The following is a 72,089-nucleotide window of genomic DNA, read 5'->3' as shown; positions in this document are numbered from 1 at the left end:
AATTCCTGTTGCTACACAGGTTGGACTAGGCAGTTAGAGGACTCTGGCTCTCAGTGATTCTCTATTTTTTTTTTCCTAGAGATTTCTTCTTATTTGGAGCTTAGGCCTGGAGTCAGGAAGATCTGAGTTGAAATCTGGCCTTAGACACTTACTAGCTGTGTGACCTTGAGCAAATTAGTTTATTCCCGCTTCAGTTTCCCCATCTGTAAAATGAGGATAATAATAACACCTGCCTCCCAGAGCTCTTGTGAGGACCAAATGGGCAATTTGATCAGACTTTTTTATAGACTTTTATTAAAAAACAAAACAGAAATCTGAGACGTTATAAAAATTGGAATAAACCAGACAATACACAGTGAATGAACTCTCCCACTGTGAGAAAGATATCTCAGTCCCAGGATATGTGCATGACCATCTCACATCTCATCTAAGGGAAAACCCACTTTAGCCTCTAGTACTGTAAGCTGCACACAGGCATCGTGAAAGTAGACATGAGCTTCTCTATATGTTGGCTTCTTCTCAGGGGCTTCCTCTCCTTTCAGGGATTTCTCCCTAAAGAAGAGATGGAGTCTGTGTCATCTCTCTCCAAGCTGAAAGCCAGAAGACCAAACCCTGATGGGTAATATCTATAAAATTCTTTGGAAACCTTAAATCTCTCTATAAAGCCAACTATTATTAGATGACTTCTGGTGTTCTTTCTAACTCTCTATGAATCTATCCTATGAAATGTAGACCTCAATACCAGGAGTCCTGAAAGATAACAAAGGGATAGGAAATATGGGCAAGATACAGGACCATTTGGATTTTGACTAACATATTTATATCTTAGTTGGCAATAAACCTTTGAGACCATTTTTTTTTAGTTTAGAGTTTGAAAAGAGTATAACAGGTGTGTCCATTAATCATTGAGTCTCCCACTACAGCTGCAGAAACCTGCTTGTGCATGCAGATTGGGTAATTGCAAACCTAAGTACCTGTTTGTACCTGCAAATTACCTGATCTGGATATGTAAATATCCGTTTTGCATGAGTAAATGGAAGCCTTCTGGGAAGTCAGATTGACACCTCACCCTCTTGAATATGTGGTTCTCTTTCTGATGCTTTGGGGTTATGGAGTGGGTAAAGCAATAGATGCAGCTGAAGGGCTTGATACCTCCTTAAAATCAGAGGGGTTGCATTAAGGGGTGAATAACTTTGAGAGTGGGTGGTGATATTGCAGAGACTATTTGAGCTCCTTTTTGGGATACCTTGTCCATTTGTACAAACATACTTGATGACAATATATGCTGCAGGGCTAGAGGGTGAGCGCCCAATGCAAACCAAATGTGTGGGCCCAAGGACTTACTCAGCAAACAGACTGAACCCACTCCAGAACAGCCATGATGCATGGCCTTCGAGCATAGCCTTTAGATTCTCTAAATCACTAAAAGAAAATTTCCTCAAATTTTCTGAGAGAAAACAGACGCACATAGAACAACACAAAACCTCTGACGTTTACATTTATTTTTCTTTTTCAGCTCATGAAAACTCTATTAAAAAAATATCATCTGGAAACATCAGACTCCTACACGAAGACATATTGTGTGAGTGTGTGAAAGCCAGAGAGTGAAATTCTCCAGTTTCATTTTACTATCCAAGCTGTGAACTGCAAAAATAACAAGTCATTATAAAAGTGAAACAGACATTCTTCTCCATTTCCCCCATTTTAATCAGCTTAAAGGCTTCCATGCTTTTCAACAACTCAGGTCCCATCAATGACTGTTCTTTAACCCTGATGTTTGATGAATTTTAAATGTTTTCTGGACACTAGAAGTGTAGGCATTACCACACTGGGGCAGCCCTCTGGGGCCAGTGTTCTGTCCCTGATAAAAGTTTCCCCGGGCACTGATTGAGCAAAGTTTGGGAACTCAGCCTAGTCTATTGGGGTGGAGGGCAGCTAAACAAACCCAAAGCTATTTGTGAAGCTGAGAGGACAGGTTTTTAAGTCCTTTCTCTGACACTCATTAACTCTGTGACTGGGGTAAAGTTGTTTAACATCTTGATCCTCATTTCCTCATCTTTAAAATGGGGATAATAAACTTTAACTATGGATCTCCTGGGAAAGAGGTGTCAAATACACTTCCTAGCAGTGGCAACACTCCTGAGTGTGGCCTGAACCAGATTACAAAGTAATTGGGAAATATTTACCAACATAAATCAAAATACAATATGCCATTGGCAGGGATCCTCATGTATGAATTTGTGGTCTTGTTTCTATTTGAGTTTGATTATCACTGTCCTAGGGTTATTGTGACTAGCAGCACATATTTACATAGCGCAGGGGTGGGGAACCTGTGGCCTTGAGGCTGAAGGTTCCCCACCCCTGAAATTGTGCTTTGTATTTTTAAAGGATTAACGCTATTATTACTGCTGGAATGGACCTGTGATTTCATCAATATAGGGAGCTATGATGAGCTTATCTGTGTGTGTGTGTGTGTGTATGTGTACACATATATGGTGATGTCTATCTATTCATATAGGAAACTTCCCTTTTAACAATGCCCATCACATCTCTTCAACTTCCACTTCAAAATGTGAGTGACTGAAGAAGTCCGTCTGTGTGGTTTGTCTTTTTTTGTCCATCCCCTTTAGCACGGTGCTGGGCACACAGCGCCTGATTCTGGGGCTTGTTCTCTCTCCACTTGTCCGTGCTGTCTCTCACTGTTATTGCTGTCTTCATCCTCACTGAAGTCAGCCAGAATGTTTAGGAATATCCCAAAGGTTCCCCTTTACCTGAAGAATACATTCTGATTCTGCCATCTATGATTTTCTCCTAATAACCCATGTCTCTAAAGTGCAAGTTTTTTTCTTACCAAGTCTTACGACAACCCTGTGCCACAGCTACTGTGAGTATTGTTTGTCTTCCTGTTACAGATGAGGAAGCCGGAGTTCAGAGAGCTTGGGAGGCTTTCCTAGAGACATGGAACTAATTAGAAGCTGACTGAGGTGTCTAACCTAGATCTTTTCTGACTCCAAGCCAAATTTTCTCTCTACTACACCACCATTTAGCACTCTCTTAAATCTAGCTACATTTTTAGCCTACACAGCCTTTTGGGCCTACAATAGACACAGTTCTGTAACCCCAGAGCTATATTTCATATCAGTTAAGCAGAGTCATAAGTAGGAATTTTGTGCCTGGATGGAGGCAAGTGGCAAGGGACCCAGACCCTCCCTAGAGGGAGAACTACCACCTCCTTGAGGACAGAAAGAGACCTACCTTTTGTGGGTAGAGACCCTGGGAGAAAATGAAACTGCTACCTCCACCTAGGGGGAACTCTCATACTTTTGTTAAGGTCTTCCAAACCCCTACTCACATTGACTCTGGGCAGCAGGTAGGATTGAGAAATTCAGGAAAGTAAAACGTCACGGGAAAGAAAAGTCTCTTAGATTTGGGAGACAGAGGATGTGTTGGAGGATATCTCCAGGAAGTTATAGTGGGGGCTGAGGTGCTGTCTGCCTTCCAAGGTCCTGCTTCAGACCAGAATGTTATTTCTTATGTCCACCCACTGCTTCTACTGGGAAAACCATGCATCACCATGGGCAGATTGTAGGCAGAATTCTCTCTCTTAGTCCTAGGACTGCCAGATAGTTGTGTTATCCCTTCATTTATTCATTTCCCACTAGGATGAACTCCTCTGGGTTCTTCTATCATGCTCCTGGCTGATGAAATCACTGGTACAAAAGCAAAAATTACCTTCTACTCTAAGTCTATGCTTAGTTACAATTAAGGTGTTTTTTTTTATGAATACCCCATCCCAGATTGATTCTCCTATGAAGGCAAACTAACCTTTTGCCTCAATTGTTACCTAGCTTTTAATTACTGAATGGGTGTTGCCTCAGACAAACTGAGACCTTGGAAAGACCTTAGCTTAAAAAGGCCAAGGTCTCCCACTGCATGAGGAGTCATGATCCTCTTGACATATCTTGCCACTGGACTCTATTGACTCTGGAGGAGAGAAGTGAGGCTGGTGACTTTGCACTGTTCTGCCTCACTTAAATCCAACTCACTTGCAAGTCAAAACGTCACCCTCCTGATGTCACTGGTCCTCTGTGAGGAGACAAATGACAAGTTTTGCTTACTCTATTAGAATGTAAACTCCTTGAGGGCAGGGACTATTTTTTTTGGCTTGTATTTTATTCCCAGTGCTTACCAAGTTCCCTGTCATGTAGTAAATACGGAATAAATGCTTGTTGACTGACTGTCTGCCCCTGAGGAGCCCCCAAGTGCTTGTCTGCACTGAGGGACAAAATCATTAATCTTTGAATGATTCAAGTATTACCATGCTCTGAGAAGCATGTGAATTACCTGCCTCCTTTCTACATCAAAATACACTTCTCAGTTTGATATTGTAGAAAGATGAAACCCTATTAAAAACTAAAAAACAATTTAAAAAATCATTCAAAGCTGCTATTCATTGCCCCCTTTCCAAGATGGTGCTAGAGGTCAGGCTACCAAACAAGAATGATGGAGTGGGGGAGGGGAGATCTCTCTACTGAGTATCTGAAATGAGTTATTTAAGTGAGTGGCTAATACTCTTGAAAATGAAAAAAAATCTTCTTGCTCAAGATGAAAACCTCTTAGCTTAATTTGGGATGGATGGGCATCAATCACTTGAGATTGGTCAGTCTCTCAAGTGACTGGGAATGCCAAGTCATGATTTGTTCTAGAGACAGTTTTATGTGATTCTGCCTCTTCCAAATTTTGTGGAATATTCAAACCACTTTCTTTGAGTAGCTCAATAAAATGTGACTCTGCTTTGCAAGTTGGGAGAGTAGGGCCATTTGGATTTGGTTCTTTACTGATTTACTCACCCCTGACTAACCCCATCCACATAAAAGTTCTGAAAAACTTGATATGTGGGGGAAGGGGGTAGAATTCCTGTTGATTTAGTGAGAGATTTCTGTAAGAAAAAAAAAAGAAAGAAAGAAAAGAAAAGAAAAAAAGACCCATTAAAGCTCTGAAAGGTAATATAGTATTCACAGGTGAAAATATAGTTACACTGTGAAAATAACATTTCTTTGGTATCTGCCAAAAATATGTGAATGTTTTCATTTATTCCCCACCAAGGAGAAAACCTGCTTCATGAAGGAGGTTTCACCTTTGACTAAAAACATCACAAATTTCAGGTTTTGGCTTTGAGAATTCACCAAGTGAAAGTTGATACTTCTCTCATAGCTCCTTCAGCAAACTAGGAGAGGTGACTAATCAACCATCAGCTGGGCACCTGATCCCTTTCTCTAGCTGGGGCTGAGGCTGGGGGTGGGGAGAAGGATGGGGATGAGGAGAAGGCTGGGGCTGATGGAAGTGATTGTGTGGGTAGAATTCTCTTCCTCCATCTTGTCCATGCTAGTTTTACCTAGCATTTCTGCATTCTGGCACACTGAGGCAGAAAATTCACTTTGGAAACTATAGTACACATAAGATAGTGGAAAGAATCCCTAAAAATGGAATCAGAAGACTTGGGCTGGACTCCTGACTCTACCACTTACCACTTGTCTGACCATTCCAATGACAGTAATGCAGCATAACACAATGAGCCACCCTCAGAAGCAAAAAGACCTGAGGGTAATTTCCTCCTTGGAAATATCTTGGCTATGTGACCCTGGACAAGTCACTTTAAATAGCTAGAGTCATGCATTTCATAGATTTAAGGTTTACGAAGACTCTTCCCCACAACAATATTGGGTTGTGCATAAGCCATATTATCTGAATTTTTTAGAGAGGTAAATAAAACCAAATAGCCAAATGGAGACTTAACAATGAAATCCTAAATAATGAGTAGGTTAAAGAACAAATCATAGAAACAATAATTATATAAAAGAAATAATAATGATGAAATAACCTACCAAAATTCTGGGAAGGAAGCTAAAACAGTCCTGAGAAGAAAAATCATATCTCTGTGAACATATACAAACATAAATTTAAAAAAATAAAGAAAAAATGAATTGAATATGCATTTTAAATTAAAAATCCAACAAATAAATCTAAAATAGGCATGGAATAGGATATCTTAAAAGTTAGAGGAGAAAAAAGTAAACTAGAAACTAAAAATGACTTGTCCAGAGTCAATATTAGAGCCTAAAACCAAATTCAGCATGGTTTTGGCTGTGCTACAAGGTGTATCAAGTCATGTGACCTTGGCGGGGGGGGGGGTTTAGTTGCCTCATCTATAAATTAGTGTGTGTATGTTTGGGGGTGGGAGTTAGACAAGGTGATCTTTAAGGTGTTTCCTAACTTTTAAATCCCATATTTCTATGATCTAATATAAAATGAAGATCTAGATACCTGTCATCTTTTTAGGGACCTCAGTAAAAACTGAGGAACCATGTATGTCCTTTCTTGACATAATCAGTAAGAGCAATATTTGTACCATAGCATTAAATTAAATATAGGGGCACAGGGACTTCACCTGTGATTTCACTGATATAGGAAATTCTGAGGTAATGAAACTCTCACCACCAAGGCAGGCTACTTACTTCCTACAATTTAATAGTCTCAGAGAATTGCCCAGAACATAATTATTAATTGTTTCCATGATTTGTTCTTTGAGAAAGCTAAGTTCTTTTCCCAAAGTCACACTGCTAGTCTATGTCAGAAGTAGGATTAGAACTCAGATCTTCTTGGCCAGTTCTCTATTCACTATACCACACAACCTTTCTAAATAAAATATATAGCAATAAAAAACAACCATGAGATGTATGCAATAGGGATCTACAGGTCTATTTGTCTTTGCATATGGTAATATTTATGTTTCCTGAAATTTCTTAAGTTCATAATAAAATTAATAAAAGTATAATAAATAAAATATAAACCACAAAAAAATGTGGCCTTTCTTGTTCTGTTGGATATAGCGAAATAGACCTGATCCAACTTTGTCATTTCTATAAAAGACTTATTGGAGATGTAGTTGAAATGCTTAGATAACATTTCCACAAATTCTAATGAGAAAATCCACTTAAAATAACCTCAGACAATTTAAAATGCTTGAGAATTCACCTGACAAGACAAACCCGGAAACTATATGAACACAATTATAAAACACTTTTGACACAAATAAAGACAGATCTAAACATCTGGAGAAATAGTAAATGCTCATGGGTAGACCAAATAAATAGACCAATAAATGAAAATGACAATTCTACCTAAATTAAGTTAGTTATTCAATGATATATCAATCAAACTACCAAAAATGCTTTATAGAGATAGAAAAAATAGTAACAAAATTCATCTGGAAGAATAAAAGAGCATCAAAGTAGTCAATGAAAAAAAAAGCAAAGAAAGGTGGCCTAACTACCATATCTCAAACTGTTTTACAAAGTGGTAATCATGAAAACAATCTGGTACTGGCTAAAAATTGAGTAGTGAATCAGTAAAATATATTAGGTACACAGTAGGAAAGGAACATAGTAACCTACTGTTTAATAAATTCAAAGGTCCAAGTTTTGGGGGCAAAACCTCACTATTTGACAAAAAATTGTCAGGAAAACTAAAAAGCAGTTTGGCAGAAATTACATGTAGACCAATATCTCACACTATATAACAAGATAAAGTCAAAATGGGTATATGATTTAGACATAAAGTGTGACAGCAAATTAGGGGAACATGGAAAATTTTACCAGGTGTATCTATGGATAGGGGAAGAATTTATGATCAAACCAGAGGTAGAAAGCATTACAGGATGGACATTAGATTAAATTACATTAAATTACAAAGGTTTTGCACGAACAAAAACAATGCAGCCAAGAGTAGGAGGAAAGTAGAAAACTAAACTAAGAAAAATATTTTATAGCAAGTTTCTCTGATAAAGGCATTTCTCAAATAAATAGAGAACTGCATCAAATTTATAAAAATACAAGTCATTCACCAAATAATAAATAGTCAAAGGATATGAACAGGCAGTTTTCAGAAGAAGAAATCAAAGCTATCAATAGTCAGATTAAAATGCTCTAAATCACGACTGAGTAGAGATATGCAAATTAAAACCACTCTGAGGTACCACCTCACACCTATCAGACTGGCAAACATGACAGAAAAGGAAAATGACAAATGGTGGAGGGGCAGTGGAAAAAGAGAAACACGAATGCACTGTTGGTGGAATTGTGAACCTGTCCAACTATTCTGGAAAACAATTTGTAACTCAGCCCAAAGGGCTATAAAACTGTGAGTGTCCTTTGACACAGCAACACCATTACTAAGTTTATATTCCAAAGAGATCAAATGTAAAAAAGAAAAAGGACTTATATGTATAAAATATAGGAGATATGTTTGTGGTAGCAAAGAACTGGAAATTGAGGGGATGCCCACCAATCAAAGAATGGCTGAAAAAAATGTGGTAAATTCTTGTGATGGCATACTATTTTGTTATAAGAAATGATGAGCAGGATAGTTTCAGGTAAAACCTGGGGACACTTTTATGAACTGACACAAATTGAAATGAGAAGAATTGGGAGAATATTATATACAGTAACAACAAAATTGTAAGATGATCAGCTGTGAATAATAGCTATTCTGATTGTTGCAATAATTCAAGATAATTATGAAGGACTTATGGTGAAAAAGTGCTATCCACCTCCAGAGAAAGAAGTGATGGAGTCTGAGAGCAGATAGAAGCGTATTTTTCTTTTTGGCAACATGGATATATGGAAATAAGTTTTACATGATTTTACATGTATAATTGATATCACATTTCTTGCCTTCTTAATGGGCATGGGAGGGGTGAGAGGAAGGGAGAGAATTTGGAACTAAAAAAAAATTTAAAGTTGTTAAAAAAATAAATAAAAATAAATTCTAGTGGAAAACATATTGGGGGGTTATTATGAGGACATACACCAGGCTGATATAGCTTCTTTCTGGGTATAAGATCTTTCAGATAGTGAAAATGTCAACCACCTAGAGTCCAGGGGTGGGGACCCTTTGGCCTCAAGGCCACATGTGGCCCTCTAGGTCCTCAAGTGAAGTCCTTTCACTTAATCTGGATTTCACAGCACAAATCCCCTTAATAAAAGGATTTGTTCTGTGGTACTTGAACTCAGTCAAAAGGCCACACCCAAGGATCTAGAAGGCCACATGTGGCCTTGAGGCCCAAGGCTCCCCATCCCTGATAGGCTAACACACTCTGTCAGAGATCTCTAAAGTTTTATTCAGGACTTTATATAACCCCACTTCAAATCATGATTGAATTCAAAATAAAGTTGTGAAACATCACTCTTAGAAATTTACACCTCTCTGGAGAGGCTTCTAATTCAAAACAAATTCACATAATACCCCATGGGAGTGAAGCTCAAGAACAGATCTTCTAGGTACAGGCAATTTCATGATTCTTCATGTTTATTTGGCACAGTGTGACCTCTTAATTTTGTCATCATGGCTTGTGATAATTGTGCAACCAAGGTTGTTGAAGGGTATTCCCTGAAGTAGACCAAGGATACCCAAATGAAGTTCTTTTTTAGACCCAAACTTATTTGACCTACTGCCCCCTTAAAAAAAAAAACTCAGCATCCCCTTGAAATTTACTTTCTTTAACACTTTAACAGGTTTTTAAATATGCGTCATTAAAAATACATAAATACATACATTTTTTAAAATGACGCATCATAAATTTAATAATTTATTGTAAATTTGTTGGGGGGTCTGCATTGAAATTTTGATGACAGCATTGCATCACATAACTGTGTAATATCGTATTGTAAACAAGTCTTTACACACACATATTCCTGTTGATGCATGTTGGATTTCCTGACAATGGGCAATGTGCTTGCATGCCAACACTTGCTTGTTAAGACCTATTGGCAGACTTGACCAGTTATTGGTTATTACTTGCATTTTGTGTGTTTATTTGGAAAATAATGTAATCACTATGACTTTAACTCTGTTATACAACAGATGAAACATGTAAAAATGGTTTTAAAAATTTCTTCTTTTCTTATGCTTCCACTGCCCCTTTATTTTTTTTTCAATGCCGCCACTTCAATTGCACTTGATGCTACTACCACCCTCTGGATCAATCTAGTGCCCCTCTGGGGGCAGTATCACCCACTTGGGAAACTCTGACAGAGGCATCCCTTTTTAACATTTCTATGAGATGCTAGAAAATCTAATTTGTGAAGAAAGAGTAGGTATAGGCAAATGCCATTTGGGCCCCAAGTCTTTTCTAGATATTTATCCAAGTGAAATTTATATTTATAATACTAGAACTAGTAGAACTAGAATAATAGCTCAAGCATTATGGTAAGAAAGTCTCTTCTCCTAAAGATGTGATGAAGAACCCCTGTATTTTTACAAGGTGTCAATGTGATCTATAGCACTTCCAAAGAAATAAGCCTAGCAATCCAAGCAGGAAGAAACAAGTAAATGAAGAATGTTTATTTCCCAGATTCTACCATGCAGATAAAGCCCATTCAAATTTGAGAGAAAGCAGAGTATAAGACACTGGGCATCAGATTGGAATCAGGAAGACCCAGGTTCAAAATCTGCCTGAGTTATTTATCTAATCTCTGTGCATCAATTTCCTCATCTGCAAAATTGTGGAGAGTGGAATCAATTGCTTCTGAGGTCTTTTCTAGCTTTAAATCTATGACCCTATAAGATGATTCATCAGAACATGCAGCTTTGATGGCTATTCCAGGTGGATAATGAGCTGGTCCTAGAAATAAATAGCATAAAGTTGAGTTGAATTTGAAAAATTATGCTGTGCTTTCAACTATTTCAAGTTGCTTCTTACAGTCAAAATCCACTCCCCCCCAAAATAAAAAAAACAAAAAAACCCCAAACTTGGGTTTTTATTGTTGTTAAACACCTGTATCTTCCCAATGATACTAAATGGCTGAAAATCATGAAACATCATGATCACAGAAGAATGAAAATTATAGGTCATGTAAAGGTCAATAAAAAAATGATGGCTGGTAACCAGTACTGGGAGGGGGGTTACTGGGGGCAGCTAACTAATAAGCTGTTGGTGGAGCTATGAGTTAGTTCAATCATTCTGGAAAATAATTGAGAATGCAAGAAAAGTCACTTGATACTTTAAACCCTTTGCCACAGTGATTCCCACTACTACACATATTTACACAAGTAGGTCAATGACAAAAAGAAAGTTCTTATACCTGCTGAAATATTCATAGAAATATTCTTTAGAGAAGCAAAAGACTGGAAACTTAGCTGTCCATTGATTGGGAAATGATTGAACAAACTATAATTTAAGAATACAGTGACATAATATTATATCATAAGATAGGTTGGCCAAAAGGAATTCTGGGAAATGTGGGAAGACTTGTAGGAAATGAAGAAGGGCAGAGCCAGGAGAACAATAAGCATAATATACAGATATCTGTGCAATGATTACCCTAATATAAATGAAAATCACACTAAACACATCATAATTCAGATTGCTCACAATATCTAATCTTAGTCCCAAAGAATTACTTGGTAAAACATATTTCCCTCCTGTCTGTTGAGAAGTGGTAAAATACAGATGTGGGTCATTGCACATGTAGCTGTATTTGCTTTACTTAACTGTTCTTCATTGTTATAAGAGAGAAGCCTATGGCATGGGAAGTGACAGTGTCATAAAAAACAAAAATAATTAACAAAATGTTAAAAAAAAAATCAAGATTCCCATTGTCTGTTTTCAGGCCAGAACTGAGATGTCTTACCCATAATTACTTGTAGTCAAAGTAGAGGAAAAGACATTAATAGCATGTATGACTAGAAAAAAATATATAAGAAATAGGGCAGTCATATAAGAGACAAGAGGAAGGCCTCCAACACGTTGGGTTGACTTTATATGGAGGATTTTTGAGAGGACATAGAGAAGAACCATATAGTATGAAAGAGTGTGGAGGAGCTGTACTAGGTACCAGCAGAGGGACTACCCACATCAAGGAAATCACAAACCCATCAAGTTAATATTGCATGTTGATTTCAAAGAAATTTGGTTTTAAAAGAAAAGTGAAGGTATCCTTGAAAGAGAACTCCCTTCTTTGTAAAGTGCTGATGTCCCATGGAGGATGTATTCATAAGCAACCCCAAAATATATAGAGAGGAAAATTGCTACTTACACAAATACAGAAAGGAAAATGAAAGCAAATGAGCGGCAAATAGACTTTGACTTTTGGCTAGGGGGTCCTAAAAGGCTGGGAAAGGTAAAACAGCAATTATTTTACTCAAGATATTTATTTGACATCAAGGAAATTTCATTCCAATAGATAATAGCAACACAATTCTCATTTGCAAATGAGATTTCCAAGTCTGTCTGTTGTAGTAATTAGACTGACTGTTCAGTAGGAATTTGACTTCCTACACATAGTTCAGATTAGTTTAAGTGTCCTTAATTTTTCTAGTGAAATTTAACCTGAAGATTCCAGAAATTCTAAAACAAATCTATATGTTAAGTTTGCTTCTAATGATTCATAGATATAGGATTTCTAGGAAGAGATAGAAAATACTAGATATCTCAGTTCCAATACAGGCACCACTCAGATTTCATTCCTTTCTGAAAACAGAAAGGGCTTGAACTCTGGAACCCTACTGATTTGCCAACCTGAGACCACATGGTACATATAATAAGGAGTCAGAGGACTGGAGTTTACTTCCTGGTTCTGGGCCTCAGTTCTTCAGCTGTAAAACAAAGAAGTAGATTTGATGGTCCCTGAGGCACCTTCCAGAACAAATCTGATGATCTTCAGTTCCTGGACTGGTGCAGTCAGTGACTTTTATAGTCTCAGAGAAACAAGCTCCCTTATCACTGGGCAGTGAGTGGATCGAATTATTCCTATTCAGTTAAGCTAAGGGTTAAGTAGTCTTTAATGGGCTAGCCTTAGAACTCATCTCTATTTAGAATTCTCTATTTCTATGGAGAAGTGCATTCCAAGTTCAAAACTGCTGCTGCTGCTGTTATTCCAAGCCATTTAGGGAAGAGCTATTTGGAAAAGTGGATGGATTTAAACACTTTTAATCAGGAAGAAATAAGTGTGAATACAGACTTAGAAACTTACTAGCTGTGTGACTCTGAACAAGTCATTCAATCTATTTCAGTCTCAGTTTCTTCACTTGTAAAATGAGGGGAATTTGGATTCAATGTAGTCTAAGTTTCTTTCCAGCTCTACATAGCTGATGGTCTTGAGGCCAGGGAGCAAGTACTCTGACTATTATCCTCACCCAGATCAAAATGGAACCTTGGGCTCTGCCCCTGGAAGCAGCCTTATTTTTTGGCCTTAGTTTGCCCAGAACCAGGCCTTCAGGCCACCACCTGGACTCTCTCCACCCCATGTGCTTCCAGCCCCGCATTACATGTTATCTTCTTCCATTAGAATGGACATTCCTTGAGAGCAGGGTCTCTTGCTTACTTGTATTTGTATTCCAAGCACTTAGAAGAACTGTTGGCATACAGCATCCTTAACATATGCTCTTTCTCTCATCTATCTATTATTATTAGAAAACATTTGTGTAGGGGTGGCTAGGTGGCACAGTGAATAAAGCACCAGCCCTGGAGTCAGGAGGACTTGGATTCAGATGCAGCCTCAGACACAACACACACACACACACACACACACACACACACACACACACAAACTAGCCATGTGACCTTGGGCAGGTTGCTTAATCTCAATTGCCCTCCAAAAAGCAAAACAAAAAATGAAAAAAAAAGAAAATATTTGTGTCATGTGTTTAAATTTGCAAGGGGCTATATGTATGCCTGTGTATGTCTGTGTAATATATATATATATATATATATATATATATATATATATATATATATATGTCTATGGCTATGGGAATAGATGCAGATATGTCAGAGGAATTCTGGAACCAACTCATAATAGGCTTGTAAAATCCAATTATTAAAATTTCAGTTTGGGTTTTTATACCTTGGCAATCAGCAAATGCTACAAATCAGGGCTTGATTTATTGTTTTGTTGATTATCTAGACATAAGAAAGTGGTGGAGAAAATGTTAAAAATGCAGATTATTAAGCCAAAGGATGTTGTATACAGTAAAAGCTATATTGTTTCAAGAACAACTTTGAGCAAATAAGTCATTTGATTATCATGAATACCTAAATTAACTGCAAAGGACATATGAAGGAAGAAACCATCTGTATCTAGAGAAAGAACTGATAAATACAAGTATGTATAGAATGATTTTAAATATATACATATTTAGGTCTAATGACAACCATCTCTAGGGTGGGGGAAGGAGAAAAAGTGAAAAAAAAAGAAATTTACATGATAATTTTATTATACATTTTAAAAGAATAGCAAGTTGTACGTAATAGATTTGTCCTTTATGCACTGTAAGCATGCCATGTAATAGATATGAAGCTGTGGTCAAATCAATTCTTGCAAAGACTCAATTTCCTCATCTGTAAAATGGGTAGAATAACCCTTGTAACTCCTGCCTCAGAGAGTTGTTATGAAGAAAGGGTTTTGTAAAAATTAAATAAAGCACTACATAAATGTGAATTGTAGCTATTATTATCATTATAATCTCATTCTAATCTTTTCCAATGAGTTGCAAGTAGAAATGATCATGGAACAAGTCACAAACCTGCTGTTAATCTCTTATATTTAATCTTCTGATTTCACATGTCCATCAAATGACTGTTTTTCAAAATAAAAATATTCAGATATAAGTAAACTCTTCTTCAGCAACATCACTGAGTGCACAATTGTGTTTACTGATAGGAAAAAAAGAATAACATGTGCCTTAGGCTTCTCCCACATGATTTTGGTTTCTTTTGAAAGCTTTTCATTCCACAAAAGGTTGGAGGTTCTAAGCATTTGTTTACGGTGGCAACTATTAAAGCAAGGTTTTATGGATCAATGCTATGTTGAGATAGAGTGCACATAGTGGTGTGCTGTTAGCCATTCCTCTGAGGGAAAAATACACATGGTATAAGTTAAGTTTAATCTGCATTATTAATATTTTCTTCATCACTTTCTTACTCTAGTCTAGACTATCAATAAAACAATAAATAAATCTCTGATTTGCAGCATTCGCCAATTTCTGAGGAACAAATGCTCATACTGAAAATTTAACAACTGGCTTTTGTAAGCCAGTTTGAGCTGGTTCCAGCACATCACAGATTGTTGGCAACTATATGATCTTTAATGATGCTCCAGTAATGGTACAATTTGTTTTAATTATCCAGGAATGTTTGCTATTTCTTTTTGTAGTTTAGAGACGTGTTATCTCTTAAACAATTTGGAACTATGCCCAAAGGGCTATAAATCTGTGTATACCCTTTAACTCAGAAATAACATGACTAGGTTTGTATACCAAAGATATTTTTTAAAAGGAAAGGGATATATATGCACAAAAACATTTATAGCAACTCTTTTTGTATTGTCAAAGAATTGGAAATTGAACCACAAATTGTGGCATATGATTGTGATGGAATACTACTATACTACTGTACTAAAGAAATGATGAACAGGATGGTTTCAGAAAAACCTGGAAAGATTTATATGAACCAATGCAGGATGAAGTAAGCAGAACCAGGAGAACATGGTACATAGTAACAGCAATGTTGTATGATAATTAACTGTGAATGAGTTAACTGTTCTCACTAATACAATGATGTAAGACAATTCCGAAGGACTCATGATAAAAAGTGCTATCTACCTCCATAGAAAGAACTGATGGAATCCAAATGCAGATTGAAGCATATTATTTTTCATTTGTGTGGGTGTGTGTGTTTGTGTTTTCTTTAGTGACATGGCAAGTAAGGAATTATGTTTTGCATGATTCAATATGTATAATCTATATCAAATGGCTTGCTGTCCCAGGGAGAGGGGAATGGAAGGAGGGAGGAAAGGAGGGAGAGAATTTAGAACACAGAATTTTTAAAAAGTTAAAATTTGTTTTTCCATGTAATTAGAAAATATTATTTAAAAAAAGAATAGTGAGCTTCTGGAAGATAATTAAGGTTACTTGATGGTGTCTTTCTAGGTGAGAGCTAATTTTTATTATTATTATTTTTTAGCCTGCAATGATATGCTACACAGTTTCTATTGTACCCTTGAAAATCCTGCATCAATCAATAAAGCCAGGTCTCTTAGTGATGTCCTGTCTGTAACTTCTGGTTACAATAGCCTGGCTTTATATCTCTATCATAAACTGCTCCCTTTCTGTAAATAGATTCATGTGCCATTTGTTCAAATCTTCTTTGCCAACCCAAATCTAGCCTTCTTTGACTGAGTTGATGGGAATGACTCCTAAGGGGGGGTCTTTTGTTCTCAATCTTGGTGACATTTTACAGAACTGATGACAAAGGTGGTCCTTAAATATAAGACACACACTTGAAATAATTTTCACACAGAAAAACACATTCTTGCAGTTATAACATTGTATGCTCTTTAGTACATTATTTGCAATGTATTAAATGGTGACACCTATTGATCAAACATGGTATGGCACTCCAGCTCTATCAAACACTTTTATGTTCTCATACAATAGAAAGAGGAGGGCAAAATGTACATTTAGACTACTAAGTTTGAAGAAAGAGAATCATTGGGAAATAAGAAGAGAACAGAGGTAAGATGTTGAAATCAAGAAAATACTGACAAATGTAGAAACAATATAGAGATAACAAGATAAACTACTACTAGTCTAATATCCAATATTATCAAAAGCACTTAGTCAATCTATTAATACCATCCTCAGTCAGAAATCTTAACTTTGCCTGTTTGCAGATACTTTTTTTTCTCTTCAGAGAAACATATATCCAAGTTTAGAATAAAAGTTAGGAGAATTCTAGGATTTGCTTTATAGCTATTTACTTTATGATCAACTTTTCTGGAATATAAGATGAGGGCTATATTTTCTGTTTTTATAATACTGTTGATCTTTTAAAATGAGAGTGATTGAGAACTGAGATAAAAAGGTGTGAAAGTGCTTTGAAAATATTGTACAATTTGCAGTCACAAAATCATTCTCTTTGATAAAGATGATAGAAGCAAAACACAAACCTTATATTTCTGCTTTCTCTTTGTAGTTGGTTAATATTACACCATCTACCTTCAATTTGCAGGTCTTTCCCTTTCTTGTTCTTCTTACTTTGAAAAAGCTCAGAATAGGTTATTTTTTATTTTCTTTAGACTAAGGAAAGTAGGGAATGAGCTGAGATTTTGGTAGGAAAAAAATGCTGACAAAGAATTGCAGAATGTCAGAAGGAAAGACCTGAAAAACTATCTAACCCAAGCCATACTTGAATAGGAATTTCCTCTACTATGTTAGCAAATGGTTATTAAACCTTTGATTGATAACCTCTAATGATGGGAAATTCACCACCTCATGAAACAGCCATTTCTACTTTTTTTGTAGCCCCAATTATTAGAAAATTTTTCCTTGAATTAATTTGAAATCTGCCTGTCTATGACTCCTCTAGTTCCCACTCCCTATGACCAAGGAGAACAAGTGTAATCCCCTTTTCCACATGACAATCCTCTAAATATTTGAATACTATAATCACTCCCCACCTTTAAATAATCTATTTCGTTTTTATGGGTTCACTCCATTCTTTCTTTTTTGTTTTAATTTTCACTATTTATGTTTATTTTCTTCTTTTAAACATTTCCTCTTGGAACTCTTATGAGAAGTCCTTGTGCAGCCTCATGCATTTCTTTGGATGCCTCCCATTTTTCTACATTGTTTGACTTACCAATGATAGTACCATTAGAATTACATTTTTATAGTTCTGCATTCCCCTTTTAGTCATTGTGCAGGATTTGATGCCATTCTTTTCTATGAATATTTTGAAATTACCTTAATTCTTGGGGATAGCTCATACCAAGCCCATTGTTCCCTTACTTTGCTTTTGGGAATCTTGTAAGAAAATGGCATACTATCTTATTGTTTAAAGGAGTGGAATTCCATCATTAGGAAAGACAAACTCACTTGTAAATCAAGACTTAGCAGAGTGAGAACTCCAGCAGATGTCAGGGTAGTTGAAGCTCCCCATTTCTACTATATCTTGCCTCTAGACAGAATTTATAATAATCTGCATTTAGAGCACAACAGGTCAACAGAGAGGCCATCTAATCCTACCTTCTCATTTTATGTACTAGAAACATGAGACCCAGAGAGATTAAGTGATTTACTTAAAGTTACCCTGGTAACTAGTACGTGAGATAGTAGCAGTCTTTGATGAAAAGTCATGTCTTCTGGACCCGGAGTTCTGTCCAGTACAATAAACTGTATTTCAATTTAAATCATCTTTTCTTTGAAAGAGAGGAGTGAAATTACTTTTTTCAACTGAGTTTTGTTTGCTTATTGTAATTGTTTTCCATTATTATGATGAAAATAAAATTGATATTGTAATGACAATAACTTCTGGCATGGACAGCACTCACAAAGAGACCCATGATTCTCACAACAAAATATTAAGTGATACCACATTTCTTGACTGAGGCTCAGCTTCCAAACAAGGAAAACAAAATAAACACACAAAAGTGCTCTCAGTCTCAGTCCCCTCCCTTTCTTCTGCTGATCACTATATATTAGGAAAAGGTCAAGCAGGGCTAATATGGCTTTTGAGTCAGAGAAACTGGTTCCAAATATCACTTTTGATATCTTTTTTTTTTTCTAATGTGACTTTGGACAAGTCACTTAACCTGTCTATACCTCAATTTCCTTATTTGTAAAATGATGGGGTTGAAATCTTAGTTGCCTCTCCCCTCTAGATCTTAGTCCCTATTTTCCAATGAAGGCAAGGTGCAGTTTGCTTCTTGCTATTTTTAGCTTGTCTCTGTTTCTCAGTCTCTAGAGTTGATGACAGAAAAAAAAGACAAGCTTCAAAAGGGAGGAGTTGTTATTCCCTATGGCGGAGTCCTACAGTAAAGCATCAGGTCCATATACCTCACTACACCTCCCTGTACCTGCAGTATCATTTCCCTAAGTGTCAGTCTAGCCTTCTTGAGAGCTTCTGACACTTCTCTCGTGCACAAAGGACCTATGTTGGGGCTAATTCTTGAGATTCCCCAGAGCAAAATAACTAATGAGAAAAAATCATCTGAATCATCCTTTGGGAGGTGGGTGGTATATTTGCATGGCAAGGAAAAAGAAACTATTTCTGACAAAAAAAGAGAAAGCAAACTGATTTTTACCAGTGGCCTCAAAGCCCTAAGTGCTATTACTAGCATCGTGGCTATTTAGAAAGATGTTATATCTTGGCAGAGGGTGGAGAAATGAGAAACTTCCACTTAAGCAATGGCCCTGTCCTGGGCAGCCAGCCTCCATCAGCTAATTAATCAACAACTTGAGTAGTATGGGGGAAAAAAACTCAGAATAAATCAAAAGTGAAATACCACAGTGAGTATACAGCAAAGCCAATATACTATAGTGCAGACAAATGGACTTGGCATTTTGCTAAGATGGCTCCAGTGACAACAACCAAGATCCAAACGTATCAACAAAGGTATATAAAGCTCCATCCCTCTCCCTGAACCCCAGATTTCTTACTACACTCCTTACACAGGATAGACAAGATGGAATAGGTAGCTATTTATATGCTATGATATGAGAGATTCCATGAAATACATCTCTCTCCCTCACTATGACTGACCTGCCACCATGTGTGAAATCTACTATTAAAGAATTATGATTGTAATTTAAAGCATCCAAGTCTCCCAAAGTCATAGAGAACAGTTATTAACTATTAATAACTTAGATTAGTTGACCAGATTAATCCTAGAATCATAAGTTTTAGAGCTAGAAAGAACTTCAAATATCATCTAGTGTAGTTCAACCAATTTATTTTACACCTGAAGAGATTAAGTAATTTGGAGACTTTTAATAATAAGGAGATAAGTAATTTGCTTGACCCTACTTAAGGTCCTTAGGAACAAGAACTATTTCTTTGTGCTATCTTTATACACCAAGAACCTAGCACAGTGCCTTGCACATAGTAGACAATTAATGGATGCCAAAGAATTGAATCATCCAAGGTCATGCAGGAAGGGAAAAGGGAAGGGAAAGCAAAAGGGAAGGGAAAGGAAAAGGGAAGGGAAGAAGTGTCAGAAATCATGTCATTAATAAGAGTCTTATTTGAATTCAGTTCTTGACTCTAGGCACAGAGCTGTATCCATTGCATCAATTTAGCTACCTTTGTAAGTATACCAGTGCTAGAATTTAATCCCAGATCTGAATCTAGTATTTTCCCCTGTATAGTATATCTCCTTCTGTTCCTTACAGTATAAAAAGCCCTGGGAGGAGGAGACAAAAAGTTGGAAAAGTTTGCCCAGGGTCCTTCCTGCTAGGAAGGTGGGGTCCACATATCTAAGTTGAGAACATGGGATATTTCTGCTCCCAGTAAGAGCTAAGTAAATCCAGACCCACTAGAATCATCCTATTTTACTTAATTCTCCCTCTATAAGAAGCAGGCCCACAGACTCCATAGATATCACAGAAGACATAGGCAGAGAACCTTATTAGAAGCTGAGGAAGCAGAAAGTGGAGTCATTCTGTAAACTTTGACAAGTTTGACTTTACTTTCATCTGCTTCAGGCTCTTCATTTGAAAATGGGAACAAAATGACTGTGTTGAAAACATTGGGCAAATTCATTAACACACGTAAAACAGGTATGGAACCATAACTAGAACCTTCAATTTGATGATAGAATTCATGGATTTGAACACTGGCTGAACCACTTATTTACTCTGTGAACTTATTCTGTGCCTCGGTTTCCATTGCAGTAAAATGAAGGGGTTGAGCTAGCCTGTAGTCTCCTGCAGGTTCTCCACCCCTGACTAGATGAATTTTAAATTCCTTATTACCTTTAAACTCTATTGTCCTCAAGTTTTGAGAAATGTGTATAAGTTAAAAAATATATAAATATCAAAATTAATTATTATGTGCCAAAGTGAAATAGCCCCTTCCCTCAAGGGGATGACATTCAACTGGCAGAGATGCCATATATTTTTGTCAGTATATGTAGTATATTCATAAAATATAAGGTCATCTGGGAAAGAAGGCAACTTAGGGGATCAGGGAAGGTTTCCTACAGAAGGGTGTTACTAAGAAGTTCCCTAAATGGATCTTTATCCAGATGTATGACATTGTTTTACAAAAAACAAACAATTGAAAAGAAACCCATTAAAAAGTTAAATCAGTAATGTGCAGAACGTGAGTCCACTTGTATTTCTCATTCTTTAATAGAGTACTTTCATTTCTCCTGTCCCTTTGGAAGGAGGTACCATGTGGAAGGCTTTTTGTGTCTAGGTAGGAGGAGCTCAGGATTCACCTCTCCTGGGCTCAACAGAAGGAGGGAAGTGGCATTGATTGTTTTTATTTCTGCTGCTACACGAAGAACAAGGCATCCTTCATCTTTTATCAAGAAAGGAAGGCACAAGGACAAGCAAACAGAATGGCTGCCTGCATTTACCTCTGATTAAAAAATTATGACTATTTATATGTAAATTAGGTGCTGGCCCTGAGAGTTGCAAAGTTTGGGTGTGTCTTTTTTGCCAGTGGCTATTGCTGAATTGGCACTGGTGGTTACCACTGCATTGGTAACTCATGGAGGGGAGAGATGTGCAGAAATGGTGACTTTACTGTACCCCATTCGGGAAAAGTGTAAGTAAGAGCCTCAAAACTCTGGCTTATGTATATACAAATGCCATTCGTTAAGTTGGTGAACTTGCTATTTAAAGGTTAGTGGGGTTTTTTTAAATTTGTTTTGTTTTGTTTTGTGTTTTAAAGCTAATAAATACCATTTGCCCTGTTGAAGTCTCTCTCTTCCTTTGAGAGGAAATTTAGATGTTTGTTTTTTCATGAAGTCTTCTTTGGATCCCTCACTCCTACTCAGGTGAAAATTATTTCTGCCATTCCTCTTATATTGTTCAGTCCTGTTTAATGTTTCATGACCCTGTTTGAGGTTTTCTTAGGAAGCTACTGAAGTGGTTTGTCATTTCCTTCTCCAGCTCATATTACAGATGAGGAAACTGAGGCAAACAGGATTAAGTGACTTGTCTAGGGGCACACAGATAGTTAGTGTCTGAGTCCAGATTTGAACTCAGGAAAATCAATTCTCCTGACCCCAGGCCCATAACTCTATCCACTACACCACCTAGCTGTCCTTTCCTCATGTAGTCATAGTTTAAGTTTCATTAAATTCATTAAATTAAAAAATGGCGTGAGAGGCCATCTCATCCAACACCTTAATTTTAGGGATAGGAAAACTGAAACTTAGAGAGATTAAATGAACTTGCTCAAAATCATTTGGTAGTAAGAATCAGGAGTAGAATGCAAATTCAAGGCTTCTGACTCTAGAATTTCTATTCTTTCCACTGTACCATGGGTTGCCATCATATTCAAGGTACATCACACTTACTTATGTATATGGCATATTCATCCTCTTGTTCCCCATTTGTCCTTCCCTGTCTCCCCACCGCAGCCCTCCCCTGGACTGTGACATCCAGTAGGAGAGAGCTCTGTCCTTCCCCTCTAAGTCTCCAGTGCCCAGAAAAGTGCTTTGCACATAATATATATAAATGTTTACTGATTAAATGGAATTGATACTCCATGCCTATGAGGTAGAGAGGGCAAAAGGAGACAAAGGTGGAATGGAGTAAGCATTCATATACCACCTACTACAAGCTAGGCTCTGTCCTAAGTGCTTTTTACCAAATATTATCTCATTTGATCCTCATAGTAAACTTACAAGTTAGGTGCTATTATTAGTCCCATTTTGCTGTTGAAACTTAGGCAGACAGAAGTTAAGTGACTTGCACAGGATCATACAATGATAAATGTCTGAGGTCAGATTTGAACTCAAGTCTTCCTGATTCTAAGTCTAATACTCTCTCTACTGCACCATCAGCTTCTTTGGAAAAAGAGAGGTTAGATGGTTTGGTTTCTCTGAGGTCACACAGGGAGGCAGTTGTCCAACTGGGAACATAATGTGACACTTTCTCCAGCTGTCCCCTGTACATGCAAGTTTGTATATGCAGCTTTCTGAACAATCACATGTACTTGCACACAGAGAGATATGTGTACAACACAAATTACCTCTGCCATTGGATTCAAACATGGCTCGATAACAAGGCTCAACCTGTGGGCTTATAACAGATAATGCTGGGACACCATTCCTCCCTCCCTGCCCCCACTTTGCAGAAGCCATATTTACAAAACCAGCAGTGACTGGGTTTGCCTCTCCCCCAAATTCCAGCAGATTGCAAAAGCTCTATTAATTCAATGGTTCTTTGTAGAGAAGTCACAAAAGTTTGGGTGGTTCTTGGAATCCTTTTGCTGGGAAATATTGGATAGTAATTGTTACATTTTCTATATTCTTTCTCAGTGTATAATTATAGGTTCCTAGGAATGAATGACCCTAAGACTGGTACCTCCCCTTTTTAAAAGTTAGAGACAAAAGGCAGTCAATATCGCTAGTCAAGAGTTAGAAAATTTAGGTTTTAATCCTAGCTCAGTCTCTTATTGTAGACAACTCAGTTTAATTCAGTGTTTATTAACTGTCTACTCTGTGTAAGGCATTGGGCATATAAAGACAAGAACTGAACAAATCCCTGCCTTCAAAGAATTTACTTCCTATTGAGGGAGGGGGAATGTATCATATGAACAATTGAGACTATACAAAATAATTCTAAGAGGAAGATCCTTGGGGAAATCAGACATCCTGTAGGAGGTGGCACCTGGACTAAGTACACTTCCATTCAACCTCCCTGGGCTTTTCCTTTTGCAAAATGAAGGGGTTGGCCTAGGTGACTGCTAGGATCCTATCTACACCTGAATCATTTGGTTCTGTGAGTTGGTCCCATTAGACTGCAAACTCCCTGAGGACAAGGATTATATTTTGCCTCCTTTTGTATCCTCAGTGCTTAATTAATGTTTATTGATTAAACATGCCAATTAAATATTATTTGAATATAAAAATATAAATTTAAATCATATTGAAGCACCATAGTAGGTGCTTAATAAATGCTTATTGGTTGACTGATTGTCTTTTTGTATGCCTCCTTTTCCGTTCCACATAGTGACCTGGGTTTTGTGTGAACTGTCGAGGCACCTGAATTGTTCCCTGGGGATACCATGGAAGAGAATCAGAGCCACCAAGGTGAGAACACCAGAAAAAAAAGTCAAATTCCTGGATATCCCCCTGTCTCCCAGCCCTCTGTCCACCTATCACTCAGGAGCAGTTCTGTGTCTGAGCCAATCTCAGAGCTCTCTCTTCTCTCAGCATCCACAGCTGGAGTGGGGCCTTCTCTTGGCAGTCTCCTCTCCCTGGGTGTGACATTGCTGGAGGCCAAAGCTGAGTTTCTGTTGTACGCTGGCCAGTGTACACAACTCCAGCAGGCTGCGGCCCCAGTAAGGAGGCTGTCATTCACCCAGGCCCTGTTTAGAAATGATAACTGTTTGACAGAGGATCAGCGAAGGGGCAAGAGGAACTCAAAGCAGCCCAGAGAAACAAGCAGCGTCTAGGACTGTGGGACAGAGAGCTGGGAGGGGACTCTAGAAACCATTCAGGTCAATACTCTCATTTTACAGATGAGAAACTGAGGCCCAGGGATTTGCCCAAGATCATATTGCTAGTCAGGAGCAAAACAAAGATTTAACCCTTGTCTTCTGACTCCATATATAGAATTCTTTCTGTTTCATATCACTGACTTAGGGACAAATATGTAACAAATCATGTCTCTTTTCAGTTCTGTGCTACTTTAGAGAAAGACTAATGAGCCTGGTCTTGCTGCTCCTCCTTGCCTGGCTTGAGAGGACTTTTCCATTTCAGGAAGGAAAACAAACAAAAAAAAACAAAAAAACAACTTCTTCTGAGGTATGTGAAGAGTAGGTAGGTGGCAAGAGGGGCCCAGAAGCCTTTGGGCATTTTGACTCACTTTGTGCTCTAGAAGGACAACAGTCAAGAAAGATGTGACTCTTTGGACCCAATGGGAGCTCACTCTTGAATAGCAGATGGCAGAGACCTGAGCCCCAGAAGGCGAGTGAGGAACATGGAGAAGGGGAGCAGGCCCTGAAGGCAGGTTGGGTCTGGGATTGCACTAGTGATGATGCTCTCTCCTTCCACTGCTCCCTGGGCTACCCTGCCTTCCCCTCACCTGCTCCCATGGCTGGTGTTCCTACACTGAAGCAAGCTTTGTTCCAGAGCAGGCAATTGGCAATTAATCAGCCAGGCAAAAGCAGTCACAGACTTAGACAGCAAGGAGTCTGAACAACTGGTTTCATCAGGAATTTGGGAATGAGTGTGCATGTATGCATGCATGTATGTATATACATATATGTAGGTATGTGTGTATATATGCATTTGTACATGTGTGTGTACAGAGAGAGACACAGAGAGAGAGAGAGATGGGCACAGGGAGAGAGATAGGCACAGGGAGAGGAAGGAAGAAAGGAAGGAAGGAAGGAAGGAAGGAAGGAAGGAAGGAAGGAAGGAAGGAAGGAAGGAAGGAAGGAAGGAAGGAAGGGAGGAGTACAGAGCAACCTTCTAAACATCATAATTCAGGGTTAGGGTTCTTCAAGGGAACTAGAGTACTGACTTTGAAATCAGGTGACCAGGGTTCAAATCCTGGTTCTGCTTGTGATTTTGAATTTCTTAAGCTGTAAAATCTGTGTATATTCAGATGTGTGTGTGCGAGTGGGTGAGTTTGTATGTTGCAGGGACTAGATGACTTTAAATACTATTCCCCTGGTTTTCCTTCTAACTCTATGACAAATCCTTCTCTCTTTCCTTTTCTATTTATTTATTTAGAATTTTGAATTCTAAATTCTTTTTCTCTCTCCAGCTCCTCTTCTACTCTTTAAGATGGCAAGCACAATGAATAATATATGATAACTATAATAATACTTTCATATTGGCCATATTATTTTTAAAAAAGCATGAAAAATAAAGAAAGCTTGAAAAATCATACTTCAATTTGCATTCAGAGTTCATCAATTCTCTCTCTGGAAGCAGATAGCATTTTTCATCAAGGGTCCTTTGAAATTGTCTTTGATCATTGTCATTGGATCAGAGTATCTAAGTCTTTCATAATTGATCATTGTTACAATATTGTTGTTACTGTGTACAATCTCCTAGTTCTGCTTACTTTTCTCTATATCAATTCATATAGGTCTTCTGGGGTTTTTCTGAAGCCATCCCTGTCACCATTTCTTATAGCACATATGCCATAACTTGTTCAGCCATTTCCCAATTGATGTTCATCTCTTCAATTTCTAATTGATGACCACCAAAAAAAAAAATCTTCTATACATATTTTTGTACGTGGAGGTCTCTTTCCGAGTTTAGAACCAGTAGTGGTATTGCTGGGTCAAAGGGCATGCTCAGTTTTATAGCACTTTGAGGATATTTCTGAATTGTTCTCCAGAATGGTGGGACAAGTTCATAACTGCACCAAGAGTGCATTAGTGTCTTCTTTTTCTTTTGATGGCTCCTTTTCCCCTTCCTGACTACTTAAGGTACGGGTTCTGAGCCAGGATTTGAACCCAGGTTCTCAGACTCAAAGCCCAGTGTTCTTTCCTCTCCCTGGGCTGCCTCCATTGTCTTAGCTCCAGGTACTATAATTCTTTGCTCTGAATTTCCAAGGTCTGGTTCTGTAAACATAGTATTTTAATACTACATTATGATCAGAGTATCTCTAGGAAGGAACTATAATATCTAGGAAGAATATCTAGAAAGAAGGAACTTCAAAGGTCTTTGGTTTCCACCTTCTTTCTCCCCATCAAGGTTCCACCCTTGTGGGACAGCCAGGTAGCACAGCAAGTAAGAGCACCGGCTCCAGTGTTGGGATGACATGTGGATCGAATCCAGGCTCAGACACTTATTACCCACCCAGAAACACCTGGCCATGTAACCTTGAGCAAGTTACTTAACCCCAATTGTTTAGGGGAGGCCAGGTGGCTCACTGAGTAAGAGCACTAGCTCCAGTGTCGGGATGACCTGGGGATCAAATCCGGGCTCAGACACTTAGCACCACACCCAGAAATAACTGGCCATATAATCTTGAGTAAGTTACTTAACCCAGATTGCTTTGGAAAAAAAAGATTCCACCCTTGATATCCCTGTCCATCCCCTCTCCACATGTGATCTCTTTCAGTGTCAGAAAAATAAGGAAGCCAGATATTTTCATTATTTTGTTCCAGATAGGGACCCAGATGTTTACTTTGCAGCCAGTCTCTCTTTGTGGGGTGTGGGCAAGGGAAGGTCTGGTCTGTAGCTGTGGCCTTAAGGCAGCCAGAATGAAGACACCTCCCAGAGAAGATCTACCCTGACTCAGATCACCATTTCTCCAGGGAGATGTAAGCACAAAAACCAGTTCTGCAAGCTTCCAAGTGACAATTTCCATAAATCCATCAGGCAGAGTACAAATTCATTTCCATAGACCCTTCTATCTGAAAGGAAGGGACAAGCAAACTGTAGTTTCAAAAATGCTATGGGATGGTGGGTCCAGGAACCCTTAGAGTCAGAGGATGAGTGGGATCATGAGGAGCTTGTCAAGGTATGCAAATGGGTGGCTAGGTGTGAATAGAGCACCAGCCCTGGAGTCAGGAGTACTGGAGTTCAAATGCGGCCTCAGACACTTAACACACACACACACACACACACACACACACAAACAACTAGCCGTGTGACCTTGGGCAAGTCACTTAACTCCAACTGCCCTCCAAAAAAAAGGTATGCAGAATATTTTCAAATAGCAATATTATCCTAGTAATAATAATTTATATCTTTCATTGTATTTCTTATGTATGTGGTAGACTCTAGAAGCTATTTCCTATCCTATTGAATTAGTGATATGGGAAGGTTTATTGAAAGCCAAGTGGTCTGTAGACCAGAAAATATTGGGAACCCCTTCCCTAAGGATTGAAGTTTAGGTGAGAGAAGAGCGGAGGACATTCAGAAAGGAGTCAGATTTTCTCCCTTGGGCTCAGGCTGGAGCCAGCAATACACATTCCTGGGCAAAGACTGAGGTAAGATTTCTATCCTCTCCTACTCCCCATCAGCATCCTTCCCTCAGAATTTTCTACCTTCTCACCTGTCTATCCCAACTTAGGCTTTGGTCCAATTATAGAATAATGAGTGATAATAATTAGTGCTTTAAATTTCATAGTGATTTAGGGTTTACAAGCGTTTTGTTTACAACCACTCTGTAGAATTATTTTCAGACTTATTTAACACATGAGGGAAACTGAGTCTAGTGAGCATGAAAGTAGGAATTTGAATTCAAGTCTCCTAACTGTTAAGTCCAAGGTTCCTTAGCTACTTCAACCACAGGCTAGGGTGGGTGAGAGAGTTCCCAGGAGAGAGAACTGGGGACTGGGGGAAGGGCAGAGCATTCATGAAAGCAAAACCAGGCATATCCCTGGGGGCAGCTGGTGTTCCCACAGATATATGTCAACTACATCATTTCTGAGGTACACAGGGGAGTTCCCATCACTCTCTAATACCTTCCCAGAGCATGTGCCTCCAGGCATTTCCCATTTCTCCTTCTCAAACTATCTTGACTTTTAACACTGCCTGGGTGGTGGAACCAAGACACATAGCTCATGAGGGATGATCGGAACCTCCACCTGGCACAGGTGGCCAGAGGAGCACTGACATATGGAGCAATACTTGGGTGGGTCCCCGAGGGGGTGGGGTGGGTGGGAGGGCAGTTCACCTTGTTCTGAGACAGAGGCAGAGATAAAGGTGGGGGAAGCTTTGAAGTCGATGAGAAGAGACTTGGAACAATGGAGAGGAGAAGTAAGCACAGGAAATTTAGAGAGAAAACATGTCAGATGGATTGCAATTTATCTTCATTTGGTTCTTCCTCACCAACTTGCTTTCCTTAATGTTATGGTAACCAGTGTAGTTTGCTTAACTGATAACTATCCCAGTCATAGAATCTCTATCACAACTTCACCAGTGACAGATGACCCCCTCTGCTCCCGTTGACATTCCCAAAGATTCTGTGTCCTTTCTTCATCACCTAATTAGCAAAGATGTTTTTATTGAGGACCCATTGTGTGCACAGAATTGTTCTAAGGAAATGGGAAAAAAAGAGATGCCATTTCTCCCCTCCATGAACTTACTATGTAGGCCATACAAATGAAACCATAAGAGAACAAGACAAGACAAGAGAAAGTTGATCCCACACCATGGGCGCTTAATTCCAATGTTGCAGAATTTTAAAGGAGTAAGTGATAAGACAAGGCTTCTTGGAGGACTTGAGGCTTGAGATGAACTGTGAATGTCAAATCTGACCTCAGACACTTAATACTTACTAGCTGTGTGCCTTTGGGCAATTCGCTTAACCCCAATTGCCCTGCCTTCTCCCCTCCAAAAAAAAAGAAGTGTGGGTAGGTTATTGGATAAAACTCTGACAGTGCTTTTGAACTGGAAAGAAGTCATCATCAAAGGTCATTATTCTGGCATCTTGTTATAAGTGAATCCCAGGATCTTTTCTTGATCAGTGTAGTGGAAAGTGCACTCAAGAGAGATTCAGAATGCCTGTGCGCCATCTTTGCTCTGCCACTCCCCAACTATATCCTTGGGAGAATCTTCCTCACTCTGGACCTCACTTGTCTCATCAATAAAGGGAAGGAATTCATCTAAGCTCTCAGATTCTTTACAGCCCTAAAATGTTGTGCTTCTATCCTATTCTTTTAAAAAATATTCTGTTTCACTGTTCTCTCCATCATGATAGTCCATTCCCTAACATCAACTTTCATCAGTATGTATGGAACTGCCTATCCATTTCCTGTCCCCCAGGTCATGGAATATTTGAAGCTTAGAGTGAACCAATCTGGGCAGATCTTCAGGGAGAAAGGCTTTGTAGTACAGTAGATGGGGCACTCACTTTACATGAGGTCTAAGGACCAGAGTTTAAATCCCAAAGCTGCAACTCATAAATTGTAGGGGGTTTGATCAATAAGTTTCCTGATAAACCCAATGATCAATGTAACCACAATTCCAAAGCCCATTGGTATGGGACTTTCTCCTCACTGTTGGAGATCAATGTCCTGAGCTTTCCTGATGGGCGGGGCAGAGGTGACTAGAACGAGAGAGCAGGCTCTTAGGTCTCTTCAGTTTCCTTCAGGTTTGAGTGTCTTCGGAGGTTTTTTCAAATCTCTTCAGATTCCATTGTTGCTTTGAGACCTTCTGACTTTCATCTTTGAGAGAAGATGGTTGATACCAACCCCACTTTAGCTTGCTGGAGGCAAAGATTTTGGGAAGAAGCTGACATAAGAGAAGCTGACCAGTCTCCATCATGCTCCTGTCTCAAGTTCACTACACTAGAGATTTTGGGTAAGCTTTTTTCTAAGTTGAGTTGAGTTACCTTACTCCCAATGGGTGAGCTCCATCACTCTATGTTGTTTGGTACATATTTTCCTATGTATACTTCCTCTGATTTCTGTTTTTCTACCAATTTGGAAAAGCGAATTTCTAGTTAATTTCTGTGTGTATTCATTGTGGAATTGATATTAAAGGGAAAGTTATCAAGCTGTAGATATAAAGCTTGGGTTCTTCCTCTAATTAATGAAATTGTGATCATGGGAATTTCACTACTTGGGAAAATCTTTCTCACTCCCAAATAGCTTGAACCTGAAAACCCTATCTGCTAATAATATTTAAGGGAACAGATAGATATAATTCTAGCCTGATATCCCCCCTCTCTGAAGAGAACAGAATGGCCTTTGGATCCAATTTTCTGCTTCCTTTCTTAGCAGGAATTCTGTCTCCCTTGGGAAAGGGTGGAGAGAAGAGGCTAGGGATATCTGTTCTGTCTCCCTGTAAGCCACCACGTTGGGGAGAGCTCATATTTCAGCAGAAAGATATCTCAAAAGGTCATTTGGTTCAAACTCCTCCTTCATTTTCCAGCCAAGTATTCCACCCAGAAAAACAAGAATTTATTAAATGCCTACTATGTGCCAGGCACTGTGCTAAATACTGAGTAAACAAAGACAGAAGTGAAACAAGCCCTGCCCTCAAGGGGCTTACATTCTAATTGAGGCGTATTTGAATATAATATAAATGAAATTTATACAGATAGACATGCACACACACATATACACATGCACAAAATGGATTCAAGGTAGTTTTTTTTGGGGGGGGACAGTAATAACAGGGGAGGAATCATTTGAAAGGCTTCATTTGCAGATGGCACTTTGAGCTGAGACTGAAGGAAATGAGGGATTCCAAAAAACAGAGTTGAGGAAGAAAATGTATTACAGAATGGGGGCAGAGGAGTGGACATGAGGAGAGGGAACTGAGTAAATGCATGTAGGTGTAGATTTAGGGTAGATGAATAAAGCAAAGCCCAGGGAAGTTTAGTGACTTGCCCAAGGTTACTTAGTTAACAAGTGCCAAAGACCAGAGTCAAACTAAGATCTGCTCATTCCAGAGCTGGCAAATGTTTCTTTCAGAGAGATATGATCAAAATCCCAACAAATCATCAAACTGATCAGGGAATGCTCTCCATCAATCCCCTGTACCCTATAGAGTATTGCAAATCCCCTGACCTCTCTGGATCTTAGTTTCCTCCTCCATAAAATGATGGGCTTGAATGAAATGATCTCTCAAGTCTCTTCTAGTTGTAAATCCTACGACTGTGTCACTTTCAAGTCTAAAGTCTGGAATGGGGACTCATCAAAGCTACACCTTCCTGCTGCAGGCTCAAGGACCACACCCTTGCACAGGACTGACCCATTGCGATTTTCCATCATCTCTGAAGTGACAGAGGGCCACTCAAAGGCAGCCTGAAGTCTGGGGAGTGACCTCATAGCCCTGGCTGGAAGTCATGGATTGATTAACTGATGGAGTGTGTGATGGAATTCCAAGAAACAGAGCTTAACGCACTTCTGGGAATGAGGAAAAGTCCTGGCCAGACCTAACCTTGTAGTGCTCAGCCTGTTAAGGGATGTGGCTTCTGCCCTTTGGACCATTACACCACTCCAGTCTTCAAGGACTTTCCATTTAAACTATTCACAGTTATTTTTCGACTTCCAGAATGGACAACAGGATTACAGACTTAGAATCAAAAGATGCTTTAGACTATCTAGTCTAACCACTTTATTGATCACATCTGAGGCCCACAGAGGCAAAGCAATAGAGGTGTGGTATCAGGATGACTTGGGGTCAAATCATTGACACTTTCTAGTTGTATGACCTTAGGCAAATCACTTAATTTCTCTGTGCCTCAGTTTCCTTATCGGTAAAATGAGAGCTGGACACAATGGTCTCTAAAGTCTGCTCTAGATCTAAATCAAGGATTTGATAACCCTATGCTCTATGACTTACCAATGTTCACATAGGGAATAAACAGCAGAGTCAGGATATAAATCTGGGTTTGGGACTAATTCCACTATATCCTTCAGAACTGGACCTGTACTCATATAGTCCCTGTTAAAATATTGACTGTGCATCACAGTGTGTGCTCTCTCCAAACCCGTGGCCCTTAGTAAAGAAAATCAAGGTTGAGATGACTTTTTAAGATGCAGGGAGAGCTATTTGAAATGTTCCATAACACTGAAGCTCTCTGAAGCTCTCTGGGCAATGGCTAACTGGTTTGCTAATGTGCCTGTTATTCCTTAGTCAGCATTTTTACCAGTCTTCCAAATGTACCACATTTCTGTGGGAATTCTGCCCAAGTGCCATCTTGTTTCTCAGCAATGTTTACACAGATGCATGGCTTAGGACCCAGCCTCAAATCCCTGTTCTGCTAGCAATATGACTATGAGGAGGGCAGCTAGGCAGCATAGTGGATAGAATGCTGGGCCTGGAGTCAGGAAGAACTGAGTTCAAATCCAGCTTCAGACCCTTACTAGCTGTGTGATCCTGGGCAAGTCACTTAACCCTCTTTGCCTCAGTTTCCTCACCTGTAAAATAAACTGGAGAAGGAAATGACAAATCACTCCAGTATCTTTGCCAAGAAAAACCCCAAGTGGGGTCATGAAGAGTCAAAAACAACAAACCATGAAAAATGAAGTGACAAAACAACAAAAGACCATAAGGAACTCTTTTCTTTGACCTCTCCATGGGTCTCAATCTTCTCATCTGTAAAATGAGGGTGTTGGATGAAATAGTGTCTAAGTTCCAATAGAGTCATATAGTCCTGAGATCCTACAATTAATACAACACTTGGGCTAATTTGTTGACCCTGTATGTGTGGAATGCCCCCAGGGAAGGTGGTTTAGGCTAGCCATGGTAGTTTTCAAGGTACTGATCATTTGGAAACTTTTGTCTATTTATTACTGAATCTGAATTATCCTTTTGTAACACCATACTCCAGAGAGACATAATCCTACCTTCTACTCTCTTTTTTTTTCTTATGTCTCTGTCTGTCTCTCTCTCTACACACAACACACCCTCCTCTATCTGCTATCTATCTCTCTCTCTCTTCTCTCTCTCTCTCTCTCTCTCTCTCTGTCTCTCTCTTTCTCTGTCTCTCTCTCTCTGTCTCTCTGTCTCTCTCTCTCTCTCTGTCTCTCTCTCTCTCTGTCTCTCTCTCTCTCTGTCTCTCTGTCTCTCTCTCTCACCTAATATTGAAATTTGTGGAAGGGGAATATTGCCCTATACACCTTAGCAAAAGTTGACCAAACAAAGGCAAGGGGTGGTAATAATGAAGACCTAAAAATTAATGCATCAGAAAGAAATTTTTTATGTATAGAAAAATGTTCTATCGCATGTTGGGAAACAATGATGTAGATATTGTCGACCTACCTGCCCAGTTAAGAAAGTAAATCATAGAAACAGACATGGAAAGAGAGGTAGAATGTTGAAACTCCTGCAGGTTTCATCTGCAACCTTCAGCCCCTCAGGCTCAAAATGCCTGAGTCATCTCTGACTTCTCCCTCTCCTCCCCCCATACATCCAGTCAATCACCAAGGCTTAGTGATTCTTCCTATAAGAGATTTCCCACATCTCTAGCCTCTCTTCCATTCCCACTGCCCCAACCCTAGTTCAGAATTGGTCTATTGGAACAACCTCCTAACCAGTCTACCCACTTTCTGTCTCTTCTTCTCCTAAACTGTGCATCATGGGCTGTGTGGATATGTGGATGTGGGTCACGGACTCTTTGGCATCTGGGTAGATCTACGAACCTCTTCTCAGAATGTTTTTTTTATAAACATTATAAACATAAAATAAAACACAAAAGCTGTCAAAGGAATCCAAATGTTTGTGGAAATAAAGATATTTGGGCAGCACCAAATAAAGATATATTTGGTGGTGCAGTGAATAGAGCACTGGCCCTGGAGTCAGGAGGACCCAAGTTCAAATCCGGCCTCAGACATTTTACACAAAATATCTAGCCATGTGACCTTGGTCAAGTCACTTAACCCCAATTGCCTACCCTGCCCCCTCCAAACAAAAGAAAAATATATATATATATATATATATATTTTTTTCCCATCCAAATTCATGGGCCTTCCTGATATTTCTTCACAGTGGAAAGGGCAGGGGCTGGAGTAGGGGGTGGGGGTGGGGGTGGGGGATTCTGAAGTCCTTAGGTTCAGAATCTCTGCTCTAAATGCGACCAGAGCAATCTTCCAACCACTCTTTTCCCCATGGTACTGTTTTACTCCCAAGCTTACAGTATCTCTCTTTATCCCAATCATATAGAGGCCAAGCCCCTAGCCCAGAACTCAAAATCTGACTACAAACTACTCCCCTATATCCTGTTTTCCCACAGTTGCTCTGTTTAAATGCTGAGAGGTTGTGAATTATACTGGTCTATGTACTTTCCCCAAAACCCTACATGCCCATTCCCATCTCGGTGTGTTTCCTCATTATCATTTTCCAGATTGGATTTCACAGTACTTAATGGCTCTGCCTCTAAGCTTACACTTAACAATACAAGGCAATGCTTGCAATTTTTTGATATGTGCGCACATCCTATGTTATCTCCACAAATAGAACATAAGTTCTTCCCAGACAAGGACCTCCTTTCTTATTTCTGTCTTTCCAGCCTCAGCATGGTGCTATGCAAACAGCAGGTGCTCAGAAACATTGGCAGTGGTGTAGATGATGGAGTCAATATCTCCTGGTGGAAGAAGATCAAATGAAATAACATTGGCAAAATGGTAGCATAGGGCAGCGCACATAGTAGGCACCTAATAAAGGCTTGCTTTTTCTCCTCTCCCTGCCCCCACCCCCCAGGACTATGCGCTAAGGCATTAAGAATGAGGCTCATCATACTCTCACTAAGGCACTGGTCTATTTATTTCATTCCCCTTACTTAAAAGCCTTTAGTGACTCCATTGCCCACAGGATTAAGAAGCAATCTCCTCAGTTTGTCATTCCAAATCTTCTGTAATCTGACTCCATTCTACCTTCTTAGATCCCTTCAGCTCCAGGTGACTCCTCCCCCTTGAATTTCTGGACTTACTCCACCTGTTCTCTCCTACATCAATCAGATTCTAATTTGTAATTATAGTTACTGAAGTTTAGATCTGGATTTGGATCCAAAAGACTTGGCTTGCCCATGTGACCTTGATGAAATTTCTTCCAAAATTAGGCCCTTGGTTTTTTCATCTTTAAACTGAGACCATGGGACTTAGATGATCTCCAAGGTCCTTAGTCCCTGTAAGCTGAATGTTGCCTTAATAAATTGAAAAAATTTTTAAAGAAGAGAATATGTCATCCTGAGTATACAGGATGCCCCCCCTCCCCCGCACTTTCTAAATGGCTGCTAACCTGAATTAAATGTATTCTCCCTCTACCCCACCCCAGATTCATTTGCATTTTAAGAGACTACAATTTATATAAAAAGAATGAATTTTTCAAGCTTCAGTGCAGGGAATTTGAAGAGATTGTTGGTGGTAGACAGAGATAGTAGGATCAACAATCAATCAATCAGCCAGTGTAAATTAAGCACCTACTATGTGCCAGGGCATGGTGCTATGAATCCAGATATACAAAGGTAAAAACTAAAAGAGTCCCTGTCTCAGGGATTTTACAGTATGTCAGGAGAGATAACATATACTTTTAGCTAGATACAAAATTGATACAAGGCTATGTGTTGGGAGTGATGCTGACTTGGAGGGAAAGTATTAGCAGCCAATGAGGTAGGAAAGGTTTCATCTACAAGTAGTACTTGAGCTGAGTCTTGAATAAAAGTAGGGGTTCTAAAGGGTAGAGGCAGGCTAAAAACCCTAAGAGGCTGATCTTCAGATTTCACTAGTGAGAGCAGCAGACAATCCTGAGCTGTGCCTCAAGCCAGTAGGACACTGGGAGCTGATAGCATGGAAAAGTGCTTCAAGGGTATCTCACCCCTGGGGCTCAATTAAGGACCCCGTGGAGGTGGGGGTCATTGTCCTAGAGGAGCTGGGGTTAAGCCAGCAGTTAGGATTCGTAGACTTTAGACGTGGAAGGGAATTGAGGAATGATCTCAACCAATGTCCTCATTTTACATGAGGAGAAACTGAGGGTAAAAGGAAAGAAGTGATATGTCTAGTTAACAAGTAGCAAAGGTGGGGTCTGGAATCCAGGGTCCCTTGCCTCTGCAGCATGTTGTTTGGGGTTGATTCTGTGAGGAAAGAATGATACCGGGTTCTCGAAGTCCTGGGAAAAGTATAGAGTCATTGACTTGGAGCTAAGTTGAGCCACGGAGACCATCTAGTATAATCCTTTTGTTTTGCAGAAAAGGAAACTGAGATCTAAGGACACAGAAGTGACTAAGGTCACCCAAGTAGCAAAGCTGGGATTCAAACCCTGGTTGCCCTGGTTCCAAATCCCAGTGCAGTAAGCTGACCTCCAGCATAGCAGGAAGCCCTGTTCCCAACTTCCTACATAGTATAGTTTCCACAGAAAACCATTCCAACTCCACAGCCCCTCCCCCATCCCTCCACACCCTATCCCCCACCCCCAATTTTGTGGTATTAAACTGGTGTCTTTTGCTGGCTTGCCAAGGGAGGGGGAGCTGAGCAGAAGGGAGTGAAGGCACTTAGATCCTTTTCCTACGCAAGAGAAATCAGCCAGGAATTAGTTTTCTTGTTAGCCTTTTTGTAGGAAGACAGACAGCCCTTTCAGCCCAAATACAATATTGTAATTGCTCATAGTCAGCTGACAGAGGTTCCCAGATGAGCTTCACTGAGGCGTCTTTCAGGAATCTGTCATGTCCTATAGCACCCGGCCCAGAGCGCTGTAAAAGTGTCTTCTTCTCTCTAAGATATTTATATAGTTGGCTGAAAGCGCTTTGCTTGTACAAACTAGAAACTATTAGATTAGACCAGCAGAGACAGCCAGAGGCAATCTTTTTAACAAAGTGAGTGGGATTCAAAGTAGGCATGGAAAGCAAATATTATTTCACTGGAAGTCTATTAGAGGGAGCTCCCTGGATAACAAATAAGTGCTTTGTTAGTTTAGCTGGGGAGAAATGCACTGGCCAGGTTGGCACCAGCTGGGTTTAAAGGTAAACGGCTTGAGAGCAAATGATAATTCAATGATAGGTGGGATGCATCAGCCAATTTGGCCTTTCCCCCTCCCCCATTTACTTATTTAAAGTACATGTCAGAGCTTAGCAGCTGAACATTTCTCCGTTTGTTTTTAAATTTCTGATTTTAATTCATGCAAACATTTTATAAACCCAATGGATCAGAAAGCAAATACTGAGTGTGAGTAAGGATGTCCATTAAATGTAGTGGCTAGTGCCTGGGGCCAGAGAGGGGGAGTCAGCGAGAAAAAGAGTGGACAATAGGGATGGCCTATGGGGGAAGGGATTAGACCTTTTTACAGGATCATGAACTCATGCAGATTTAAAGCCAGAGGGGCCTTACCAGTCATCTAGACCATCTCTTAAATTTTACAGATGAGGAAACTGAGTCCCAGAAAGGATAATTGATTTGATAAAAGTCACAAAATTCACAGGTGGCTGAGCCAGGATGCTGATAATTCAGGCTCTTTGACTCCAAATCCTGTGTGTTTCTAGAGATTTCTTAGAACAACAAGAGACCTAAGGGACCTAATTCAATATCATACCTTTATAGATTAGGAAACTGAGGCCCAGGGAGGTCAGAGAATCACAGATTTAGAGTTGGAAGGCACCTTAGAGGTTATCAGATCCAACCCTCTCATTTTACATATGAGAAAACTGCAGTTGAGGGAGTTTAAGTGACTTGTCCATGATCATACGCAGTTGGTGTCAGTGTTGGAATTTGAACTCAGGTCTTCTCATTCCCAAGTCAGCCATTTTTCTACTGTATCATGCTGCCTTTCATTGGATTTGGAGGTGGAAGAGGGCTGCAAGGCCATCAGTCTCAGGTCTTGGGTATTGCAACGTCATTATCACCTCTTCCAATTAACAGAGTTCAGGGATGCTTGAATGGCTTCCCAAGCCTTCCTTACTCGAAAATGAGAAAAACTTCCTTGTCAAACCTGGGCACATATTTCTGACTATAGTTTTGTCAGAGAAAACGCATCCTTTCATAATGTGCATGGGAGTCTGAGACATTGCAGAGAGCAGAAAGGCCTGACGATTTATTGGCCTTGGTTCTATTCTCAACTTTTCATAATTTTAGGAAAGCAGTTTCCCTACCCTAGGCCTTGATCTCCCCCTTGTATACTCATGGGGCTGGAAGGAGGGAGTACGGATAAAATTCTTTATAGCTAGGTTTCTTAATTTAGATCCCACAAATTTTAAAAAATATTTTGATAACTATATTTAATAGAATTGTTTTCTTTTGTAATTCTATGCGTTTTCTTCATTTTTTTAAAATAAAATTTATTCTGAGAAGGAATCTATACACTACACAAGACTGCCAGAGGGGTCCAGAATACACACAAAAAAGGTTAAAACCCTCAACCACTGCTCTATAGGTTTGATATATGTGAGCTGGGAACTCTGAGTCAGGACCTGGCAACTTTGGCCCAGCTATAGCAATGTCTGACCTGTTCCCAGTAGCTAGCTCTTGGTGGTGTTGGCACTAGGAAGTATCCTGGCGGAATTTTTTTTTCAACATCAAGCACAGCTCTTAATCCCTTCAAAGTACATTTGGGTCTTGTTCCTGTCTGTGAGTAAGAAGAACCTGACTAAATACACAGGCTTATTATGTTAAGGAAAAATGCTTGGCTAGATTTTGCCTGCTTCATCCTTTAGCTAAGGCTCACTGGGTGGAGCTGATTAGAAATCACCATTTAGAAACTCTCCTCTCAGCCTAGAGGCAGGGAATGATGGTAGAAGAAGGTTGTATTATGTTAGCTCTGGCTGTTTTGGTAAAAATGTTTTGTTTTGTTTTGTTTTGATGTGATGGAGGATTTAATTCCAAGAGGGAGTAGGGAGGAAGGAATAGGGGAATGATATATCTTAGAAATGACTGTGATGTCAAAAAAAAAATCATCATTTAGGTTCCTAACAGTAAGCAAACATCTGCTTAATCCAATCAACAAACTAATGATGGTGATGATGATAATAGCCAGCATTTATATAATGTTATAAGATTTTCATGCATGTTACCTCATCTGAGTTGTATAACAATCCTGTGAGAAAGATGTTATTACTATTCTCATTTTTAAGATGAAGAAATTGAAGCAGAGTTTAAGTGACTTGCCCAAGGTCACACAGCTGATGAATGCCTAAGGCAGAATTGAACTCAGGTCTTTCTGACTACAAGTGCCACCTTCTCTCCATGCCACATAGCTTCCCAATCAATCAACAGCCAATAACAATAACAGTCATCATTTATACAGCACTTTAATGTTTGAAAAGACCTTTACTAATATCTCACTTGATCTTCACTGTAACACTGGATTGTTGTTGTTGTTATTATTAATAATATTATTAATTTTATTATTATAATAACTATAGTAAATGGAAAGTATAAATATTTTTATAAAATATAAAAATAATTATTAGTATTATTATTAATATTATCATAGCATTATTATTCTCTCTATGTATCAATGAGGAAACTAAGACAATAAGATATCTTTGATTCCACTCTTTGTGCCACATCACTGTCTCTGGGGATCAGGCTTTGCACTAGACACCTGAGAGAGAAAGATAAAACTTGCTCCCCAAGAGTTCCCATTTGTCAAACCAAAACTGTGTCTACTTTCCTTCTTTTGTTGGCGAATACTACTGAGTATAGTAGGATCTCAATAAATGATGAAAATGTGTATCAGGATGACTGATGATGAGGATTATGATGATGGTTCCTTCAGTCAGTACCTTTGCACATGAATGGTCTTTGTAAGTTGGTCAATCACACACACACAGACACATTCACATACACATATAGATTAATCTGATAGAAAGAGTCATTAATGACTTCTTTCCCATCCCCACCTCATCCCCCTCCTTAGAACCTCCAGGATTCTTTGAATCTACATCTTCTAATAATTTGTAGCTTTCCAAATATCCTCAATCAGATCCCCAAAGAATAAGAAGCTACATAAGATGGTGGTAGAAGGAGGTAGTGTAGCTTTGGTCAGAATCCCAGAAGCCATGAGGAATCTAGAAAGGATCCCAAAAGATCCCAAAGAGCATCCAATTCAACCCTCTATGTACAGATGGGGAAGATGAGACTCAGAAAAGTAAGCTGCCTTCCCTAAGTCTATGCAGGATTGGCAATGTTTGGTGATTCAGTCATGTCTGATTCTTTGTGACCTCATTTTGGGGTTTTCTTGGCAAAGATACTAGAGCTGTTTCCCATTTCCTTCTCCAGCTCATTTTACAGATGAGGAAATGGAGGCAAAAGGAGTTAAGTGATTTGAAGGGTAAAGGTCACATAGTAAGGGTCTGAGGCCACATTTGAACTCAGGTCTTCCCAACTCCAGGTCCAACTACTCTCCATTTTGTCACCTCCCTGCCCCTTGTGATGCTCCAAGGGTTTTATTCATGTCAGTTACCATTATTGTTGATGCTCTCTCATTCTTATCTTTTTGATGGAGTTCAGATAGAAATATATGAGCTATGGTTGAAGAAATTGAGAATGCCTGACCAGGAGAAAGAAGACTCAGGGAGACATGGTAGATGCTTCTAAGTATTTGAAGTGTCATATGAAAGAGGAACCAGATTTGTTCCCTTTGGTCCCAGAGGCCTGACATAAGAGAATTCATTGGCTGAAAATAACAAAGAGGCAAATTTAGCGTTGATGTAAGGAAAAATATCATAACAATTAGAGCTTTCTGAAAGTGGAATGGGCTACCTAGGGAGGTTATGGGGTCCCCTTCCTTGGAGATCTTCAGGCAGAGGCTGGCCATGTCAGGTATATTGAGGCAGTTAGGTGACACAATGGACATAGCGCTGGGCTGGGAGTCAGGAAGATGGTTTCAAATCTGATCTCAGACACTTATTAGATATATGACCCTGGATAACTCATTTAATCTCTGTCCATCTCAGTTTCCTCATCTACAAAGTAGGGATAATAAAAGTACCTCACTCCCAGGGTGGTTGTCAGGATCAAATGAAGTAATATCTGTAAAATGTTTTGCAAAGAGTTATGTGGATGCTAGCTATTATTATTGTTGTTAACTATTATGTTAAAATGGGGATTCCTTTCATGTATGAGATGGACCAGATGGCTGCTGAACTCCCTCCAACTTTCTGATTTGAGGATTATGTGAAACAGTTTTGTGCTAAGTCCCTACTCTGCTTTTATCCCTTTAAATTAAATATGTTGAACACTATAGTGTATGTAAGTAAAATAAGTTTTTTGTGTAATTGGATAGATGATGTAGCATCTAGGTGGCACAGTGGAGAGTGATGACCTTGGAGTCAGGAAGACCTGAGTTCAAATCCCTTCTCAGACATTTACTAGCTGTGTGACCCTAGGCAAGTCACTTAACCCTGTTTGCCATAATCCACTAGAGAAAGAAATAGCAAATCGTTCCAGTATCTTTGCCAAGAAAACCTCATAGACTGTGTTGGCATGATATGGTACATGGGGTCAGAAAAAGTCAGACATAACTGATTCAATATTATGAATGTACCAGGCACCGTGCTAAATGCTTTACAAATATTATCTCATTTGATTCAAACAATAACCCTGGAAAGTGAATGTTATCATCTACCTATTTTAGAGTTTGGGAAACTGAGGCAAATAGATGTCAAGTGATTGGTTCAGACTCACATAGTTATTAAGTGTCCAAGGCTGGATTTGATCTCAGGTCTTCTTGACTCCAGGACCCAAGGCTCTATCCACTATGCCACCACATAGTAATGGTGACGGTGGTGAGGGCAAAGATGTTGAACAGGAACATTTTGTCCTCAACTAGCTATTGCTTTCCAGGATTCAGAGGCAGAGGATGAAAAATAATCTCTAAAAAACTCCAGTACTGGGTCTTCCAGTCATCATGTGTGTATATGCATGTGCGTGTGCATGCGTGTGTATGTGTGTGTGTATCTCTATCCCAGTCTCTGCTCACCTTTGAAGGCAATTGGGCACTTGGTGCAGTAAAGCCTGAGAGAGAACTGATGATAACCCAGTCTCTATCTCAGATCTGCCCCACCCCCAGTATCAGGACAGAGAGCACAGAGCAGGGTCCACCAGCCATGGGCCTCCCAGGTGAGAATACCAGTGATTAGAGGGGGTTAGGCTCCTGAGGGGAGGACTGGCATGTTTATTTTTTCCTTTGAATTTCTCCCAGAAAATGTAGCCTTTCTAAGTATTACTGATGTACTTTACTTTGGACTATTAATCAATGATGTTTGTAGTTTCCAGCCTTAATTTAATTAGTATGAGACCCAGCTGGTGGATAATACTAAATAATTAGTGTTTTATGTAATGGCTTATGAAGTATCATGTTTTAAAAAAAATTGATAATCACAAATTATCAGGAGAACATTCCTTCACAGCAAACTAAATGGGTAATCTTCACTAGTCCATACAGAGGGTAGATAATTTCAGTATTATGGGCAGACTGGAAAGCAGAGTGAATCTAAACTCAGGATAGTGTTTGAATCCCAGTTTCATTACCCATGTGACCTTGGGCAAGTCATTTTTTAATCCTCTTTGAGCCTCATTTTCCATATCTATAAGTCGAGGGTGATTAGATGATGTCCATTTTAACTCCAGATCCTGTGAGTTTAGACAGCCCCTTAAAGAAAAAAAGAAAGGTATAACAGTTGGATCTGCACTGGAAAGTGTCCTGTCATCACAATACATTCTCTCTATGGCTTCTTTGGAACTTGTCATGTACTATCTGTGTGTGTATGTGTGTTTGTGTGTAGGTCAGAGTTCCAATCAGGGCCTGGAATGGTAAGCCTTGGCCTAAAGAACCAAGCTATCAAATGAAGAAAAAGCTACAATCTACTTCATGGTAATAGTTTACCTGAAATTCTCCAGTCACAGAGAAAGACTCCCTCTAAGAGAAAAGACAATCATGTGACAAAAATAATTTCATGTTCCAAAGATACCACGTTCTGTAGATCTGGACATGGTTACTTGTGTATAAAAAACTATATTGCCCACTATGCTCTTCCCAGATCAAGGCTCATAGAAGCTAGACCAGAGCGGATGGGAGATGGAAGAAGGGCGATGACATTAGAGTATAGAACACAGAGCATCAAACTTGGAGAAACCTTAGAACACAAGATGTCAGAATGGTAAGGGAGCCAAGAACAGAAAATAGAGAATGTCATAGCAGAAAGGGAACTCAGAATACAAAATGTCACAGTTGGAAGGAACTTTAGAATATCGGACATACAGTACCAGAGGTCGAAGGGAATTAAGCACCTAGAATAGCAATACTTATCCTATCACGATAGGGAAAGACCTCACACACCATCTAGTACAGCTCCCTTGTTTCAAAGAAGAGGAAGTGTCCTTTAATCACCCAAAAGGGGTGCCAGAGCTGTGGACAGTGCCTGTTATTTCCTTTGATGTTCAGTCATGTCTGACCCTGTATGAGGTTTTCTTGGTAAAGATATTGAAGTGGTTTGCCATTTCCTTGTCCAGTAGATTAAAGCAAACAGAGGTCAAATACTTGCTCAGGGCCACATGGCTAGTGTCTAAAGATAGGTTTGAACTCAGGTCCTCATTACTCCAGGCCCAGTGCTTCATTCACCGAGCCACCTGGCTGCCTTCGTGTTTTGCTCGTCCCTCAGTAACCACAGGGCTACTTTTCCAGATTCCACCTTTTCTCTAGGAGGATAAGGCAGACTCAAATATTTAGTAGATTTATGACTGGGTATTGGTGAAAAAAGATTCAAGATTTATAGTAACATAACAAAGCAGTGGTTGGTCCTTCACACTAGACACTTTATAGAGGTATCAGAAATGCCCTTTCTCCCAATTTGCAGATTGCAAACTTGTTAAACCAACTGTTTCCTTAAATAATATGTTCTGCCTGGATTTCAGCCTTCAATAAATTAAAATATGTTTGCATTTTCGAAAATGTGTTTGAATTTCTCACATCCTTACAATTCAGCCAGTGTTTTATGGAGCCAGCCTTAGTCATGGGAGCACAAGATTGGCCGGAGAGTAAAATATGGCCTCCGCTGTGGCCTGGAGCCAGAGAAAAGTCATGTTTAACTGGACACTGATCAAGTTTCTTGGTCCCTGGTTATCTGACCAGAAACAGAGGGTATTAGTGATTTTCATCCACAGACATTATCATGGAAATTACTTCAGGTATAGGGGCAGAGGAAAATGTACCATAGAAGCCCTGTTGCCTCCACTATACCCACTGAAGAAAGGAAGATGGAAAAGAGCTGTTGAAGATGGAGGGAAAGGAGGAAGCCAATAGTTATGGTCTTGTTGAAAGGGTAAAAAAAAAAGATTCAAAGAATCATAGATCTAGAGCTGGAAGGGCCCTTAGAGGTCATTGAGGTCAGACTCCTCTTTTTACACAAGGGGAAACAGGCCCAGTAGTGAAGTGACCTGTCCAGAGTCAACTGGGAGTAAGTAAAAGGTAGAGCTTTGATCACCTTCTATCACAGCAGGTCAGCACCTGCTCTCCAAATGATTACTTAGACAGTTACCAAGGGGACGAGGAGTTTCTGTGAATTGCCCAGAATCATACATCTTGTATGCATTCAAAGCTGGCTAGACATTATTGCATTCTGCTTACACATGAAAATACACGTGTGTATACATATATGCACAAATGCACATAGACTTATACACATGTTTGTCTGATATGTCATCTATATATGTATGTAAATATACATACATGTATATTCCATAAAATTTTGTTAAGTACCTACTATATGCCTGATACTATGCTAAGCAATGGGGATAAAAACATGAAAAAAAAAGATAGTCCCTACTCTTTATGAATTTACAATCTAATGGAGAAAGACCACACACAAAAGGAACCTGAGAGAAGGGAGGAAAGAAGAAGGAATATATGTGTGTGTTTATGTTGTTGTTGTTAAATCATTGCCGTGCGTCCAACTCTGGGTGATCCCATTTGGGATTTTCTTGGCAAAGATAAGGAATGATTTGTTGTTTCCTTCTCCTTATTTTACAGATGAGGAACTGAAGTAAAGAGTGTTAAGTGAGTTGCCCAGGAAGTATCTGAGGCTGGATTTGAACTCGGGAAGACGAGTCTTCCTGACTACAAGCCCAGTGGTCTATCCACTGAGCTGCCAAGTTTGTGTCCCCTCCCATCTGACATACACACATGTATGTATGCATGTACTGTCATATATAAACACACGTATTTATACGTATGTATGTGCATTCATATATGCACGTGCCGGTGTACATGTGTGCATGTATACATATACATTTAAATATGTATATAGGTATCATGACATAGTGACTTGGACACATGTGTATATGTAAATTAGAGTTTACATATGCATATGTGTGGATTAGAATTTGAAGGATAATAATAGTTAACCTTCATATAGCACTTACAGACATGGTGCTAAGTGCTTTACAATTATTACCTCATTTGATCCTCACAATAACTCTGGGATGTGGGTGCTATTATTATCCCCTTTTTACAAATGAGGAAACTGAGGCAAGCAGAAGTTAAGAGATTTGCCCAGGGTCACACAGCTAGTGAGTGCCTGGGATGAAATTTGAACTCATATCTTTCTGACTCCAGGTCCAGCTCTCTAGCCAATGTGCCACCTAAGACTCTAGTCCTACCTTCTCATTTTATAGAGCAAGAACCTGAGGCCAGGGGAGGGGAAATGAATTGATCAAGGACATATAAGATAGATAGATAGATAGATAGATAGATAGATAGATAGATAGATAGATAGATAGATAGATAGATAGATAGATAGATGGATGGATGGATGGATGGATGGATGGATGGATGGATGGATGGATGGATGGATAGATAGATAGATAGATAGATAGATAGATAGATAGATAGATAGATAGATAGATAGATAGATAGATAGATAGATAGATAGATAGATGGATCCATCTATCTATCTATCTATCTATCTATCTATCTATCTATCTATCTATCTATCTATCTATCTATATCTTGTTAAGTAGTAAATAAAGCTGGGGTTCAACTCCTCTGACTCCTATGGTCTTTCCGTTCCTGCTCTATATGTGATACTTTAGTAACAGAATCTTGCAACCTATCTTTGTGGGTGAAAACTTGAGACCACTAGAATGCCTGCAGCTAATTAATGCCTCTAAGGTGCTTTTAAATCCAGGGATGAAAGGGAAGGCATACAGCAGCAAATGCCAAAGGTTAGTGATTTAAAGTCTCTCTAATCCTTTCAGACAGTGCTGGAATGAGGACAGCACTGGCTCTTGCTTTTAGCCTTCTGAAACTGTCTGTCAGTCTGTCTATTGGACAGGTAGCAAGTTGCTGCCCTTTCCCCATTTCTTCCCTCCTCTCCACCCCATCCACTTTCCTTCCCTCATGTTCTAGCCCTGTGATGGAAACCATTCTTCCCCACTGCAGGAAGCAGGGACCCTTCCCTTGATGCAAGGGATTGAAGGTGGGGAGTGGGGGATGTTCACTGACAGAGGCTCACAGCCAGTTAGAAATTCAAATCCATTTGTCTTGGCTTGTAGAAGGGATTAAAAAAAAATCAGCTGCTCCTCCCCTTCATCCAGCTGGATGAGTCTGTTCATATCAGCCTCTGGCAGGCTCTAATGATCTTAATGCAGCTCTGATCTATCCAGGCCAGCAGCAGAGCCTGATGGAGCCCAATGATATATTGTAATCTTTACTGCCCTATTACTCCCATTCTCTCAAGTGCTTCTCCAGATCGATGGCAGAATTCCTCCAGTTTAGTGGCTGCATGGCGGGCACTGGGGCCTACCCAGATGCTGCTGAGCAGACCTTCCCAGCTCTGCCTCCATTCCACTAGCTAGTTGGGGTCAGCCAATAAATAAATAAATAAAAGGGGGAAAAAGCTGCAGCAAATCTGACTTAGATCTCCTTTCCCGCTGAGCTACCAGGCTTCTGCAACCACTGCCCACTAAGATGTCCCTCCACAACTGTAGAGTAAAGGTTTCTGTGAAGCTTCCTTGGGATGGTGCAGAAGTGAGCCTATGCCTTTGCCTGCTTTCTCTTGGGCTGGGGAGCTGAGGTGGCATATCAGTTTACACTCCCTTGGCCATCTGGGGTGGGAGGGGTGAAGGAATTTTGGAAGACATAAGCTATTCTCAGAAAGGAAAGGCAGATGCCAGGGAGGGAAACATAGAGAAAGACACCAGAGAAAGGTTAGAAGGTTAGACCCCAGCTTCCAAAGCCCTGACTACAAATTTCTAAGAAGTACTCAGTTAGGGATGGGGCAAGACCAACTGAGGAACCTTAGCAAGCAGCCATGGAGCCTTGTAAACATCTGAGAGCCTTGCCAAATTTGGGGAAACCCAAGGAAACTTGAAGACTTGTGGAATTTGGGGGACCTAAGGAAAAGAACTTAGAAATCATTTAGTATAACCCCTTCACTTTCCAGGCCTGTATACAGAAGGGAATAAGTTGCCCACAGTTACAGGGAGGTGGGATCAAAGTCAGAACTTGAACCCAGATCCAAGGATTCTTTTCATTACACCCTACTCCTCATACTCTAAGAGAAATGGAGAATCTTGTTAACTAACCGCTGAGGAAGCTCAGCAAACCCAAGAGAACTGTTGAATCATGATTGATAATAGACATGGGGCACAGAGACTTTCAAAAGGATAGTCCTTTATTGCTGGAAAACTAGTCTGGGCAAAATGCTGTCCTAGCAATCAGAGCAACCTGGTTAAGGAATAAAGAACCTATTGGAACCCAGGGAAAGCACAGCACTAACATTGCACCACAGCTCCCCCTGGTGCACCCGATAGACACCACGTCCACAACTGGAGAAGAAACCCATCACCCACTGCAGAACCTTGCTTACAGCTAGAGATGCTCACTACCGATCCCTTCGGTTAGGAAGATCAGTGAATATTGGTGCGTCAATAGAAGAGGACTCTGAGTTCACCCATTGTCTCTGGAAAACATGTCTAGGACTGCTAAGGATTAGTTTGCAAGATGGTGGGACGTGGTGTCTACAGCGGGGAGGTGAGCTTCTCCCTTCAAGGGCTTCTCAATCCATTGGGCAAGTGAACCTTGATACTGAAAAAGGAGAGAAATCATTGTGGTTCCATGGATTCTCAATGCCATGCTCAAGATCATATCTGTCCTAATGGATCCTGGGATCTACAATTTATTCTCCTTTGTCTCTTTGTACTGTTGCTACACTTATCTTCTTTCTGCGTGGATCTGATCATGGCATTTCCCACCTTAAAAAACAAAGTATAAACACATGTATATGTATAGGCATGTATCTGTGCATACATATATGTACAAAGTGTGTATGCATATTGTATGTATGCCCACATGTATGTGTACGTGTGTGTAATCTCCACTGACTATTGCATATATTCATTCACTCAAAGTTTAAAGTTCAAACTATTTCACTTTGCATTCAATGCCCTTTACAATCTGGTGCCCTCCTACTTTTCTAGCCTTATTTCAAATTTTTTCACTCAAACCAGTCATGGTGCTGACAAACTAGGCTTTTCTTGATCTCTGAACATAATGTGTACTTGCTTCTCTTCTTGCCTTTGCTGGAATTATCTTTGTTGATTAAATCTCTATTCATCTTTAAAACTCAATTCAAATGCTCTCTCCTTCATGAAGTCTTTCTTTATCCTCTTTAATTATAAAGATCTTCCCCCTCAGACCTTAGTTATATGATAGATTTAAAGTCAGAGGACCTGGGTTTGAATTCTAGCTCTGACTTTTACCACTGGTATGACCAGGGAAGAGATGTTCCCTGTGCCTGGGCCTCAGGATCCATATCTAAAGAATGCAGGGGTCAGACTAGATGACCTGTGGGGTACCTTTTCACTCTGTTTTTTCCTTCCTCATCTTTGTCTATAGAACTCATGGATTTTGCTTGTTTGTTTTTAATATCTAACACAAGGGACACTACCTCTAGGTAGAAAGGTTTCCTTGATCCCCCTGGTTGGTAAACCTGCCTCCTCAGACCTGACCTCCAATGATTTCCATTTCTCTAGTATACTTAGCAAGTCATTTTTTTTTTAGGGTCAGTCATATGCCCCTACCAGAGTGTGAGTTTTGAGAAGGCAGGGCCTTTGTTTCATCTAAATGGCACATCAACCCCGATTCATCCCACAATGATCTGCATATAGTAGGCATTTAATACATTTAAAATAATGAATTAATGTCATTGAATCCTTTGTTACTCAAGGCCTCCTCAGTCCTCATTTTGCTTTCCCAGGGAGTCTAATTTATGATTGAATAATAACCAAAGTCACAAAACCACTTTTTATTCTATTTCAGAAACAAGAACTGAGTGCTCTACTGGAAGCAGGCTGTTGTGTCTGGAGCTTCCAAGAAAGAGAGATGATGAAAATATACTTCCTGCCCTCACAGAGATTTCAGTCTAAAGGAGGGTGAATTAATGGTAGCTTCTCTTCGGCTGTCTCCATTGTCTAGGAGCTGGGGCTCCGGTGGGAGCTGCTGATTTGTGGCTGCAGACAGCGAGGGTCTGGAGGGGGAAACAGGAAGAGTGATGCTGCCCAGAAGCCCTGGAAGACAGAGCAGGAAAGACACAATGTGTGCCCAGCACATACATGGCCCCAGAGGCCACAGCCCAGGAGCAATGAAGTTGTGTGTCAGCAGGCCTTTCCTTATTTCATTAAGGAAATGATGAGAATCTAAACTCCAAGAGCTCTCTCGCCTCCTCTTTTAGATCTTTTTTTTTCCATTTTGAAGAAAGATTGAAATGAAAATAGAAACAGACAAGGGATTTAATAATGTGACTTCCCAATGAAAAAAACAACTAACCTGGAAATGAATTTATGCCACTCGTAAGAATGCAAAGAAAAACAATTAAAATAAAGAGAAGGAAAATGGACATAGATGGAGCTTCAAGATACAAGAGTAATCCAGTTACTGGGGCAGGGAGGGGGGGACCAAAGAGCACATGTTTTTTTTTGCCAGGCATTAATTCATTAAATGCCATTGACTTTGCATGCTTTCAGTCAGTGCACCTCTCTGGGCCTTCTGATCTTTAATGCACAATGGCCATTTCCTACTGGCCCCTGCCCTTGGGTTTTTGAAAATAGGGAAGTCCTATGGATGAGTTCTGAGGTCCTGGGGAGATCAGTCACATTTTATTTTATTTTTTGTACTCACCATTGAATTCATTTGTATAAAGAACTCTCATTAAGAAAACTCTTCTTTCAATGTAGATGAGCAACTGCTGTGTGAATGTAGTCTTAGAGAGGAACCCATAGCTGTGAGAGGTTAAGTGACTTACTAGCCTTGAAGCCTGTTGTCAGAGGGAGCACATGAACCCAGGTCTTACTGACTCATATCATCTGGCAATCCACTGAGTCACACTGCTTTTCAGAATGAGCTGAGATAGGAAAGAGACTAGACAGTCACATTAGAAACTGCACTTCCATATGCCAAACTGTCCCTACGCTACAACCTTGCCCCAGTCCTGGTTTCCCTGAAATGAGAAAGGCATGGAAGGGGCTCAGCTGAGACGTACAAAGATGGTCAGCAGCAGCAGCAACAAAAACAACAACAGATATACCACTTGCATGGCAATGTCTCTTGCACCTTCTTCTCCACAACTAATTTTCACGTAATACAATCTCACTAATGCTGAAAGAGTTTTAATGATTCAGTTTAAAACAAAAATGAAAGGGAATGTAATTAGCTGCCCCCCCCAACCATGTCCTGCCTCTATCTCCAGCTTTGTGCCAAAGTGATACAAGGCTAGGCTAAGGATAGTCCTGCTCTTCTCTACCCTGCTCAGAATGTATCTAGAACATCGTTCTTAGGTCTGGGCACATATTTTAGGGAGGGTATTCCTCCTTTGGTTAATAAGACCTAGTCCAGAAGAGGTCATTAGGATGGTCAGGCACCTAGAGGTGGAGTTTATTCCAGAGAACTGAAGACTTGCAGGTAGGAAATGATAGCTCTCAGAGTATTTGGAAGAGGAATTACAGTTTTCTGTTTGGTTCCCAAGGGTAGAACTGAAAAAATAGGTAGAAGTTGCGGGCAACATATTTCAGTTTGATATAAGGAAAAAGTTCTTAACATTTGGAGCTTTCCAAAAGTGGAATGGAATAGGAGGCTAATGGTTTCCCTCTTAACAAAGGCCTTCAAGCAAAAGTTGGATAAATACTGTTCTGGTATGGTATGTGTGTATATGTGTGTGTGTATGTGTATGTATGTGTGTATGTGTGTATATGTGTGTATGTATGTGTGTATATGTGTATGTATGTGTATATGTGTGTGTATATGCGTGTGTATGTGTATGGGGTGGGGGCAGCATCTGTTAAGGTATGAACTGGATGAAATGTTGTCTTGAGGCCTCTTCCAATTCCTAAATACTCTGATTCTTGGAAAGGCTGATGGTTGCTGTAACTAGATTGGTTGTTCCCCACCCCATCCTTTCCTGTTCATGTCAATGTTCATTCAGACCATCACCCATGGAGAGAAGATACATGCCAACTTCTCTGCCTGCTAAAATTCCTCTTTTCAGTAAGGCCCATTTCTGGTATTGCTATAGCTATGAAGCCTTCTCCTGTCTCCTCAGATGGAAGTGCTATCTCTCTTTTCATTCAGAGAAAGAACTGCTAATTAAAAGTATGTACAGACATGTGGAAGAACCTGCACCCCTGAAAGCCCTAATCAGCTATCTGTCCCATGGAAGAGCCCCCATCCCTGAACATCTTTATCAGCCATTAGTTTCATGGAGGACCCCGAGGGAAAGAACCCCCATCCCTGAAGGCCTGGTCAGTTACCTGTCACAAGGCCTCCAGAGATGGCAATAAACCCACTATTGAGAAAAAAATGTGTATAGAATGATTTTACGCAAACACACACACACATGCTATATATAATATATACACATACATGTATACATACATACATATTTATGTCTGATGGTGGCCATCTCTAGGGGTGGAGGGAGAGAAAAAGAAAAAAGAAATTTTTATAATAAATTTATTATACATTTAAAAGGAATAAGCAAGATGCTCACAATAGATTTGCAGGTTCATGTGCGATCATCTTTTTTGTTATTTTACTATGTTATAGAAATGCTCATTTATTTAATAAATTAAAAATAAAATAAATACAATTTTAGAAATATATATATTTTCTTAGGCTCCTTTGGTAGGATCTGGTTCCCCTATCATATTGCTGTATACTCATCTATGTACATGTCATCTATACTGCTTGGATCATGACCTCTGAAGCATGGGAAACTTACAAGCTCACAAATTTTAAATTGGAAGGGAAACTAGAGATCATTGAGTCCAATCCCTTCATTTTACAGATAGGAAAACTGATGTCTAGAAGTGAAGTGACTTGCTCAAGTTCACTCAGCTAGCAGCTAGAAGAACTGGAATTAGAATTTAGGCCCTCTAATTCTAAATCCCAAGCCCTTTCCATGTACAATTCTGCCTCCCAAATAAATGGTCTGTAAGATGAATTGTAGGAAAGTAGTTAGAAAAACCAAGAAAGAAGTTTACACAATGATTATAATGAAAACAATGGAAATGGGAAAAAAACCCAAAGGCAAAAAACTAAAACTGAATGTTTTTGCTAATGACCAAAGTTGTCCCTGAAGAAGAGGACCTTCCTCCATTCTTTGCAGAGGTGGGGGGGGGGATGGGGGAGGACTATGAGTACAGAATAGTCATATAGTAAATGTACTTTGTTCATATATTGGCTAATTTTTCTGAATTACATTTTTTCCCTCTTTTTTATTCTTTGTTATTAGGAACAACTTTCTGGGAGAGATGAGGAGGAGGAGATATTAGGAAATAGTGCTGATGTGAAAACAAGTTATCAGTGAAATTATTTTTAAAAATTACAACTCCTTTGAGGGTAGAATTGTGTTCCATTTCATCAATGTGTCCCCAACACCTGGCAAAAGGCTTTACTCATGGTAGGCACTTAAAAGTTCATCAAATTGAATAGAGCAAATCATTAAGCCTTTGACCCTTCCTAGTTTCCTCAATATTAAATGGGGAGGCTATCTTTGAGCTCTAAGGTTTATACCAGTCCTAAATCCTCCATGCCTATCTGCCTTATGTTCAAATCCTGGTAATTAGTGTTAATGTATGTATGAACTGAAAAAAGACCTACAATATACAAAGTTAAGCTTATCTATGAGAAAGAATTCCTTGGAAGCTGTTAGAAAATGAAGCAGGTGACTAAGGGACCTTATGGACTGTCCTTTATCTCTGTGAGAGATGGGTGATTGGGGAGAAGACAAAGTGGACATACCTGGGGTGGAGGGGGGAGGGGAGGAGAATGCCATAAGTCAGAAAAAGATGAGAATGTCAAAGGAATGCCTCAGACACAGTCTCTTAATTTCAACCAGGTATTTGTCAAAGTCTCTTACATTACCCTTTTGGGGAAATAGGACCTAGATGATAGCATAGGTAGGCAAATTTGTTCCTGGATGAACAGTGGTATATAGAACATGTATGGTATCTATAGCAACCTAGAGAGAGGTCTCTAGAGGTATAACATAGAACTCTCTCTATAGTTCTGTCCAGCTCAACATTTTTCTCAATTACTGGGATCTCAAATTTGAAATGGACCTCTGAGGCTATCTAGCTCCACTCCTACTTGAATAATAATCCCTTTTGCAATATCATCCAAAATGGCTGCTCTCTCCTTCCCCTTACTCTTCTTCCTGCTTCAGTGGCTACAAATTGGGAAATATACCAATTATATATTCTTTTTCTAAATAGAATTTTGTGAAAGATTTATTTTTTTTCAATTAACAAGCATTTGTTTTCTCTTTTTCTTTCCTTCCCCATTGGAGGGGGGGAGTCAGCTGTACTGAGGAAAACAAACCCTTTGTAATAAACATGTAGAGTTAAACTGAACAAATCCCCATGTTGGTCATGTCCTCACTCTGCATCTTAAGTCCATCATCTTTCCATCATGAGGCAGGTAGCATTCTTCATCATCAGTCTTCTGGAAACACAATTGGTCATCGTATCTCTCAGAGTTCTTATCTTTCAAAGTTGATAACTTTGTACAATATTGTATATATTATTCTGATTCTACTGACTTTATTCTTTTTTTCTGAGGGGGGAAGGCAGGGCAATTGGGGTTAAGTGAATTTCCCAAAGTCACACAGCTAGTAAGTGTGTCAGGTGTCTGAAGTCAAACTTGAACTCAGGTCCTCCTGACTCCAGGGCCAGTGCTCTAGTCACTGTGCCACCTAGCTGCCCCCACTCACTTTATTCATTATCGGTTCATTCAAGTCTTCCCAGTTTTCTCCAAAATAGTCCCCATCTTTACAACAGTCATTTCTTTCCAGGTCACACCCCCTTTATATTGAATACTTACATGCAATAAAGGAAAATAATTAACACAGAACACAGAAACTATATTTTTGAGTCACAGAAACCAATGTTGTACCAATAGTCCTGTGATGGAATCTCTGTTGGCTTTTCCCATTACTGAGAGTTTAATTTTTTTTTTTTAGTAATCTGTCTACATTTTGTCATAATTGTGGTATATGTTCTTTACTTGGTTATACCTAAAGAGCTCTCCCCTAGTTCATGCAATTCTTCCCAGGTTTCTAGCTTCTTCATAATCCCAATTTCTTACTGAATAGAAATATTCCATAACATTCCTATAACCTGGCCCCTTTAGACTCTCTCACCTCCATCAATAGGAACCCACTTGGTTTCCACTTGGTTTGTTGTCATTCAACTAATTCCTAAACTACCTGTGATTAGCATCTTTCAGTCCACCTATTTCCATTGCATCCTTAAAAATAGCATGAGAATCAGGAAGATGCTTACCAAGTGTGGGTTAGAGATTTAAAATACAATGTAGGACAGGATTGCAAAATAGCTACAAAGTAGAATGATGAAGCTATAATGATGATGATGATGATGATGATGATGATAACTTGGCAGGGAGAAATGATGGGACAAAGGGAAGACTTCAGGCTTTATATTCAGAGAATCTGGGCTGAAATCCATACTCTGACATTTGCTAACTGTGCAGTATTGGACAAGTCACTTAACTCCTCTGGGCCTCAGTTTCCTCCTCTGTAAAATGAGAGGCTGAACTATGATCTATCTGGACTCTTCCAGCTGACAATCCTAGGGGGATGAAGACTAACAACAGTACATTTATGTCTGTTAAATGTCAACTATCACACTTGGAATAAAAGCTATCGACTGTATAACTCCAGGTTCAGATTTCACGGCAGTTCACATAAAAAAAGACCTATAAGTTATAGTTGAGCCAGTAGTCTGGTGGAGCAGCTAATGGGATCTTAGGCTCCATCAGAGAAGTCTAGTGCCCAGAATGAGGATAGCATTGCCCCCACTGTGCTTTGCCCTGGTCAGACCACGTTAAAAGCATCGGATCCTGTGGCAGATTTGAAGAGGGATGTTGCTGAAGAAGAGGGTCACTGGGATGGTGAGGGAGCTGGAAACAGTGCCATCTGAGAAATAACTGAAGGATATGGGGGCATCTAGGCTGAAGAAGAAAAGATTTTGGGGGGGATACAATTAGTTTTATCAATTGTACTCCATCAAATACCTGAAAGTTGGTCATATTGGAAGTAAAAAATATTTCCGTGTGGCCCCGCGTGACAGAAAGAGGAGCAATGGAGAAAAATTACTTTAAAGTAAATTTGGGCTCAGTATAAGGAAGAATTTCCTTGGAACTAGAGTTAGTGCGACATGGTAAAAGGGAGCCTTTTAGTGACATACGTGTGGAGACAGGGGGTCCTGAGTTCAAATCCTGCCTTAAACACTTACTAGCTGTGTCACCCCAAACAAGTCACTTAACCTTTCTCAAACTCACTATCTTCATCTGTAAAATGAGAATAAAAATAGCAACAGGATTGCTGTAAGGATCAAATGAGATAATATTCTGACCACATTTCTGAACAACAAAGTTTAGATAAACTGGAATAAACGTTTGGTCCACTTTAAAAAATAAAATAAAATAGCTCCTATGCCACTGTTGCATAGTGCAGCAGATAGAGCCCAAAAGTTGCAGATAGGAAGACCTGGGTTCAGATCTCCCCTGAGGCTTATTAGCTCTGTGGGTATGAGCAAATCATCTAACCCCTCCACAACTTGTTTTCTTCCTCCATAAAAAGAGAACAATAATACATGTTCTAGCTACCTCAGAGGATTGCTATTAGGCTTAAATGACATAGGAACATAGAGGAAGATCTGGAAGAGACGTCAGAGGTCATATAATTCATTGGTCCCATTCTACAGATGAGAAAATGGAGGTGCAAGGAATCTAAATGACTTCCTTGTGTTCACACAAGAGGTAAGTTTCTGAAGTAAAAATGGAATACAGACCCTCTGTCTCCAGAGTCAAGGTACTTTTCACATAATAGATGCAAAGCTATTTGTGAGCCCTAAATTTCTATATAAATGTCAGCTGATATTACTATTATTTGCTAGGTCAGAAAGTTTAGAACCAGAGAGATATCCTCGCTGCAAAAATGTCGAAATTCAAGTATTGTACCTCTCTACAAATTCCAACTCAGGGTAAGAGAGAGGTGATTTTTAATGAAGGGGGGGGGCGGGAGTTTGCTTCTTCCACTCTTCATTAAATGAGAAATTTTCTAACAACCTGAAAAATGAGATTCCCCTCCCCCCCCCATCCCTCCATCCCCCATCCCAGGCTTCCTAGTAATTCTACTTGACTGAGATCTACATTTTCAGGATTTTCCCATGCTTTGGCTGGTGAACTGCAAAAGCCAAGATCAGATGTTTCACTTATGGCCTCCACTGATATTATCATTAATCATTTTATGTTTTAATATATTCCTTGATGAAATAAATGATCACTTGGCTTACTGTTTCCCTTGGCTTATAGAGTCCTTTCTTTACTCTATCTTATTCTGTGGAGCAGGTAATTGAGTTTGTGTGTGTGTCTGTATGATAATCTCTGGCAGAGATGGATAAAGGGAAGGCACAGGCCTCGGTCCTAGGTATGTCTGAATGTGAAGGCATTGTGTGCCATGCATCTTTTTCCACACTGTGTAAATTCTGGGAGCATGAGGGGCATCTCACTTATTAGTATTCTTTCTTTCCAGAGCTTTAATGCCATAAGTACAGTGCAGTACTTATATATTTGGGACTCTGACTTATTAGGTACTTAATAAATGCTTCCTGAATTGAATTCAACTAGACTAGAATCTTGAAGTGATAAAGAAGGACATCAGGAGTTCAATAGGTAGGGTCATAGGTTCAGAAATTCATATCCAGCAAGGACCTTAAAAGCCATCTAATACAACCCCCTCATTTTATATATAAGGGACCTGAAAGACAGAGTGATAAAATGACCAAAGAGATAGATAGATAGAAAAATAGACAGGCTGACAGATGCATAAATGGAATGATAGGTAGATAGATAGACAGACAGACAGACAGTCAGACAGATAGAAAGATAGATGATAGATAGATGATAGATATTTAGATGGATAGATAGATTTTATATAGATAGATATTTAGGTGGATAGATAGATAGGTAGATAGATAGATAGATAGATAGATAGATAGATAGATAGATAGATAGATAGATAGATAGATAGATAGACAGATGGATGGATATAGCAAACTTCCATATGAGGAAACCCACTCCAGCAGCTCAGATGCTTTGCAATGTACAGTCTTAGAGAGCTGCTTAGGGCTTTGATAGGTTAAGAGACTTGCCCAGGTCCATACAGCCAGTATGTGAAGGAGATAGGATTTAAACCCAGACTTTGCTTCTCTAGCAAAGCTCTAACTAGTTCTCTCTTCACCATCCATTAGGAAGCACCTACTGTATGCAGAACAGTGGGAAACGATTCTTTAATCAAGGCATAGCCCCTTTCTTCATTCAACTTAAAATATACCAGGAGCATAAGAACCAACCATTGCAGTTCAGATGTCTTTTCTACCCAATATAAGTTGATCAAATATACTATTTAAAAAAAATAAACTAGGTGATGCTTGTCTGTGAAAACAACTGTTCTCATTCACCAAAGCATGACTTTAGGTCCAGAAGGGACCTGAGAAATCATGTAGTTCAACTGTCCCTTTCATTTTATAGAGGAAAGAACTGTGGGACAGAGATGTTAAATGAGTTACCTAAGGTGATACAGGGAGTAATTGCCCAGTTAGAATTCAAATCCAGATCTTCATCCAACTGTGCTCATTCCTTGGTCCTCTGGTTCTAAACTTTCTTGGATGTAGTTGCACTGAATTGTTTCCCAATCTCTTTGTCCAATCTGTCATCTTCTGTTGTCGCTTGTCCTTCATTCTCCAAGAGGACCATGACATCAGGAAGGTGATGCCATGACTTGAATGTAAATTGGATTTAAGAGAGGGTGAGCTGTGCTGTCTACAACCTCACTTTCTCCTCTAGAGTGATCTGGGGCCAGTGGCCAGATATCGATAAGGGTGACCAGAGACGATCCCCTGTCATCTTCTATTCTGGATAAGAAGCCTTTTCCAATGATTGATTTCTTTTTGTTTTTCAAGAATGGCTCCAGTTTAGTAAGTTAATTAGCTACCAGAGGCTGCATGATGGGATAAGCCTAGAGACTCTTCTATGAATCCTCTGACTTGAACATGAAGGGGTTCAGATGGTGTAAAGAGTGACTGTGGTATAAGTCACCACACAGTCAGAGACCAGAGGGACAAGACAAAGGAGGTGCCTAGGTGCCACAGTGCTTAAAGTACTGGACTGAGAGTCAGGAGGACCTGAGTTTAATTAGACCTTCATTAGCTGTGACCTTAGGCAAGCTTCTTAATTATCTTTGCCTTTCTTTATTTGTAAAATCGAAATGATAATAGCACTCACCAGGGCTGCCAAGGGGACCAAATGAGATCACATGACACAAAACACTTTACATATTTCAAATTTCTATATAAATTCTAGATATTATGATAACTATTATTAAATTATTGTCCTGATACCTATATGATCCAAGTAGCCTTTCTCTGTTCAATACACACAGACATACCTTTAGTACAGTCATAAACTGACTTCTAAACCTTGGTTAAAATGAATCCCTCCCAACTTAATCTTGCTTCTAAAATCACCTCTCAGAGTGGCTGCCTGCCTTATGGGTCAGACATATCACTTTTGTATACTAATGAGCCATCCTCACACGTTTGACATCAGAATAAAATAGCAGAATGAATCTGATATATTAAGTCAATTTTCAGAGAGAGAAATATCTTGTATGTGAATGAGTAGTTTCAGGAATTGCAAACAGACTGCTAGAATGGAAGAAGGCTGCACCTGTGGTTAGAAGGCCTGGGTTCAAATCCTAAGTTAGTCACTTTCTAGTCATGTGATTAGTCAGTCACTCAATGATCTTTCTAAGTCTCAGTTTCCTCTTTTGTAAAATAGGGACAATGATGCTTGCATTGCTTATGTCACAGAATGGTTATAAGGACTAAATGAGATACAGGACTTAATTCTCCCAGCTTTTAGTTCTCTCTTCCACTCCTCAAATAGCTTTGATATTTTTTTCTGTTTACTTATCTGTGCTATTTTCAATTAGTTCTTTGCAAATCAGCTTCCTGATCTTGGCATTCCTACCTCTACAATATATCTTGTATCTGCCCGCCCTCTACTCCCAAAGTGACCACTCTAATTCAGGCCACATCAACTTTCACCCAGGCTATTGTGATAGCTGGCCTGCTAATTATTCTTGCTATATCCTCTCTCCTCACTTCAAGCTCTCCTCTGCACAACTGCCAAAGTTATTTTCATCAAGTGCAGATCTGTCCATGTTACCCCACTACTTAGTACCTGTCATATACAGAGTCAAATATAAAGCCCTCTATTTGCCTTTTAAATCCTTTTATAATCTGTCTTATGGTTGTGCTTACAAATGTTAAACTATCAGTTTCTCCTTAATACCCCCCCCCCGCAATTTGGTAGTTAACACATTTTTAAATTTAATCTTCATTATAATATGTTCTCTTGTTACTTTCTTTTTTATATATTTTTTAACTTTTTTTTTCTTTTTGGAGGGGCAATTGGGGTTACGTGACTTGCTCAAGATCACACGGCTAGTAAGTGTTAAGTGTCTGAGGCTGGATTTGAACTCAGGTCCTCCTGACTCCAGGGCCTGTGTTCTATTCACTGGGCCACCTAACCGCCCATCTTGTTACTCTCTTAAGTCTAGATAATAAATAAAACAATAAACCAAATTCTCGATTTATAGCATCCTTATTATCCATTACTCCACTTATGTTAGAGTCAAACGGGTCTTCTTGCTATCCCTCTTCCATGGACTTATTCTCTTGTGTGTGCCTTTACATCAGCTGTCTCCCTCCCTCCTTTCCTCTGCTTCTTAGGGTCCTTGGCATCCTTCAAGATTCACCACCTTTGGGATGGCTAGGTGGCGCAGTGAATAAAGCACTGGAGTCAGGAGGACCTGAGTTCAAATTTGACCTCAGACACTTAACAATTACTAGTTGTGTGACCTTGGGCAAGTCACTTAACTCCAATTGCCTTGCTTTCCCCTCTCCAAAAAAAAATTAAAAAAGCAAGACTCACCATATTTTACAATTTCCAAATTCATCCAACTGGTAGTGCCCTCCCTCTCTCCCCAGACGACCTTGGAGTGTGTGTGTGTGTGTGTGTGTGTGTGTGTGTGCTCATACAAGCACGTGCCCTCACACATGCATATGTCTTTAGCAGTAGTTTGCTGCATGAGGGCAGAGGTTATTTCCTTTTCTTTTCTTCCTTTTTATCTCCAGAGGACAGCACTTGGCACACAGAGCTAGGGGACAGAACACTGTGATCCCATGAGTACAAGCTCTTCCCATAGGAGGAAACTCCATTGACTAGTGCACATTGGCACCTTCTTTGCAACCTGTCATCTCAGAGAGTTTCTTGGGAGTGGTGGGAGGTCCAGGGATTTGCCCAGGGCTACAGAGCCCATAGGGGTCGAAAGTGGGACTTGTTTTCGTGGCTCTAAGGCCAGCTTTCTGTTTATTGTACCACACTGTCTCTAACTTCATGGCTACTTAATTAATTGTCTATTGATTATTTAACTCCCCACGCACCCCAATGTAAACACCTTGAGGACAGGGGTTATTTGTATTCCTAGTTCCCAGTGTTTTGTTTTTTTCATTTTTTATTTTTTAAAATAAGGACAGGCAATGGGGTCTGGGCCTGTGATCTCACTGATCTGTGGAATTCATTGTATGGAAACACCTTCTACCAATGCAGATCTGCACCTATTCTGAAACTTAAAGTTTTAGAGATTTGCCTGGAGACATTGGGAATCAAGGGGATCCCATAGCGTGAAAGTGTCACAACCCCAATTGCCTTGTCTTCCCCCCCTCCAAAAAAAAAAAAGAATCAAGGGGAATCCCATAGTGAGTATGTGTCAAGGGCAGGATTTGAATTCAGGGCTTCCCCACTGTTAGGCTGATTATCTACTGTGCCATGTTGCCACCGTTTCACACAGAGTGAGGACTGAATAAATATTTGTTGAATTGAATCAAATAATGTATGTATGTGTATGTATGTTATATATATATATATATGTACATATATATATATATATATAAATTCTTTTTAACTGTAAAGCACACTATAGCTATTAACTATGATTTTTTTCTGTTACTTTGGGGTCTTGTGACAGTGATAGATTATCTGTTTCATAAGTAAATTCAAGGGTAAATTTGTATGGCTCCCATCCACACAAAGAAGCCTGCATGCTTAGACGGGCAGGAGTATGAAGGAATCTTCTGATGCTCCTTCCCAGGCAAGGTCCTGTCTCTACAGGCCTCAATCTGCTGAGGACGCCAGGGAATAGGGACATACATGGCTGCAATTTCTCACAATGTGAATATGTTCCTCCTTTTTTTTTCTGAGACTCTTGCCTGAGAGAGGACCCCAAACGTGAATGGGAAATGATTGGAAATGAAGTGTTGAAAGCTGCGATCCGCTTCTTGGCTAATTAGCAACTTGTGCCATTTTAACTCTGCATACTCTCTCCTTTCTGTAACAGCCTAAAACAGGATTTCACAGGCACAGAAAAGCATCGAGGTGAACTCTCATCCTCTCCCATTTAGTCTAGGGGAGGCTTAGTCAAGGGACCTTGGATGAATCTTCAGGGCTAATGCTTAGAGGAGGAAACTGACACACAGGAACATAGATCTTGAATTGCAAAGAGCCTTAGAGATCATTTAATTCAATCTCCTTTATATAAATAAGATTAATTGACTTCCCTAAGCTGACACAATAGTGATCATGAGAAGTAGAATTTGAACTCAGGACTTCTGACCCTAGAATTTGCTTTCTTTTTGTTATACTGCACTTACTCCCACACTAAAACCAAGATTTAACTGAGGAGACTTATGTAGTCCTGAATATCATATACCTTCATTAAGGGAAGGGTCCAGGGACATTCCAGGAATCTGCCTCCTCTGCAGTTCTCCTTGGAGATGGCAGTAAGAAATAGGGGACCCAGTTTTAATAACAAACTGCCAGGAGATGTTACTGATTGCAGAGTAGTATTCAGGAAAGTGTGTGGCCCTCAAGGAGGAGGGAGAGCTCAAGAGTATTTAATGTAATAGACCATCTTCCTTATGTGTGTACCTTATACTCCAAAGACTTATCTTCTGGTCAACTCTGACAGTAGGTTGCAAATGGGCAATGGGATTTTGCTTATAGAGAAAAATTCTCTGTTCACAGGAGATGTCTACTTGTCAATCTACACATCAAAAGATGAATTCAAAATATAATCTCCTGGCAAATGCAGTGACCACGAGACCTAAATCTTAAAAAATAATAGCAGACATTTGTGGGCTTTTTTAAAAATCAATTTTTACTGATATCTCTTATTTTTTTATATCACCTACATTTCCTGCTGAATCCCTCCCTCTACCCCCTCCTAGACTGCTAGAGTAATCCCTTATAATAAAAAAAAGAGGAAAGAAAAAAAGTTCAGCAAAATTAACCAATACATTGAAAAAAAGTCCCATGTTATATATTCAGTGTTCCACACCCATGGCCCCCATCTTTGCCAAGGATCAGAGAGAGAAATGTTTCCCATATTACTTCATTAGGGCCAAGCTTAACCATCATCATTTAACAATGCATTTCCATTATTTAGTGGTTATTGTTCTTTCCATTTCCTTTGTTGTAATCCTTGTGTATGATATTTTCTGGTTCTATTTGCTTCACTTTGCCTTGGTTCATAAATCTTTTCATCCATTTCAGAGATCTCTACTTGGTTACATCTTATCTTATTTGACCTTCCCAATAGCTCTGGGAGGCATATAATGTAGAAATGGTCATTATCACCATTTTAATAATGGCTCATATGTGTTTTGACCAAGTCAATTATCCTCTCTTGATTTTCTAGTCTCCAGCTCTCACTTTATCATCTTAACCCTTTATTTTTATTTATTTATTTTGGCTTTTTTAGAGAGGGGAAGATAGGGGAGTTGGGATTAAGTGACTTGACCAAGGTCACACAGCTAGTTTTGTGTTAAGTGCTGAGACCAGATTTTAACTCAGGTCCTCCTGACTCCAGGGTCAGTGCTCTATTAACTGTGCCACCTAGCCGCCCTTGTCTTAACCCTTTATAGATCTTTAGTGGTTTGTAACATGCTTTATATACAATATGTCATTGGATTTGTACAACAAACTACACCCATTTTTCAGATGAAGAAACTGAGTCTGAAAGAGGAAAGTAATTTGCCAAAAAGCATTAAGTATTAGAAGCAGATTTTCCCAATTTCAAGTTCAGGAGTCTATGAATTGTACCTCAAGGGTCCATTTGAAAGGTGAGGTTATTGCTATACAGAGAAAATAAGGGATTTGTTTAGGGAGAGATGCCCAATATGTGAGGCAGAACTAACATCCTTTCTAAGGCCATGCCCAACACTCTTTCCATAGAATCAAATGCATCCTGATGTAGCACCTTCTATTCTAAAACTGCACCTGAAGTACGTTTTAGTAATTTCTCTAATTGCTTAAGAGAAGGATCATAGAATTCAGGATAGAAGGATCTTAGAGATCATCATTCCATTTTACAGATTGGGAAACTGAGACTCAGATGAATTAAGTAATTTGTGCAAAGTCACACAGACAGTGACAGAGTTGGAATTTAAACCCATGTTCTCTGGTTCTGCCACTTAGCAAGTGTACTTAGCAATAGTACTAAGAACTTTAATAAACAGTTATCAACTGACCAACTGATTTCAAAGTCAGTTTTCTTTCTAGAATAGGGAATGGGAAAAGAATAAACATTTATTTGGCATATATTTATTGATTAACAATGTGGCAGTGACTGTGCTTAGCATTTCTTAAAAATCAAATCTCTCATTTGATCCTTAGAACAACTTTGTGAGATAGGTAGTATTATTATACCCATTTTACAGTTGAGAAAACTGGGACTGATTGAAGTTATGTTACTCGCCATGGGTCACATAGGTAGTAATACAAAGCCAGAGTTGAACGTAGGTCTTCCTGACTCCTCCTGGTCTGGTTTTCTATCCACTGACTCACCCAGTGCTCCTGATACCATACTACTCATGAGAAGAGAGGAGGGAGCTGAAGAAACATGTTAAACTTGAAATAATGAGTCTTTTCATTGTCATGAAGTGGAGGATCATAGAATTAGAGCCAGAAGATGCCTTAAAAGTCATTTAATCCAACTTGCTCATCTCACAGAAGGAAGCACCTCCTCTGGTGGGAAGGGAAGTGATGAAAAAGAGAAAAGAGAAGTGGGGAAGAGAGTGGTTGAAAGAATTTGGAGATCTTTCACAGGTAGAAAAGAAGTCTGAGGGGGCAGAGCCAAGATAGCAGAGTAAAAGCAGGAACTTGGCTGAGCTCCCACATCAACCACCTCTAATACCTGTAAAATATGACTCTAAACAAATTTCTAGAGCTACAGAAGCCACAAAGCGACAGAGAGTAACAAATCTCCCCCTGAAGCTGGGCTGTCAGGCTGACAGCTTCTATCACACCAAGCTGGGAGCTGAGCACAGTCCTGTGTGAGCCATGCAGGCCCAGACCTGGGGCAGCCCTGACCAGGTGCACCAGCCAGCCAGAGCAGACTTCAGGAGAGTGAAACACCAGCAGCTGTGGCTGTTTCCAGAATTATCAACTCATAAATGCCAAAGACAAAGTGAGAGATCAGCATGGACTTTGTGGGAAGAGGAGGTCTGGGAGTGTAGTCCGGACTCTGCCCCCAGAGGGAGAAGCCACTGAGGCTCAGTGGCCACCACATGGCTGCTTCAGAGCTCCTGGCCTGCAGATTGTAGGGGGTCCAAGGGACCAGTGTGAGGGGTAATTGCTCTTGCTATAACCTGCTTGGATCTGGATTGCTGTCTAGGGAGGAGGTCCTGGTTTGTGTGACCAGTGTGCCAGAGCCAGTGGAGGCTTCTGAGAGGGCACCCAACTAATAGCTCTGGCAGCTGTGAAAACCCCAGCAATTTGGGACAAAGCTCTCCTCTCTGGAAGCAGAGTTCTATTATGGTAAAGCTCAAAAGTCAAATAATTGAGTGGCAACATGATCAAGCAAAGGAAGCAAAGCAAACACAGGATTCTGACTTTGTATTCCTTTTTGGGGGACAAAAAGGATCAAAGGATAGAATGGTAGAAAGACAAAGAAGTAAGAACTCCTGCACCAAAAGCTTCCAATAAAAATATGTACTGGTTACAGGCCATAGAGGAGTTTAAGAAGGATTTTGAAAACCAAATAAGAGAAGTGGAGAAAAAATTGGGAAGAGAAATGAGAATGATGCAAGAAAATGATGAAAAGAGAATCAACAATATGACTGAAGAAAATAACCCCTTAAAAATAGACTAACCCAAATGGCAAAAGAGGCTCAAAAAGCCAATGAGGAGAAGAATGCCTTAAAGAGTCAAATTTGCCAAATGGAAAGAAGAATCTCAAAAACTCACTGAAGAGATCAAATCCATCAGAATTATATTGGAGCAAATGGAAGCTAGTGACTTTATGAGAAATCAAGGTACTATTAAACAGATACAAACAAATAAAAAAATAGAAGGCAATGTGAAATATCTCATTGGAAAAACCACTGACTTGGAACAAAGATCCAGGAGGGATAATTTAAAAATTATTGGACTACCTGAAAGCCATGATCCACAAAAGAACCTAGAAACCATCCATCAAGAAATTCTCAAGGAAAATTGCCCTGATGTTTTAGAACCAGAGGGCAAAATAGAGGTTGAAAGAATCTACTGATCATGTATTGAAAAATATCCCCCCAAAAAAACTCCTAGGAATATTATAGCCAGGTTCCAAAATTCCCAGATCAAGGAGAAAATATTAGAAGCAGCCAAGAAGAAACAACATGAATATTGTGGAAACACAATCAGGATAACACAGGGGTCTGGCAGCTTCTACATTGAGGGATCGAAAGGCTTGGAATATGATATTCTGCAGGTCAAAGGAGCTGGGATTAAAACCAAGAATCACCTACCCAGCAAAACTGAGTATCATGTTTCAGGGGAAAATATGGTCATTCAATAAAATAGATTACTTTCAAGCATTCTTGATGAAAAAATCAGAGTTGAGTAGAAAATATGACATTCAGATATAAGAAGCAAGAGACACATGAGAAGGTAAACAGGGAAAAGAAATCATAAGAATCTTATCAAAGTTGAACTATTTACAATCCTACATGGAAAAACAGTAATTTTAACTAATGAAACATTTTTCAGTATGAGAATAGTTGAAGGGAATATAAATGTATATATATATGCATATTTATATGTATATGCATATATATGAGGGTAAATGGGCATATGAATACATATGTGAGTATGTGTATATATGTGTACATAGACAGAAGGCACAGCACCAATTGAATAGGAAGGGATGATACTTAAAAGGTGAAACTGATAGGTGAGAGAAGAATATAATGAGAGGAGATGGGGAGAGACAGAATGGGATAAATTATCTCATATAAAAGAGGCACAGGAAAAGTGTTACAATGGAGGGGAAAAACAAGAAGGCAAAAGGGAATGAGTCAACCTTACGATCATTGAATTTGGCTTAGGGAGGGGATGACACACACTAAATAGGGTATCTTGCCCTACAGGAGAGTAGGGAGGAAGGGGATGTGAGGGGGTATGATGGAAGGGAAGGTAGGTTGGTGGGGGGAGGGAAGTTGGAAGCACCCACTTTTGAAAAGGGACAGGGTCAAAGTAGAGAATAGAACAAGTGGGGGTCGGATAGTACTGAGGGAAACATGGTCAGTATTTCACAATATATCCACTATGGAAATGTTTTGTGTAGCTACACATGTACAACCTATATCGAATTGCTTATCTTCCCAGTAAGGCTGGGTGATGAGGGAGGAAGGGAAAGAATCTGGAATTCAAAGTTTTAAAATCAAATATTTTAAATATATTATTATTATTATTATTTTATATGCATCTGGGAAATAAGATATATAGGCACTGGGTATACAGATCCAGCTTGCCCTACTGGAAAGTCAGAGGGGAGATGGGGAAAGATATAGGACAGAGCAGATGGGGGAGGGGGCATAGAGTGGGATCATTCTTTTAGGGTGGTGGGTAGGGGAAATACAGGGAGAAAATTTGTAACTCAAAATCTTGTGTAAGTGAATGATGTAAACTAAAATTAACATAAATTTTCATTTAAACAAAAAAAATAGACTAACTCAAAAAGGGGGGGTAGGGGTAGAGCCAAGATGGCGGCATAGAAGCAGGAAAACTCCATGTGCTCCCCCCATAACCACTTCAAATACCTATAAAACATGACTCTAAACATCAATTAGTTTGATCTCTTCAGGATAGAAACCTAGCAGCAGTATTTCTGGGTCAAAAGATATGCGCAGCTTCATAGTTCTTTGGACATGATGCCAAATTGTTCTCCACAATGATTGGATCAGTTGACCACTCTACCAATATTTCATTAGTGTTCCAATTTTCCCGCATCCTTTCCTTTTTTTCAATCACATTAGCCAATCTGATAAGTTTGAGGTGGTATCTCAGAGTTGTTTTAATCTGCATCTCAATAATCAAAAGTAATTGAGAGTAATTTTTCATATAATTATAAAAACCTTTAATTTCTTCTTCTGATAACTGCCTGTTTATATTTTTTGAACATTTTTCAACTGAAAAATGATTTTTATTCTTAAAAATTTGACTCAGTACTCAATAAATTTGAGAAATAAGGCCTTTATTAGAGAAACTTGTAAAATTTCCCCCAGTTTCTAGTTTGGCTTCTATGCTTGTCTGCATTGATTTTGTTTGTGCAAAATAAATTTTACTTAAAGGTAATAAAAAAATCCATTTTACATCCCATAATGCTCTCTATCTCTTGTTTGGTCACAAATTCTTCTATTATCCATAGATTTGACAGGTAAAATATTCCATGCTCTCCTCACTTGCCTATTATATCTCCCTTAATATCTAAATCATTTATCCATCTTAGCCTTATCTTGGTATATGGTGTGAGATGTCATTCTATAACCAATTTTTGCTAAACTGCTTTCCAGTTTTCCCAGCAATTTTTGTCAAATAGTGAATTCTTTCCCCCAATGTTTGGATCTTCAGATATGTCAAACACTAGATTACTATGGTCACTTATTATGATATGCTGTGTACTCAGTCTGTTCCATGATTCTGTCACTTTTTCTTAACCAATACCAGATTGTTTTGAGGATTACAGTTTCAGATCTGGTACTGTTAGACAACTTTCCTTCATAGTTTTTTTTTATTGTTATTAATTCCCTTGATATTCTTGACCTTTCATTCTTCCAAATGGATTTTGTTATTTTTTCCTAGTTCTATAAGATATTTTGTTGGTAGTTTGATTGGTATGACACTGAATAAATAAATTAATTTAGGTAGAATTGGCATTCTTATTATGTTGGCTCAGCCTACCCATGAGCATTTAGTATTTCTTCAATTGTTTAGATCTGACTTTATTTGTTCAAAAAATATTTTGTACATATAGTTTCTGGATTTGTCTTTGCAGGTAGACTGCCAAGTATTTTATATAGTCTGCAGTTATTTTAAATGGAATTCTCTATTTATTTCTTGCTACTGGACTTTGGAAACATAAAGAAACATTAATTTGGGGAGGGTGTATTTTATAGCTGATCTTTCAGGTAGTCCAATAACTATTAAAGTATCTCTTCAATCTGTTTCTAGGTCAGTTGTTTTTCCAATGAGATATTTCACATTTCTTTCTATATTTTTATTTTTAAATTTTGTCTTATTATTTTTTGATGTCTCATGGAGTCATTTGTTTCTACTAGTCAGATTCTAATTTTTAAGGAATTATTTTCTTCAATGAGCTTTTGTATCTCCTTTTCCAATTGTCTGATTCTAATTTTTCTTCTTTTTTTCAGTTTAATTTTTTGTACTTCTTTTCCATTTGGCCTATTCTGCTTGTTATGGAGTTTTTCTCTTCAGTGGATTTTTGTATCTCTTTTACCATTTGATGAATTCTGTTCTTAAGGTGTTGTTTTCTTCATTATTTTTATGTGCATCTCTTATCAAACTGTTGGCTTCTTTTCATCCTCACATTCCTCTCATTTCTTTTCTCCATTTTTCCTCTCCCTCTCATTTGATTTTTAAAATCCTTTTTTGTTGTGTTCCTTCAGGAATCCTTGTTGAACTTGTGGTCAGTTTACATTTTTTTTTCCTTTGAGGTTTTACACATAACTTTTTTTCAATGTTGTCTTCTTCTGCGTTAATGAGATTTGAGATTTTCCCTCTCACCATACTAGTTTTCTATGGCTAAATTCTTTTGTTGTAATTTGCTCTTTCCTTCAACCTATTTCTTGACTTTTAACTTTATATTCAAGTTGGGCTCTGCTCCTGTCCCAAGCTTCAGGGTTGTGTGTGTGTGTGTGTGTGTGTGTGTGTGTGTGTGTGTTCTGCTGTTTTCCAAGCTAGTGCAAAGGATCTGTAAGTTTTCAGTGTTTCCAAGGTGGTATGATCTAAAGAGGTGTGGTCACTGCTCTCCTGGACTGTGCTCTGACCTGTGAGCAACCAGAAGTGCTCTCTTCTATTCTGGAATTATGACCAGGTACCCTACTTTTCTGTAGCCTCAAGTACTAGTGCTCCTCTTCACCCTGGACAAGCTACCTAATGCAGAACTTTGTATGGGCAATAAAACGGGGTCCTGAGATCAGTGCTACTAAAAGGACACCTATAATCCCTTCCTGACTAATTGTATTACCCCATTGCCAGCTCCCAAAGATGCTGCCATTGTTGCAGCCACCTTAAAGGACTGTTGCTGATGTTGAAATGGCACTGCCTGCAGTGTGCTCTGGGCTGGACTTCCACCCCGTTGTTACAAACTTTTCCTGAGAAAGAAGTCTTATTTTGACCTTTGGTTGACTCTGCCCCTCCAAGATTTGATTTGAGGTGCTATTTTAAAGTCATTTGGAGGACACTATCAGAAGTCAGATGAATTACTGCTCCTATTCTACCATCCCCCACACATATTTATGTATTTCCTTTTTATTAGAAAAATATATGAATATTAAAATCATGTAGGAGCTACATTTTAATCCAATTTCAGTGCACATAGAAGCATGTTTGATAACTCTGATCCCAGGCTTTAAATGATTGATTGTTATAGTTGATCTTGGAGGTAATAAGGAAGCACTGGAGTTTATTGAGTAGAGTGGTAGAATGGTCAGACCTACATTCAGGAAGTCATTTTGATTGATTATGGAAAAAGGAATGTTCTGAACATTTGAGTGGGGTTAGAGTTGTGGGAACTGGGAATAGAGAAAACTAATTTTGCACTAATTGGGTGCTAGATAGGGGCAAGATGGGAAGAATATCTTTCCCCTCCTTGGGAAGGAATAGATGTCAGAATCCTGGGTAGAGTCCTAGGTATCCCATGTTAGTTCTGACTCTTAGATGATTTTGGCAACTTTGTTGCCAACATAGGCTGGAATCATGGCCCTACCAAGGTCTGACATATGTCTTTCATCCCTTCTTTATGGCAAGGGAGTTCCCCATTTTCTCTAGAAGCAGAAGAATTCACATATACCTTGAAATTCCCTGTGTGAGAATCTTCTCCCTCTTCCTCTTTACCTCCTGGCTTCCTTGGTCTCCTTGAAGATCCAACTCAAATCCCACCTTCTGCAAGATTCCTTGCCCCTTCACTGCTACAGTGTTCTTTCTAGAGTAAATAATTTTTACACAGTATGTATCTTTAATGTACATAGTTGTTTACACATTGTCTCCCTTATTCAAACGTGAGCTCTTTGAGACCAGAGAATGTTTTTGCCTTTCTTTGTATGTCCAGTACTTGGCACAGTGTCTAGGATATAATAAATGTTTAATACCTACGTGTTGATTGACTATTGACTATCACTTGCCATAAGGAAGCCAGACTGATCAGTCATAGTAGTCAGGACTATCCATAAAATTGTTCCACTTCAGAACCCAGCATTACAACGAATTGCAACATTGACTTGACTAATGCCAAGTATCCCTGAAGTTAGATCAAAATTTCCTCTGGATGAGATTTTGGTAGTGGTTGTTGTTTTTAATTATTATTGAACATTTTCCCCAGAAATGTTGAATCGTGAAATTCAGCTTCCATCTGCCTGACACAGCTCATTGCTTCTCTAATTATAAATAAATGGTTTCTACCCCTGGACCTCTCGGGCACAACTCTGATAGATTAGTCAGCAGGCTCAGTCATGCCTGACT

At 39.4% G+C, this 72,089-nt stretch overlaps 1 long non-coding RNA gene across 3 annotated transcripts; it reads left to right on the top strand.

The window, feature by feature from the left end:
- The first annotated feature begins 27,383 nt into the window (after positions 1-27,383).
- On the top strand, positions 27,384-50,261 carry LOC138142479 (uncharacterized). Of its 3 annotated transcripts, none has more exons than XR_011163434.1 (4): positions 27,384-27,976; positions 30,123-30,293; positions 45,399-45,553; positions 49,689-50,261. It is a non-coding gene; the product is annotated as an uncharacterized lncRNA (long non-coding RNA). The 3 variants fall into 3 exon arrangements; XR_011163436.1 differs by having other exon boundaries at positions 30,085-30,293; XR_011163435.1 differs by lacking the exon at positions 45,399-45,553.
- The last annotated feature ends 21,828 nt before the right edge of the window (positions 50,262-72,089 follow it).

Source organism: Petaurus breviceps, unplaced genomic scaffold (genome assembly GCF_028583685.1).
Source record: "Petaurus breviceps papuanus isolate PSGF00001 unplaced genomic scaffold, PetGlider_PUasm1.0 90591, whole genome shotgun sequence".
Classification (NCBI taxonomy): domain Eukaryota; kingdom Metazoa; phylum Chordata; class Mammalia; order Diprotodontia; family Petauridae; genus Petaurus; species Petaurus breviceps.
The sequence above is the reverse complement of the archived record's forward strand: the minus strand, read 5'-3'. Positions and strand labels throughout refer to the sequence as shown.